This window comes from Dreissena polymorpha, chromosome 4, assembly GCF_020536995.1.
Source record: "Dreissena polymorpha isolate Duluth1 chromosome 4, UMN_Dpol_1.0, whole genome shotgun sequence".
In the NCBI taxonomy this organism is placed as follows: domain Eukaryota; kingdom Metazoa; phylum Mollusca; class Bivalvia; order Myida; family Dreissenidae; genus Dreissena; species Dreissena polymorpha.
Window position 1 is genome coordinate 66470268 of NC_068358.1, and position 72089 is coordinate 66542356.

At 35.6% G+C, this 72089-nt stretch overlaps 3 protein-coding genes across 11 annotated transcripts in view; all 3 read right to left on the minus strand.

The window, feature by feature from the left end:
• The window catches only part of LOC127879835 (uncharacterized), a 10503-nt gene extending 319 nt beyond the window's left edge, over nt 1–10184 (minus strand). Inside the window, exons 1-4 of the mRNA XM_052426882.1 lie at nt 10166–10184; nt 6146–6239; nt 2720–2813; nt 1–1379 (exon numbers count right to left, since the gene is read on the minus strand). The exon at nt 1–1379 is cut by the window's left edge and continues 319 nt beyond it. Of these exons, the coding sequence (XP_052282842.1) occupies nt 391–1379; nt 2720–2813; nt 6146–6202 (1140 nt within the window). The 5' untranslated portion in view covers nt 6203–6239; nt 10166–10184 and the 3' untranslated portion in view covers nt 1–390. The remainder of the gene's footprint in view (nt 1380–2719; nt 2814–6145; nt 6240–10165) is intronic.
• A 13384-nt stretch (nt 10185–23568) lies between these two features.
• On the minus strand, nt 23569–47555 carry LOC127877977 (uncharacterized). Its single transcript, XM_052424308.1, has 20 exons — nt 47475–47555; nt 47291–47388; nt 47049–47077; nt 46493–46850; nt 46086–46177; nt 45443–45566; nt 44960–45078; nt 44194–44283; nt 43359–43481; nt 40275–40403; nt 35042–35125; nt 34740–34858; nt 34334–34420; nt 33764–33856; nt 31632–31709; nt 28773–28953; nt 28407–28556; nt 28113–28192; nt 27408–27478; nt 23569–25570 (listed from the first exon to the last, which is right to left on the minus strand). Exons 1-20 carry the CDS (start codon nt 47484–47486, stop codon nt 25405–25407), a joined length of 2283 nt encoding a protein of 760 aa, XP_052280268.1. The 5' UTR covers nt 47487–47555; the 3' UTR covers nt 23569–25404.
• Nucleotides 47556–64176: 16621 nt separating this feature from the next.
• LOC127879098 (dmX-like protein 2) overlaps nt 64177–72089 on the minus strand; it is a 163999-nt gene continuing 156086 nt past the window's right edge. For all 9 annotated transcript variants that reach the window (XM_052425729.1, XM_052425727.1, XM_052425724.1 and 6 more), the window contains 5 exons: nt 71873–72003; nt 71208–71285; nt 70041–70185; nt 68733–68950; nt 64177–68011 (listed from right to left, as the gene is read on the minus strand). In XM_052425729.1, the coding sequence (XP_052281689.1) occupies nt 67796–68011; nt 68733–68950; nt 70041–70185; nt 71208–71285; nt 71873–72003 (788 nt within the window). In that variant the 3' untranslated portion in view covers nt 64177–67795. The remainder of the gene's footprint in view (nt 68012–68732; nt 68951–70040; nt 70186–71207; nt 71286–71872; nt 72004–72089) is intronic.

A 72089-nucleotide genomic window follows, 5' to 3' on the forward strand; every position in this document is an offset into this window, starting at 1 on the left:
TTGGTAACCATACCGGAAATATATGGTTTCCTCTGGGTATTCCGGACCCCCCCCCCCCCCCACACACACACACACAAACCTACAACACAAACCGAAAGACAAATAGAATATATTTAGTTTTAAAACTAGTTAGAATAGCCGGTTAATGCTGAGATAATGAACAATGTTTCATACTTTCGTGAGACGATATAATTAAATAGCTAGGAGTGAGTGGACACACACCGCTTAAGGACCTCGTTAACATGCACGCACACACGCATGCACCCCCCCCCCCCCAAACACACACACACACATATACAATATCAATTCATGTAAGTCAGGGTTTTGTTTGTATTTTGGTGTCCATTCTTTAAAACAACAACATCATAGTGTGCTCACTATGCTTAAATGCTAATACTTTTTATATGAAGGTACAACGCGCTCGATATGCTTTAGGGACACACCAAAGGGATTCCACAACTTTTGAAGGGGCCCATACGACTGCTCCCACAAATGTTCCGTGAATGTAAAAGGGCTACGTTTTCGGTAAAAGCCTCTACGTTTGAGATCTACGCATGCGCGTTGTTCTATATTCGACAGTTGCTTAAACCGTTTACAAATAGAAACATACGCGATATGACTAGCTTCAAAATGATTGTTCAATGTATCTAGAAAATATACAGTATTCGGAATATATATTCCGTCGTCTTCTTCTTCTTTGATGTTTCCCTTGAAAAAATAAGGGGATAAACTTCCGGTCACTTTAAGAGTTTTGTACAGATGACCAGCAGCGACGTTCGCGTACTTTAAAAACTCTGACGTCACGAACATAGGGCCAGCCACGTCGACGTTGGTATACATGGCGCGCGATAAATGCAGGTTGTCTAGCATCTGTTTCATGAACGGATGCTTCGGACGGCACATGATGATGGCGTTGTTCATGAAATACGGCATCTTGTTTTTAAACGCGCTCTGTTCGAACGGCTCCGTGGGTAGTATACACGCGTATTTGACCATGGCTCTGTCTAACGACCGGAAGCAGTTAACGTCGAGATCAGCGTAAACGCCGCCGAACTCGTAGAGAACGATGTAACGCAGTGCGTCCGCGCGGTTGATATTGTCACGGTAGCTGTCCCACGTCTCCAGCAGGTTAGGGCGGCGCTCTTTAATGAGCTTCCGGGCGCTCTCATCAGTCCACAGGAAGTACTCCCAGGTCGGATTGTGGTCCATGAACGACCGGATGTTGCTCGCATACTTGGCCGGAACGTACTCGGTGCGGTACGTCTGGTGGAGGATGTGGGGGATACGCGGGCGCTGTCCGGCAACCGTTGGGAAATCCTCCGTCACTTCCGGTTGAAAACTGAGGAAATCGTCCTCGTTTATGTCTTCAGGTAAAGCGACTGAAACAAGCCCGAAACAAAGTTATTGGCATCAAATAAATTATGTCAATATCTGTCCGGTTGACGACGTTAACGCGAGTGAATGTCTCCGACATTTAACGACGAGCAATTTATTTTAACAAAATATCCGAAAAACAAGACGCCAGAAAAAGCTAAAAATTCCTTAAACAGTTCATATAGTCAAATGTATCGATAAATCCACATATATGCTTTGCTTTGTTGCACGGTTATACCTTCTCGACGTCTGCATATCGATTTATTTTTTGATTGTAAGGACAGATTTATTAGAAAAAAAGATATCCGCCGAAATTTATGACATAAAACATCTTACAATCACTTATACTATATAACCCTATTACACTAAGTACAAGCACATCAGGGAGGTGTTTGTCCTCAGAAAATTCCGATAGTTGTAAATGAACGCTGGTGTGTCACCGCCGCGTAGGCAATTCATTTAGAGTTAACCATCCTTCCATGGTCATGCTATTTGTTTTCTTTGCATGCACGCGGCAGTATCACCATGCCCATAATGTTTTCTGTGGGTGTAAACTTCGATCTCTTAGCGTTAGTGCGGCGATCAACGGCGACGTCATAGCGTCTACACTACGTGTGGGGCGTGTCTTACACAACACTAATGCGACCTTGTGGTTTGCAATACAACTGTACTGCGGCCGAAACGCGACAGAAACATGATATGATCATAGGGAATAAGATACCGAAAACGCGATGTGAAAACCTCGGGGTTTAATGGTATCTATGAACCAAGTACAGTATAAGCTTTCCCGCGATTACTCTAGTAGGTCTGTACTACAGTATATGCTTTCCCGCGATTACTCTAGTAGGTCTGTACTACAGTATATGCTTTCCCGCGATTACTCTCGTAGGTCTGTATTACAGTATATGCTTTCCCGCGATTACTCTAGTAGGTCTGTACTAAATACTACTTCTGCAGAGCAAGAGTCTCTGTGAGAAAACAGTTAGTTCATGGAAACCCTGAAATACGTTTGCGCCTCTATTGCGCTCCTAGTTTCTTATTCCAAAGGATCTTATAGACGAAGGTCCTCTGACATTCTTCTCATTGCTGATGCGTACGTGACGTCCTCAGGACGATCCTATTGGCGTTCTATAGAACGAAAACCCCGCCATTTACTATGAGCATGTTCAAAATTGTCGACATTCGGTTGCAACCTTTAACTTTCTCGGCGTTGTGACGCCATCTGCGTGCGTGTTCTAACGACGACCCCGCGGCCAAATATGGCAATCCTGTGTCGCCGTTAGAACATAGTAAGAACACCAGTTAAGATAAATAAATATAAGTTATAAATTGAAATTTAACGTACAATGGAAGAGATATCCAGACACCATATGCCCGACGAACGCCAGTCCGACAATAATCCATAGCCAGCGCAGTATCAAGCCCCGACGACGGCGAATCTGAAACACAAAATCACGTATTAGCCACGCACTGGGAAAACGCGGTTAAATGAATATGCATTAAGTGCCATCCCAGATTAGTTTTTGCAGTCCACACAGGCTAATCAGGGATGAATTATGCGTGTATGGTATTTTGTGTTTAAAGAATGTCTCTTCTTGGCGAATACCCATTTGAGGCGGAAAGAGTACCAGGCTGCACTTGCTTATCTGGGGTGACACTTAACGCTCTTGCTGTAAACCCCCGTTTTCCCAGAGCGAGGTTAACATATTTCAACAAAGCAATCACATTTGAACATAAGTATCCGTATTTTAGCATACCAATCACATTTGAATATAATTATTCATATTTGAACAAAGCAATCACATTTGAACATAAGTATTCATATTTGAGCGTACCAATCACATTTGAACATAGGTATTCAAATTTGAGCATACCAATCACATTTGAACATAGGTATTTATATTTGAGCATACCAATCACATTTGAACATATGTATTCATATTTGAGCATACCAATCACATTTGAACATAGGTATTCGTATTTGAGCATACCAATCATATTTGAAAATATGTATCCATATTTGAGCATACCAATCACATTTGAACATATGTATTCATATTTGAGCATACCAATCACATTTGAACATAGGGATTCATATTTGAGCATACCAATCACATTTGAACATATGTATTCATATTTGAGCATACCAATCACATTTGAACATAGGTATTCATATTTGAGCATACCAATCACATTTGAACATAGGTATCCATATTTGAGCATACCAATCACATTTGAACATACTTAAGCAATCACATTTAACAAAGCAATCGTATTAGAAATTATCACCACATTCAAGCATTGCGAGTACATTTGAAGATACAAATCACATCTGAACACATTAATCACTTATCACAATAAATCACAATAACAGTAGCTTTATGATGATGCGAATTGTCAACGCCTCGATATTGCCATACAAATTCGCTTCTATGTGTTCACGAGCGTCAAACTTTGGTTTTCAATACCGAACTTTGGTTTCAAACAAAGTGCGGAACAACAGTGCCCTCTGATTATACAATAGCGAGCAACTGTAGTGCCTTCAACGTTTTTTATTATTCGTGATGGCATTATTATCTATACACATTTACAGTTTATCAAATAAACTTACACTGGGGTTAGTTTTAGCCAATAACAGGATATAATAGCATTTTAAAAGAGCTTATTACTTATGTTATGATCTTCATATCTATGACTTGATAAAATAGCATTTTATTAGTTTCCAGAATAAATTATCTGTATGCGCAAGAGACGTGGAATTCACCGGAAAAACTCGTTCATTCATAAATGTAAAGTTATCATGGTAATTTGACTTGAATCCGTCACTTGATTTATGATACCCAATGTAAATGTTTTCAGAAAATATCTTATGTTTTTGTGACGGTGACGTGGAATCCAACGCAAAAATGCGCCGATACAGACATGAAACGTTAAACAAAGACCTATATAATACTTTGACACATAATTATTGATAGATCTTTGCGTTATAACTCGCAAGCGTTTAAGTTGCGCTATAGTACCTTTTATCTAATTTAATACGCAATACGTGTAATTGAACTCAATAATTCGCTAAAGAATGCATGAAATGGTATACCATTGCTTTGAATCTGCCAATTGTGTTATAATATTCAATTGCATTTGTTTCTAGAAAATCGAACTTAAAGCGAGTTACGCGGAATCTATTGCAACCATGTGTCAATTCGTACATATCACGCTATAATACAGACTTGAATTTGTCTCTTGCGTTAATGATGTTAATTCATCGTCAATTTAGTTCACATAGAAATGCTTTGTATGATACCCAATTTTATCTGTTAACATACTCCTGCAATGTTTATTCCCAGTTACAATTTGTACAATTTAGCAACTGCTAAGCGTAATATACACACATAACTCTTGAAAATACTCAATAAAAACTTCTTATCATATATCATAATCATTGATATTAATATTATTTACCTTTCCTTGTTTAGCCATTTATAAATGCATTTAATCATCATAGAATAACTTTTATTCTAACAAATACATATACATATATACACAGTTGAAATAGACCTTTATGGTCCTTGTTCAACATATTTCACATATCACATATCATGATGTAATATTCATATCAGTGTATTGATCACTATCATCTTATCACTATGCACAACTAATTAAACGTACATTTGTTGTCAATGATTTACAATGATAAGTAATACTCTTCGCTGTATACATATACATATATACACAATTGAAATAGACCTATATGTTCCTTATTCAACACATATCACATATTTATATCCGAATTATTCGGTCTGGTTGATTAAATCACTTCCAACACTTAGCAGGGGAAGCCCAGTAATGAAGATACTATTACATTTCTGCTAATGACTTCGTAAATCAAATCGAAAATTCATAACGAACAAACTATTGTTAGCCTGCAGCCCATACCGACACATTTTATTGATGGGTTAAACCGCAAGAAATAGTGTCTCTGTCTTTTATTAACAAAATAGTGGAGATTTCCTAAACTTTCATATATACCGTATAAAACAAAAAGTATTTGAAATTGTTTAAAAATCTAATGCCGTTGAGCTTTCGGCATCATTTCTTCGGAACTGTTATTTTACCTCGCGCATTTTTTATTCATCATCATTATATAAGGATATATTGTGCCACAAAAAAACGAGCATTTTGTATCTCGTAAAACCTATGTTACCATACCACATTTAGCGTTGAACATTTGGCTATTGCTATAAGGAAATTTGATTTTTTATGTGTTTATTTTATTTTTTCGAAATATTGTACGAACTTATTGTTGATTTTGAGTATACATTTTATGCTACTTTAATTTTTTAATATAGAAATGTCCATACCCACTTGCTTTAAGTTTGTTTCAAAAAACATCTCCTAAACAGGATAATACCTGGTCATCCCAACTTCGTTGCGTTAACGTTTAACTTATAGTTAGTCAACACTTTAATAAGGATTACATAAAATTTCCTACATTTCACTTATACCCATTCGACGCAATAATAAGGATAAAGGCACGTTACTAAGTCTGCCTTATACTTACTGAACAATTTATAAGGGTCACAGAAAAGTTCTTACGTTTTACCTATACTTAATTAACACTAAAATAAGTATCAGAGTATTGTTCCTTATGATCGAACATTCTATCTGGAATACCAAAAAGGATTAAGATTGAGAACAAAAAAGTAGGATCGGTCGGAACAGTTGAAACAAATTTAACTCGCGATAACAAGAACTACTTTACAAGATGGCTTACCGAAATGAGTGAGGGCCATCGCAGTTGGATAAGGGTCGATCCGAGTTTTAATCTCATACTTCCATATGGGCTCCAACTGGGCTTTATTTTTTCCCTGAATAAAAAGAAAAAAAGTTACCAATGATTGTATTTGCATTACACGCTTTATATCGAATCTGAGCTCCGATGCGTGTGAATTAAACGTCTAAGGCCAAAGACCCATCTTGCAATAGCCGCGAATCTGGTAAACATAAAAATGTCATTAAGCATGTCTGTGTGCATTCTATTATGCAAGTCCATATGACTAATCAACCGAAAGCCCATATGGGTCTCTCTACGCGAGGAAATGCGTGCTCCAATCAAACAATTTTATCCTTTCAAGAATGCCTGTACGGGTACCCAGCAAATAATCTAACATATGTTATTAACGGTTTAATAACGGATTGTCCTTATAAGTATGCGACAAGCCAACTAATGTTTATCATTCTACATGAAGCAATCACATAAGAACCCGATATGTCTTCGGCAAGTCAACTTAAAAAGGTCCAGAAAACAAATTTAGTTGAGGTCGAAATGATCTCGACCTCTTTTATAAATATTACTTTCAGAACTCAAATTCAGCAAATTGAGGCATATGATATTTTCATTCTATCCATTGAAGCCTGAACATACATTCAAATTGTCCAGAATGTATTATTAATAATGAACAAGGGAGCAATAATGCGCTCACATTATTGCAATCTAGGACAGAGCCAATCTCTGACAGTAATGCTTCCTGCATCAAACATATGAGTCGCGTTCTGAGAAAACAGGGCATAGTGCATGTGCGTAAAGTGTCGTCCCAGATAAGCCTGTGCAGTCCGCACAGGCTAATCATTGACGACATTTTCCGCCTTAACTGGATTTTCGTGTAGAAGATACTTCCTTTAAACGAAAAATACCATAAAAGCGGAAACTGTCGTCCCTGATTAGCCTGTGCGAACTGGGACGACACTTTACGCACATGCATTATGACCAGTTTTATCAGAACGCGACTCATATATTTTACTTGTTGTTGATGATAACTGATGAGTGTGATAGAATGATTGTCTGACAAACACTTGACTTCGACTGAGACCCTATGTTTACAGCCAAATGTACAAGTTTGATCAAATAAGAAACAAAGTGAAATATCCGCAACAGTGTTCTCTGTAAAAAAATCTTTCTTGAAAACAAGGGGACAATTTCTGGTTTGTTTATAGGCCTAGGCCTTTTTGGATTATCTTTAAATCTTGTGCATTCATGTGATTTGCATTTTTTTCTCAAATCAAATCAAACTCGAAACTTGATCCCGAAATGTCCGAGGCCTTTCTTTTGTATCGATACAGGCATAATAACTATGCTGTTCGTGTTCCATTCAGACCCACTGTCAATACGTCCCCACATTTGAAAGGCAAACACAAGCTTCATTATGATTGCCTCCCACATGGAGACTATTGCGTCCGTCGATCAATTCATGCATGTTTCTCTCATACAAGGGGCAAACATGCTCATTTGTTTGACTGATGTCTGACAGAAACACCACAATAAACACCACAATAAATACAAAATGAGACGTCAAATGAGCATGGTTATAATTATCAAACTATTTTTTATTTAATGGTTTTTTTTTTGTTTTATTCCGATATTAAAAATGTAAGCCAATATTCATCGGAAATGCATGCAGGTTAAAACTAATACTGCGAGAATAAACTGCCATTTCATCTCCTTACACGTAACGATTCACTCAGGCGTATAATTATTTCATAATAATCATCACGCACCATGGAACACGTGTTTAGTATTCTTTCTCAGACAGACCTTAGTTTAAGTGTAATTGGTAAAAGAACGAAAAACACTATTGCCAAACATAACATACATCGGGACGAATTTGTTAACATGTAGTAAGGCTTTTAAACATAACAGGCACACTGCGAATGTCTTTATTTTTTTTATTCAAAGTATTATCCTACGTTGTTTTAACTTGTCAAATTCGCCTACGAGCTTTTTTCTAACATGAGGCTTCGAATCAATTACGCCATTTGGTAAAAACCAAAGGTTTCAATAAATTGCGAATTTTATAGTGACGTAGAAATCAACTTTATACACACAACCATGGGATCTATGAACTGATATTATTGTCAAAGTATCGATGCTACTACGGAGAGTTTTTAATCAGGATGTTGGAAAACTTTATAACTGAAGATACATTGGAACTCCATTTTTTTCAAATACAAATTTCTTATACGGGTTCGATCAACATGATTCCATCGCACACGAGATTATTACATTTTACTAACACAAGTTAAACAAGCAATATTACAACTAAGATGTTGAGAATTACGTGGTTTTGTAGAAGAAAAAGAAACGTGCACTTACATATACATAAACTATACCTACAAAAACAAGCAAAATCCGAGTTAATAGTTCACGTTAAAACGCACAAATTACTAAACTTGTTCTCTGTTAACGATTAAATCTATATTTTGTTTGGTATAACTGAATCATTCGATTTTGGCCGTTACAAAAGAGACGTATTGGGTTACACTGACGGGGTGTTCAACGGAATGTTCATACAAAGCTCAGCTCTACAACCCGTTACTCGTTAAAAAAGACCTTGAATGATAATATACGTGTCGGATTTCCAATGTCTATGACGGTTTACTACAATATTGATTACCCTTCTCACGTGACACTACGTGAACTGATAACTCACAGATAACATAAACATGCAATGGTGAATTATAGTCAATTTAAAAAAAACGTGTGTATGGAATAATTTAGTAAACGCCGTGCATTAAAAATACCAAACATAATCTGAGAACATAGACGTAAACTTTATTTAATGAATTGTTTTATATTGAACTGATCTATGAGTACTGTGGCGTCCGTCAGGATGGGTTTATTGGGTTTTCAGTGTATTATATTCAACAAGACTGGTGGCAGTTTAAATAATATGTTTATTTAGTAGGTTAAACATGCTCTTTCCAATAAAGACAAGTTTGGGTGGACACTTTCTCGAAAATACGTTTCAAGTTATTGATAGTTACCCAAGATGTTTTACTCACTTTACTGCCCAGTCAAGTGGAGCCACCAAGATGGAAGTTGTGCTGACAATTTTGAAATCTACCGCCCTTATATACTTCCTCAAAAGTGCCCACGTGACCTTAACTGACCAATGACCATATGACAGCCTGCTAGCATCATCCCAATCAGCCAATAGGATTCTGACAGCTCGTAAAATCAACCAATCACAATCTGTCAGCCTGAGCTGTCAGAATCCACCATGATGCTGGCAATTTCGGCGTCCTAGCGGCCATGACAGGTCAGATTTATTTATAACATTTACATACAAATGCATAAATATGGCCTGTCTATAAACAACAGGAACAAATGGAAACAGTTAATGTCATACTTGGTTTTCTATTCATGCACTTTATAATTCGTTGGAAAAGTAATGGAAAAGAAATGGATTATAGTGTTAAAGTGATGTAAACAATGGACATAGCCAGCCTTACGTGAAAAACGAGGTAAGTGCAATTATTACTATTATTATCATCATCATCATCATTATTATCATCTTCGTCATCATTAATGTTAGTATAATTATAAGTAGTATCACCATGAAAACTGCATTCCACGTAAGTATAACCCTTAAGCAAATAGGCGTATAATGACCGGACTGGGTCATTACACTCGCCCCACCTTTCAAAAATTAAAATTCTCCCGAATGTTTGGTATGATAGGATAGCTCAAAAGCAGAAATTGCTTATATACTGCAATTCAAACGTATGTAAGTATTAACATTAATTAACAAAACGAGCAAACACATTCGAAACAATGGGTAAAAAAAAAGTTATTATCCAGTGCATAACTTCCACACCATACCATTACACCGTAAATATTGACACACGGTAAATAAGTTTCATTAAGATACTCATATCTTAAAAGGCTTCACTTTGCATCAAATGACTGCACACTACACAACCATTCTCTGATTTACCTTCACAATTAATTACTAACCCAGTAGCGTAATTACAGTAAATCCATAGTTAAGCTTGCATTGCACGGACAATCAAAATATTTGTTTTCACTGGAACAGTAATAACACTATAATTTTTAAAAAAGTACGTAACATTCCAACTTTAAATTCAAAATAATTTGTTGATACGTTTACAAATTACTGATTATACTTTAACAATTATCAAGATTTAAAGTTCACACGTATAACACATAATAACACATGTTAAGTTACTCCCCTGTTTCATGAAGTTTACATTAGAAAAATGATCAAATGAACTAGATACATAAACACTCAATTGAGTCAATAAACATTAAATCAATAATCAAATACAACACATTTGTACATCAAAACAAATCTAGTTCACGTAACAGAAACTATTTGTTTTCATACGACAATATATGTCAGTCAATGTCCAGACGCCGTATACACGTTTAAATATCGTTAGTTGTAGCCTATTACACCGGAAATTACGTAACAAATGAATTTTCTGAAAAATATTCGTTCCAAAGTAAGAAACACGTGTGGTTTCAATATAAATTAATTAAAATGCAATACTTCTGAAGTAACTAAAGTTTTACTTCTTAGTTTTATATTCAAAGTTATTGTGTCGTCCAAGTGAAATGATGAGCATTGTCGTACACGGTGAAGTATGAATTTATTGTCAAGCTTTTTATTTTAAAGTTATTTACCGAGTTTCTTGTATTACAAATATTAATTAATTTTAAAGTGAACGAATTGTTTATTATTGTTTGGTTTGAAATAAAATATTCAAATCGTTCATACGCTGAGCTATAAATTTTCTTAATAACTTATAATTAAATGTATTGTTGCAGATTTAAAACGTCACGATCAGAAGAGTAAAATCACAACACAATCATCAGTGGACTGCCATGGACTGAAATTATTGGAGCCCATCATGGACAACATCCGGGTACCGCGTCATCTAGGAACATCAGTGGATTACATCATGGACCACATCCGGGTACTGCATCATGGACCAACATCAGGGATAACGTCATGGACCAACATCAGGGGATTTCAAACGCAATGGAATGTCCTTGCATGCTTACATGATTTTGTCATTTGAGGTGTCCCGCATCATTGAAGCACACTCTATCATATGCAACCATTTAATATCGCATGGCACTTTTCCTAGGGCGATTTCCCTCAGTTTGACATAGATTGCATGACACGAAAGCATACTGGTGTCCACTGGCGCCCTCGGGCTCAGGCTCCTGGGCAAAACGAGAAGTTGAACATAGCCAACAATGCAACTCGTTCCATCTTCAATGGACACCCCCTAGCCTTCAGTATTGACATGGCTTGAAACTCTGCATCCATTAATTTTAGATCAGCTGACCATCCTTTCCAACCACTGGGAGGGCATTTAAAGTTTGGTTCAAGGAATGTTACTGCCTTATCCTGGTCCCACTCTCTCCGGGCTGGAGGAAACAAAGGCATGGCGCCCATGGCAAGCAGTTTCTTGGCTCTTATTTGGTTTGATGTTGTTTGGGGAAGACTTGGCACCAGAAATTCTGAGTTCTCACTGGAAATATTCTCAGTTGGTCTTGAATGATTAATGAAGGCCTTGATGGGGGTCTTAATCGACCTTGAAACCTAAACGCAGGCTGCAGGTTGTGATGTTACACTCGAGATGTGTGGCACCGAAGACACGGAAGAAGACGAAGTTGCAACAGGCACGACGGAGTGGCCGGCGAGAGAATCGTCTGCAGAGGCGGTCTGGATTAGAAGCTGTCCTGGGTAGCCCATTATGTCTTCAAACGCAGAAGGAGCTGTGATCTCAACTTCATCCAAAAGTGGAGTTTAGCCACCTGACAAATCATCCGATACCAAGACGAAAGATGGGACATGGTTGAATTTGATTGAAGTGATGTGCTCAACCCAAACTCCTATTTCTCGAGCGACTTTTTCTTTGGAGTCCCTATCTGCATCCATAGGATTGGTAAATTCGTCAAAGGGACTGTGTGGCAGTGGCAGCTGAGCCAGCCTTTTGGCCAAACGTCTCAGGATTAGTGGATGGTTAAATATGTCATCAGACAATTTCAAAGAAAATGACTGATTGTCAAATTGTCCTTCAACAGTAGAAGATCCATGTTTAATGGAAATATGAGAGACCGACAGGCTGCTGGAAGGGTTCTTTGACCCTGAAGAAATAGTTCGTCAAAAGCTGCTGTCAGTTGAACGTGATGGTCCATAAACACTAACGAAATCATCCTGGAAGATTGCTAAGCAAGCCATCTCCCTGACATGGAACGCTGTCTCCGGAACATTTGTGTCGGGATGCACAGAAAGGATGTGGCGTTTAAGATCATTTCCACGACAAATGGTTACATTAAAAAATGGGCACGCCACTCCCAAGACGCTGATGTCCCGTCTCTACATGCCTCTCAAATTGGCGTTTAGTTGCCAACGTGGCAAGGCACAACCAACAATTTCGATGTTTCATTCTGTAAATTCCAGAAAGTTATAACAGTTTACAAGTTTGGAATTTAATACTTAATATGTGTTTTCTTATTCATTTTATCTTCATGAAAAGAGTTGGAGTCATTTATATATTACACTCCAATAATTCAAAAATATGTGTTCTGCACAAAGAGTTTTACTAATGTCTGAATATTTGAATATCAATAATGTTCTGTTCAAAGTGCATGTTATTGTGAATATAACTATAGTTCAACATATCAAACTATGATATGCAAAAGACAGGTTTATTTGTTTCAGGTATCAACGAAAAGTGTCCACCACCCTCATCAAAAAGGCAACACGAGTACTTAAAGGTATCACGCATTACTTTTAAAATGACTTATTGCTTTCAATAACACTATTTTGAAACGTCTGCTCCAAATATATAAAACATCTTATTTATTCCACATAAATATGAAAGTATAAACGATATTGAATATGGTTGCGCAGGCCAATTCAACTATCAAAACATGTGATATATAACCCATATCACATACTATGGCGCCTTTAGCACGGACACCATAACTTCATGAACCACAAAGCTGATTCTATTTCGTCTAAAGAATTTCTGTCGTTCTTAAATGAGATATGTTGCGCATGCGCAAAGCAGTTTTTGTTGCGAGCGCTTCCGACGAAGCAGGTAAAAATTGTGAGTGTAAAATTCGATCGTAGATCGAAAAATACGTAATAAATACTAAAAACACTATTGCAGACGGAGTTTGCACATATTAATTTACATATAAACGCCGATAAACGTACAAAATAGTGCATTTTGTGACAAATAAACATACAAAATCGTATCAACACGTGGTGTTGAAAATACAAAATGGCCGACGCCATGACTAAATTGGCTGTGGAGGCACAGCCTGGAGAGAAATGTGACAAAAAGGCGAAAGGAAAGCAACTTGTTAAAAAAACAAGTGGACAAAGCAAATGAGTCTAACTCTTCCGAAGTTCAGGTTTTAGAAATTTTGATGACATTGCAAGGTACTTTAGAGAGACAATCCTCAAAGTTGAACGAGTTCAACGAGAGATTAAATAACATGGAACAGACTCAACAGTATGAGGAATACTGTGATGAATATGAAATGGATTGTGAGGATCAATCATAAATGATGGTAACGGAGGGTGACGGCCCTTCTGGATCAGAAAATGTCACTACAAAAAGATCGAATTCAGGCGATCCTGATCGTAACAATAATAATACCACTTCTGAAAGTCGGTTTCAGACAATGTCAAAACGATTCAAAGCGCATGAGGAATGCTCAGTCAATGTGGATGGAGTTCTTGCTCAAAACATATATGAACTTTTCGTTGAAGGCATCGATGATGGCCGATACACGGAATTGACTAAGGACGAGATAAATGCCCGCCCTGAAAATTGTCATGGGCTTGTTGTGGTGAAGTTGAATCAAATGATATGGGATGCAATATCCCCTATGGCTAGAACACGAGACAAGAAAATGCAAAATATTGAAACGTCCGTGATAAAATCAGCTGTGATCCTCACAAAAGTAGTCAACAAATTAGCAAGCATCGAAAAGGAAAGAAATGACAAATTTGGCACAATAATTGACGAGTGTAATGACTCACTGGCTTTACTTGGACACGCTAACAGACAGATAAATTTGACACGGAAAGATTTTTTGAGGCCTGAACTGAATGCTGAGTACAGTCACCTGTGTAATCACAGTAGACCTGTGACATCATATCTATTTGGTGACGATGTCTCTAAATCTGCCAGAGAATTGGAAGATTCAGCAAAAATCACCAACAAAATGTTTACATCTGGTAGACCATACAGAGGTGGATTTATGCGCAGAAGAGCCGGACGTGTTCCACGTTACGGTTTTAGAGGTGGCAGAGGACGTGCTTCCCGTGGAAGAGGTCAATTTTACTTTGACACGCAAACAAGCGCAGAGTCAAAAAACTTCACTCCCAGGGGGTCATCCAGGGGAGTAGCCAGGCAATGATCAATGTAAGTACATGTGTTATTGCTGGTAGATTAAAAAATTATGTTTCAGAATGGCGTAAATTGACTGATGACCCACAGATTATTGATATTGTTGAAAATTGCCATTTTGATATTAAAACAGAAATGTTATCAGAATTGTTCCATCAGAACTATCAATACAAATTTAATGAAAGAGAAAATCTTGCTGTCAACAATGAAATAAATAAATTGCTCCATCTAGGGGTTTTGAAAAAAGTTGAACCAGAAAATGGCCAAATTTTATCACCAATTTTTCTACGACCCAAGAAAAATGACGAATATAGAATGATATTGAATTTAAAGAAATTAAATAAGCACATTCCATATAAACATTTTAAAATGGATACCTTTGAAAAGGCTTTGACCTTGATAAATCCTGGTACTTTTATGGCATCAGTTGATTTGCGTCATGCATATTATTCAGTGACAATTGCTGAGGAACAGCAAAAATACTTTTGTTTCCAATGGAACAACAATATATATCAATATACATGTCTTCCCAATGGCATATCGGAAGGCCCTAGATTGTTCACAAAACTTCTTAAACCAGTATATGCTCAATTACGCAACATGGGACATGTAAACTCAGGATTCATAGATGATAGCTTACTATGTGGTGATACACAAGATGAGTGTAAGAAAAATGTATCAGATACTGTTAATCTTATGTCAAAGGTGGGTTTCATAATAAATGAAGAAAAATCTGTGTTTGAGCCATCTACAAAGATTGTTTTCTTAGGTAATATCATTGATTCATTAATAATATTATAAAAGCATGTAAAGAATTGGTATGTCTTTCACAAACAACTATTAGACAAGTTGCAAAAGTCATTGGATTAATTTTTGCCAGTTTTTCAGCTGTTGAATATGGCAAGTTGCATTATAGAAGCTTAGAAAAAGCCAAAATACTATCACTGAAACGAAACCAGGGAAATTACAATGCTTTAATGTTCATATCAGAGTGTATGAAACATGATATAATGTGGTGGATACAGGAATTACATAAACAAAAACGAACAATCTTAAGAAAAAATTCAGATATAAGGCTCTATACTGATGCATCTCTAGAAGGCTGGGGTGCAGTTTGCGAAGGTGTACATATTGGTGGTAGATGGTCAGACACAGAAAGGCAATTTCACATAAACAGCCTGGAGTTAAAAGCAATCCTGTTCGGTTTGAAGTCGTTTACGATCCAATTTTAAGATAAAAGTGTTCAAGTTTTTTCTGATAATTCCACAGCAGTAAGCTACATCACCAATATGGGTGGTATTAAATCTGAAGAATGCAATTTAATAGCTGTTCAAATTTGGAATTGGTGTATAGAAAACAACATATGGTTAACATGTTCCCATATTGCAGGGTCATTAAATTGTGAAGCAGACATAGCTTCCAGAAGTTTTAATGATAAATTGGAATGGAAATTACATTCCAAAATTTTTGCAAATATATGTAATATATGGGGAAAACCAGACATTGACCTGTTCGCAACCAGGTTAAATGCTCAAACATCCTGTTACTGTTCCTGGAAACCTGACCCAGAAGCACAATTCATAGATGCATTTTCTTGTAATTGGAACACATGGAATTGTGTTTATTTATTCCCTCCTTTCAGTTTGTTAGGAAGATGCATCCAGAAAGTCAGACAGGATCAGGCAACAGGCATTGTGATCGCACCGTTATGGCCAACTCAGACGTGGTTCCCACGGTTGATGGAAATTTTGGTGGATATACCAATTATAATCCTAAAACGGCACAAGTTACTTCAACTTCCATATCAAGACAAGGAACATCCACTGTGGAAAAAACTCAAGCTGATTGTATGCAAAGTGTCCGGGAAAGTTTTAGAAAACAAGGTATTTCAGAACAGTCTACCAACATACTTATGTGTTCCTGGAAAAGAGGAACAAAGAAACAGTACCAGGTATTCATATCAAGATGGTTTTGCTACTGTAGTGAAAGGCAAATCAATAAATTTTCTCCAAATGTGGCACAAGTGATTGAATTTCTAACTGAACAGTTTAACAATGGACTTGGTTATGACAGTTTAAATACAGCCAGAGGTGCATTGTCTTCTCTTGGTATTAATTATGAGGGATTCAGGATCGGATCACATCCTCTTATAATACGATACATGAAAGGAATTTTCACATTGAAGCCACCAAAACCAAAATATACAGCTATATGGGATGTTCAACCTGTGCTTAAATATTTGAGAAAACTTTCACCAGTAAAACACTTAAAATTAAAGGACTTAACTATGAAGCTTGCAATGCTTGTTGCCTTAACGAATGCTGCACGAGTTCAGTCGTTGCATTTTTTAACTGTTGAACATATAAAGAAGTTAAGAAATGAATTTGTTGTTCAGTTCTCTAGTTCGTTGAAACAAAACAGGCCTAACTATAATGTTTCATTTATGACTTTAAAGGCCTACCCTCCAGATAGGAGACTATGTGTATTTACCGTTTTAACAGAGTATTTGTGTCGCACAAGAAGTGCAAGAAACGCCAATGGTTGTAAACAGTTGTTTATTAGTTATGTTAAGCCTTACGATGCAGTCAGTAAGGACACCATATCACGATGGATTCGAGCTATCATGACGAGAGCTGGAATCGATGTTCAGGAATTCGGAGCTCATAGTGTAAGGAGTGCAGCAGTGTCTACAGCTCATGCAAATCATGTACCAATATCAACAATTCTTGACAAAGCAGGGTGGTCAAATGAAAGAACTTTTGCAAAGTTCTATTGTAAGAAGATACAAAGCACAGATAAATTTCAAGATGGTGTCTTGGGATAAAGAATGCTGATTAATAGGAAACAAGGTATGCCGTTGTTTATCACATTATTGCTTTGAAATCTCATTTAAGAACGACAGAAATTCTTTAGACGAAATAGAATTTAAAAATTAAACGAGACTTACCTTGGTTAAGTTGACGTTTAATTTCAATTCTATGAGTTATAGAATTGATGGAGGGCTTAAATCCACACACCCTCCCTGCAAACTAACTTCAAGGAAGTTTCAAATATGAAAATTTGACGATATTGTTCAATACATTACTTTCATTTTTAACTGGTAATATATTATAATAATGTGAGAAACATCGGGTTTTGGAAACTGCTTTGCGCATGCGCAACATATCTCATTTAAGCCCTCCATCAATTCTATAACTCATAGAATTGAAATTAAACGTCAACTTAACCAAGGTAAGTCTCGTTTAATTTTTAAATTCTCCAGCTTTTTCAGCAGCTCATAAACTGTATATTTGGATCAAACCGACACAATATAGTAATATACAAATCAATTCATTTTCACTTAATTCATTTATTTACTTGTTTTTGAATCTGCGCTTTACTAATTGCAGACTTTAGCAAACCAAGATGGAATATGGTTTCCTTTGTAGGGAATTAATCTGTCTATGTGATACACTTTTGGCTTTAACTTTGGTCCACTCTTTACCAAATACGTAATGTCATCTAATTTCCTTGTTATTACATATGGGCCTTTCCATTTACAGGTCAATTTCGAACAGACTCCAATTCGTCGAGTCGGGTTATACAACCAAACTGCTTGGCCGACCGAAAAATACCTCTTTCGCCTTGATGTCATAATGACGCTTCTGATAGGTTGTATTCTCGCGAAGAGCTTTTCTGGCAATTGTATGGCAGCTCACCAGGGACATCTGTAACTGACTGCAATATGACTTTGGATCACATGCATCATTTGAAGAATTTGGTGACCCGATTAATGTTTCTACCGGGAGGGTTACTTCACGTCCAAACATCATTTTGTTGGGAGTTACACCGGTACTACTGTGCACTGAAGCACGATAAGCCATGGTCAACTGTGGAAGGTACTCATCCCAACGCTGCTGGTCATTTTCACAATAAATGGCCAACATGGATTGAAGAGTTCTGTTAAATCGTTCTGGACAACCATTACTTTGGGGTCGTAGCGAACTGGTTGTAACTTTGTCGATGTGAAGAAAATCACAAACATCTATCTTGAAAAAGCTGTGAAGTGAAATGTGTTCCTTTATCGTTCAAAATTTGCTGAGGACAACCAAACCGACAAATGAAATTATTTACTAAAACATCAGCAATAGTTTTTGCTTCTTGGTTAGGCAGGGGATAAGCCTCAGTCCATTTTGTAAAATTATCCACTACTACCAAAATATATTTGTTGCCTTTCAGTGTTGTACTTAAAGGACTTAAAACGTCAATGGAAATTCTCTCCATGGGTTCACCATTAATATAATTTCTCATTGGGGCTTTCTGAGCTTTATTTGACTTTCGACATGCACACTTATCACATTTAGTGATATACTGATAAACATCCTCTTTCAAACCTGGCCAATAGAACGAGTGTTTAAGCCTATGTAAGGACTTTTCTAAACCCATGTGTCCAGCAGACGGAATGTCATGTGCATATTTAATAATTTCATCTCGTTTTGTTAACGGTACAAGAAGTAAATTTTGTTCGAGGCCAGTATCATTGTCTATGAAAATACAATACAATTATAGTTGATCAATGACTTTAAGTCTGTCCCACATGCGCCAAAGGGTTTTAAGAAAAGAGGTACCATCTGATATTTGATCCCATGCAGGCCTGTCCAATTAATTTGTCTTAGCATTAAGAATAGGACTAATATTTAGGTCATTTTGTTGGGCAACTAAAAGGTCATCTGGGGTCCAGCAATGTTTAACTATTTGTGTGTCTTGTTTTATTACTCTTAATGTTACACAGTTATTTTGGTTTATGATTAAATTATTATCACAATCACATTATTCAAATTCACTTGTCTTTCACAAACTTTGCATGGTCGTCTACAAAGAGCATCAGCATTTGTATGTTTAAGCCTTGGGCCGATGAACAACATCAAGGTCATATGTTTCTAATTCTTGTAGCCATCTGGCCATTTGACCAGACGGTGTTTTCAGCTTTTTGATCCAACTTACAGCCGAGTAATCAGTTCTAAGTAATGTTTTCTGGCCATATACGTAGGGGTGAAAAGTTCTTAAAGCTATTACGGCGGCCAATAGTTCTTTTCTAGTTGAACAATAAATTTGCTCACTTTTACTAAGACCTTTGCTCATATAAGCAATAACGCGTTCATGACCGTTTTGCGTCTGTGATAAAACACCACCAACTGCTAAGTCACTAGCATCACAATCTATTACGTATGGTAATCCCGTTATTGGATAAGCTAAAATAGGTGCGGACGTTAGCGCATGTTTTAATGTTTCAAATGCATTATTTGCGTTTGCGTAAAGAGGTCGAGCAAATTCTGCAAAACCTTCAACAAAACGTCTATAATACAAGGCAAGACCAAGAAAACTTCGCACTTCTTCGGCTGACTTTGGGACTTGCCAACTTTGGACTGCTTTTATTTTCTCCGGGTAAGTGGAAACTCCTTCCTCAGACACTATGTGGCATAAGAAAGTTATTTTATTTTGAAAGAAAGCACATTTGGATGGCTTTAATTTTAGATTGGAATCACTGAGTCTGTCGAAAATACGGGACAAACGTTCAATGCCTTCAGAGACAATGTTTGCTGGCGATGTTATATCATCCATGTACAGGAATAGCTCCACCCACTGCAAACCGCGTAAAACATCCTCCATGCAACGTTGAAAGGTTGATGGGGAATTTGCAAGGCAAAATGGCATACACACCCACTGGTACAATCCCAGTGATGTGGCAAATGCCGTCTTTTCTCGGTCCTCTTGCGCCATTTCAATTTGCCAGAAACCGAAACACACGTCCATTTGGCTGAACCGTTTCGCGCCAGCTAATGAATCTAAACAGGCATCTGTTCTAGGAAGAGGGTACGCGTCTTTAACGGTAACATCATTTAGTTGCCGGTAGTCGCAGCAAAACCTTACAGTCGAGTCCTTTTTTGTTACAATCACAACAGGGGAGGCCCAAGGACTTTTGGAGGGTTCAATGACATTCTGTTTGAGCTTTTTCTTAACTTCATTTCGCTCACCTTCCTGTTTTGCCAATGGTAATCGTCGCAATGGTTGTTTAATTGGTAGGGCCTGACCATTATTCATTCGATGTTGTACACGGTCACATTTTCCAAAGTCACTGGAATGTTTTGCAAAAACTGAACTGTATTTTAATAATAGTATTGCAAACTTATGACACTCTTCTTTGTTTAAAAATGTAGAACTTCTATCATAAAGATCTTTTAAATGCTCCGGCAAATCAGTTCTAGTGGGGTTTTCAACTTTATTTTCACTGGTTTGTGTCACTGATCGAACTTGAACTTCATTAAATAATTCTTGATCAATGTACGGTTCGCACGTGTCAACTGTTTGGTTTGCGTGTAAAGTTACAGGACTGTCGGAACAGTTTACATAATTAATTTTAATGTCACTATCATGTGTAGTTCACACACCAGGCAACATAAGACAGTGGGGATTTGCAGAGCCAATAAGTTCTGCCAGGGAGTATTTTGTCAGTTTTTCTTTATTAGAAATGCCGACTGATACAAAAGCTGCATAATTGGGCAGGAATTACAATTGTCCGGCGCACAATAACGCGACATGAAACAGATTTTTCAGAGCCCACAAAGCACGGGATCTCATTAAAATGGGTAACCAGTTTACCGCTTTTGTAATCAATAATTTCAACATACTTCAAGAGAAAATCCTGGCCGTATATGCCATCTTGCGAAATGTCACCAACTAAGACATCAATATTGAAATTAAAACCATTTAGTGTAACTTCTAAAACAGTTTGGCCATGACAGTTAGTTTGATTTGAACCGGCATCGAATACAGGGGTTGCAAATGAAGTTAATAAGTGTTTTGAAACCTTATGTATATTTTGATAAGCAGTACTTGATATAATGGAGCATGTTGCACCGGAGTCAATTAAAAATTCTACTTCTTGAACATCAAGTTTTCCAGACACGTAAAAACCATTGTCCCAAACTTTATCAGAAAAACTACCGGTGCGAAATACATTTCCAGCAGGCCGATTTCGATTGGATTCAGACGACGCAAGGCCTACTGGGTCGACCGCGAGCCGTTTCCCTGATTCAAATTTGCAGGAACGTTTCGAGAAACTTCGCCAAATGATTGACGTTCACGCTAGGGACAATTCCGGAAAAGATGCGTTTCCGAGCGGCACTTGAAACACTTACGCGACTCGCTCTTTGTTTTGGGTGACGGTTGCGTTGATCTTGCCAAAGACACGCTTTCAAGACGCTCCAGGCGGGAGTCGAGACCCTTAATGAGATCCGACAACTTCCGGTCTATGCCGTTGGTGTCTACGGCTCGAACACGGCTGGATCTTTGTTGACCATCCCCGAGGATCGACTCATATTTATCGAAATCTTTGAACAAAAATGGAATCGGATTAAATTCTCATAATGTTTGTCCACTTATATACATTCCACTCTAATGTTAGTTTATCTTTCTAAAATATTTTTGTATATTTTTTTTCAATCTTATAAGATCATTGTGAATATACAACAAAACACACAAGTCCAGTATGCTTTTTTCATACTTTATACAACTCATCATTTTTCATAACTATTCTTCTGTTGTTCTTTTCTTTTCACTTAAAAAAAAACACCCATCACAAACAACCAAAGAAAAACATATTAGCCCAGTTTTTTTTTTAATTTTATGGAAACCAAAAAAAGTATATATATTAGCATATCTTGTATAACATGTCTGAACTTTATTGCTTTGTACAATCACTATGTTGTATGCTCATATACATGTATACATTGTATGTATTATATTGAATAAAAAAAATATTTATCGATCACAGCAGCGGCCTCGTGAATACTGGAACAGTTGTTGTCGATACAGCGACACTTCATTTCAGGTGAAATTATTTTGTACACTTGATTTAAAGCAACAATGTCCTGTGATTGCGTGTTCAACTGGCTGTACGCTTTATTTGTGAGTTGTCTGATGTCGTCACAAAGAGAGATGATGCTTTCTCCAGGCCGGCGCTGTCTATTCTCCAACATGCCAAGGTACTTTGATTCATGTGCACTGCTGCCAAATCGTTGTTTCATACGTTTTACCAACGTACAATAATCGCGGCGCTCGTACTCGTCCAGGCTCATGTAAAACTGCCTCGCCTTTCATCGAAGACTGGATGCTAGGAATAAGGCTCCTCTGGCTCCAAACACCAAGCTCGGCGCAATCCTTAAAATAGGAAATATAACTCTCTCAAGGCTCTTCACCGCTGTATGGCTCTGGCTTAAGATGGGGGACATGTTCGGATGCCCTCCAGTTGTTACAACGGTCAACACCTACGTTGTTGAAATTGAGATTTTGCGCTCGGCCATATCGGCGCACGGGACTGGACCCTGCCTCGGAATCACTTTCTGACGTACACGGCGGAACAGGTGTTGCTCGCTGACGTCGACGATGGCGACCAGTAGACATGGGAGAAGTTACTGAAGCTTCACTCCTAGTTTCGAATTCACCATTTTCTAAATTTCTCAAATTGAACAAAACCTCGGAATCCGAATTTTCGCTAGCCATATTTTTAATTTGCACTTATTTTATACAAATAGTGAAAGATCTATAGATTTCTATTCAACACAATATTAATTAAATGTCCCTTGTACACGGGCTTTTAATACACGCAGTATGTATGTTATTGCAGAAATAACACACACAATATTTAACTTTTTTATATTATTGCGATTCGCGAATTACGGATAAAATATCTTAAATTATCGAGGGATATTCCTCTTTAAACCACTTCAGTGAGCGCTTAGTAAATACAACGTCATATATTCATTCAATGACGTCATCACATTGGACTTAACTATAACTTCAGGCGGGTTTGTAAAATCGTCCTTCGGCACTGAACGATCCCACTTCTGACACCAATTGTGGCGTCCGTCAGGATGGGTTTATTGGGTTTTCAGTGTATTATATTCAACAAGACTGTTGGCAGTTTAAATAATATTTTTTTATGTTTATTTAGTAGGTTAAAAATGTTCTAACAAATATAGACAAGTTAGGGTGGACACTTTCTCGAAAATACGTTTCAAGTTATTGATAGTTACCCAAGATGTTTTACTCACTTTACTGCCAGGTCCAGTGGAGCTACCAAGATGGAAGTTGTGCTGACAAATTTGAAATCTACCGCCCTTATATACTTTCTCAAAAGTAACCACGTGACCTTAACTGACAAATGACCATATGACAGCCTGCCAGCATCATCCCAATCAGCCAATAGGATTCTGACAGCTCGTAAAATCAACCAATAACAATCTGTTAGCCTGAGCTGTCAGAATCCACCATGATGCTGGCCAATTCGGCGTCCTAGCGGCCATGACAGGTCAGATTTATTCATAACATTTACATACAAATGCATAAATATGGCCTGTCTATAAACAACAGGAACAAATGGAAACAGTTAATGTCATACTTGGTTTTCTATTCATGCACTTTATAATTCGTTGGAAAAGTAATGGACAATAAATGGATTATAGTGTTAAAGTGATGTAAACAATGGACATAGCCAGCCTTACGTGAAAAACGAGGTAAGTGCAATTATTACTATTATTATCATCATCATCATCATTATTATCATCTTCGTCATCATTAATATTAGTATAATTAAAAGTAGTATCACCATGGAAACTGCATTCCACGTAAGCATAAACCTTAAGCAAATAGGCGTATAATGACCGGACTGGGTCATTACACTAAGTTAATTGTTGTTTAACGAAAATGTAATTATTCGTCCTAACAATGGTGGCGTTGGACGTCCGTTATATTTTGTAATTAGATATGTGCGTGCATATGGTGTAAAAAGAGTATGCTAATACTGTTATACATATATCATAACATTATAGAGAGTTTAAGTATTTATGTCATCGAAATGTTTTATGATTTTGTGAGAAAGATGATGTTAATACTAATACTAAGTGATCAGACACCAGGGGCCGCCTAATGCTGAAATGGTAGGAATAATTGTGCCTTCCATTAATACTAGATCAAAGTCCATACTCTAAATTTATTAAACCTGTGCAATTTTCCAATAAAGTTTTACAAATAAGTGAGGTGTTTAATTTAAATGTATCGTTCAGGTCATTGTATAACAACACAACAGGATACTCGTATATTACTAGCATAGATTAATATTAAAATTAATTATTTGTTTATTAAATGTAACATAACGTCCGTCTTATGAAGAATATATTGCTGAACGATGTTTCAGTGTATTTTTATTAGTTTAAAGTTAGTTTGCAAACATGAAAACATCATTAAATCATAAAGAGTATCCTCATGTGAAGTGACATCGACAAAGATACGGACGTACACCGAACCGCAATCATAAAAGCCGTATGGAGCTGTCCGCAGGCGAGCTCGAAATAAAATGACAAAGCAAACAATTCTTGAACATGATCAACAAACAATGTAGACTATTATCTTATAGCAAATACATAAAACCATTGAAGTATGAACATCTATAAGATTCTATATACATATGAGTGAATTGTTAAAATACATGGTTAGACAAAAATAATCTTAAACCGTAAAAAGTAGTAAATTATGTTGCGATAAATAACAAATCATCAGACTTTGAAGACATTCAAATATATTGACGATATTAGTATCTCACACATGCATTATTATTAGTTTAAATATAATACAATATCTGAACATTGACCAACAACAGCATTGTTCCATCTGAGTGCCCTCAATACAGCTGCGATACGAAACAGATTCTTAATACATAGTAAAATATCAACCGTGATACTTCTTCTAGTGAAATTATTTGTTTTTGTTTTTATTTTTATTTTTAGACGATGTTGTTCCTGACGTATTTCTTACACTGTTCTTGTTATTCCTGTTGTTGCTGTTACTCAAATTCATTTCATTTTCTAAATGGGAACTGCCATGTAATGTGAAGCCTTGTCCTCTGGACAATGTGCTCGAACTGAAGAGAAAACTATTAATTATAAATAGCAATGTAAATTTCAAGTGCCCTGTGTTCTAAACACTAGCCAAATCTCGTATGAGGACGTACTCTGCAATATATATGGTTTTTAAGTGGTATATGAATTTTAGTGTCGTATAATATTGTGCTAAATCAATCTTTTGCAAACTGAAAGCTGACACAAACAGTTTGGGTTACCAATGTTTTTTAAGAATCTCTTTGCACTCAAGATTGATTAACCTTAAATAACCTCACAAAACCATCGCCACTCGACTATTTGCGCTATTTAAACGATTATTTTATGCGACGAGAGTGCTCGCTAAATGTTGCTGTTGCTATTAGCTGATTCCGGCAACGGGTACGCATTTTCGAGTTCAAGGACGCACATGTCTATCTTTTGGGATGCTACACGTAGTACATAAAAATGGATATAAGCAAAGACGGTACAGAAGGTTGGAGAACGAAGTGGACAGAAACAAAGTTTCAAAAAGAGCAGAACACGAACAGCAAAAGAAAAAGCACAATAAGAGTACTAGAACCAAATAAGAACGTCGATCGAAGTATTACAGAAGACAAGCGGAACTACCTAGAGACGCTTGCAACAGAACCAAGAACATGAACTCCACTGATCTGTCAACCAAATGTGCACCAACAAAAGAAGACATCCACACTGCCTTTAAGCAAATAAAGAACAATGCAATCCGTCAAATGGAACTCCATTGGGAAGAGTAAGAGAGGGCGACCTGGAAGTACCTTGCACCGAGGCTTTGATGCAGATGGCAAGCACTGGAAGCAAAATAATCAAAGGGCAAATTTTCTCTGAAAAATCTTTGAACGGAGCAAACAGAGAAGGATGTCCATCGTTAATGACTGTTGCATATATAATTCTGAGAAGTAGTGTCTGATATCTCGCCGGGAAATCGCAACGGACGGAAGGACACACATACTGACGTATGGACATCCAAAAAGAAAGAAACGCTTATCAGGGATGTTTCAGACCCAAGTTAAGTTAGGTTTAGGTTCATAATTAACGATAAATATGTATTTTCCTATTCCTTGACGTTTCGAAATGTAAAATCGATTGTATTTTTTTCTCTCGTTCAGTTGGTACTTTTTATAATGCAAAAAGAACTGGAGGAGTAAACACCCACATTGAATCTATGCGTACATACATGATGATACTAAATGCATGACAAAGCAACCAACACATGATGATTAAATCCTATTGCTTCATGTTATTATTTATCTTTGGTTATTTTTCTAATTAAATTTTCGAAATCTACTCACATGAATTCACGGAAATGCAATAAAGCTTAAATGACGAAAATGTTTAACTAAATGCCGCGTACGTCCTTTATTGTATTCCAGAAAGAAATTTATAAAAAAAAATATAATAGGGGGTTGTGATGACATAGGGGGTTGTGATGATAATAAACTATCATATTGTATACATTCTCTGAAACTAAAATTATATTAAAATTATATTGAAATACAGTCTGCAGTGTAAATGGAAAGAATAGATATTATGTAAACGACATTTAAGTACAAAGTGAAATCCGATAACAGATAGAAGATCGCGCATGCTAACAACAAAAGGACAGTTTGAAAAACGATAATCGCCTATGTTTTTTTAATTTATTAACAAAAGATTGTAAAGCAAATTCAAATCGCCTAGGCTCAAATAACTACAAAATTATTTCTTTTATTAGTTCTCGATCTTTATTTGGTATATTATAATAGGCCTTAGGTGATATAATGCGCCTAATATTACCTGATTTTATTAATGCATATAAAGCATCTACTGCAAATAGGCCAACAACAATATAACGATACAAACCAGACTTCCACTTCTGTCTTCCCATCCAAACCGTAACTATATTTTCCTCTCTGTCCATTATCCCACTTTACCTTGAAAATAAAGCGTATATCAATGTAAGTTAACCGTTTAATATTTCATTCCTTTCTATGCTTATAGTAATAAAAGAACAATTTTTAACGAATTAAAAATTTCGAAAATTCTGCTGCATCATCAGGGAATAAACCTAAATGTAGAACGCGGTCCTAATTATCGTTAACGCTTTGATGTGACCAGTGCAACCGAACTTTAACTCTCCTAGTAACGATAGAATTAAAACAAAAAATGAATCAATTACAACCCGTCATTTTCAAGTTTTAAATATCATACAAAGCATAATATAGTTAAGTATTATTAAACGTAGATATTTATCATTATATCAAATTAGCATACTAATAATGTGTTCAATATGTTTTCAATTAGTATAATCCACGTAAAACTTGTTTAAAAGGCCACCTGACTATCCTACACAAACAAGTTATCCAACTTGTTTTTATTTTAATAATTGTGTAGAACTTTTAAACATAAAGCATTGATATCAGACTGAATATGAGTATAAAATAAAGTCATTGAAAAAATAGATGCATGTTTCTAACAGTTTCTTTCTGAATGATTGCACTGATTACATGCATTCTTTAGTTAAGAACCGAGAACATACAGAATGTGTCAAACGCGAAGAGCACCTACCAATGCCTTGAGATCATCTTCCAGTTTAAGCACAACACCGGTATTCCCTGACGCTATATCTCCTGATGTGCAATCACGACCTTAACAATGAAGAATCGTAGAATAACAAGAAAGGATCGTTAGCAACCGACTTAAAAAACGACAACACATGCTTAAGCTTCATTCATCTGCAGTAATTATGTACAGTCCATTACGACAATTCAATTATTCTATGCACAGCTCATTGAAAAAGGTAAGACAGCTATACAGTTGGTGTATCATTCACACAACTTTCGACAATTACTGCTTACAAACCTGGTTTCACGGTACATCCGACATCAATTATTTCGCCATGATTCAAGAATCTGGGCTCGTCGACTGGAATCACTTGGTACCCTACCACGCCATAATTGTAAACATTTGTTTGCCCATTCAGATCCCATGTCACCCACACTTGTCCTGGCACTACACGAACAATAATACATGTATGCATTTGTACAAGAAATATGGAAAGTTCAATAAGATGTGTGCGATAAAATTAGCTTCGTTTGACAATAAATAACACAATGTAGCCTTTGAAAGTGAATATGGACATGTATTTTATGGTGGTTCTTATAATGATACAGAATACAAATTTATATTAAACAAAATAAGCTCGTTCATGTACAGCCCAACTTTTACCGTGATGTCCGACAACGGTTCCAGGCCCTTCAAGGTCCTGATTGCCCCATCGCCAATCCGGTCCCCTCCGCACGCGGGAACCTATTCGGAGAAGAGTCGGGTCGTTGCTCTCTTTATAGAAGTCGTTTTTTATATTGCCCACGCGGCGCGCCATTTCATCACGAATGTCCTTCATATCCTCCTGGTGAATAAATGCGTTCATAATTGATTTATCATTAACATGACACTATGTTATTTGAACCTACAGTGCTGCTTTAATTATATAATTGTCTTATATATCCGTTTAGTATCGATGGTGTTTATATTGAACTTTATCCATTTTTATTTATTTTCCTTTCATAGTATTTCGTCAATCGTTGTTTCTATGATACACAACCGAAACTAACTTTCACGCGTTTATAAACATGGAAACATTCATCGAAAGCAAGAATACTTCCCACTACTATTTAAATGCAAATGACGCTGAAATGATATTCGCTTACAAGAAAAAGTTCACATAGACACAAACAAAGAAAAATATTGTCTTCGCAGAGGTTTAGCCCATATTAATATTAAGACGTCAACGTGCGTTCTTACGATTTTTGTTTTTAATTTAATTTGTTTCTTATTTTTGAACAACACAACGAGGAAAATTAAAATGAAATAAAACAAACAATTAAATGCACCAAAATTCAAATTTTTAATTAACGTTTTTTAGACAAATTCAACGCGCTTGACCGATATCGACGGGTATATATATCGAACAAAGAAACAAACAAAGTTGATGTGTCGCGTGAATAAACAAGAGCCGAGTTTGTGAAACAAACTGCCTCCAACTTCACTTTGAAGCCACACCGAAGCTATATCCCAATTGAAAACATCACGACGAAGTTACAGTCCATTGATATTTGACAGAATAACGGGCCTTGGATGAAAGCGTTTAAGAAAAAAATCCGAAAGTGTTTGAAGAAAATGTATGTAGGTACACTCACAACCAAAAATCAGCTCAATGTCTGAAAGCATTGGGTAAAAAAAACAACGGAAAAGGTTGTTATTAAGATTAGACAATTTCTAAGTCAAAGGCCTATAACTTTTGCCTAAAATTAATTGACCGGAACGAAACTCTCACTTTATCTGTAAGTCATGTAGACAGACGCACACACCGAAAATCAGCTAACTATATAAATGCAATGTGTTTAAATCTCCGGAAAACTGTTATTAAAGAGAAAATTTATAAGTTCAATGCTCATTACTTTCGCCAAAATTTAATGTACCGAAACGGAGCTCACACTTCATTTGTAAGTCATGTAGGTAGACTCGCACATCTAACAATTAGCCGAATATGTGTAAGCGTTTCGAAAATAACGTCCGGAAAACGGTTATTTTAGAGGACATTGCTAAGTCCAATGCCTATAACTTCGCCAGAATCAAAGGACTGGAACGAAACTCAAACTTAATCTGTAAGTCATGTAGTTAACTCACATACCAAAACCAAAAAAAAAATCAGCTAAACATCTGAAAGCGTGTTGTAAATAATCTATGGAAAACGGAATCTATAGAGAAAAATTCTCAGTCCAAGGAAAATAAGTTCGCAAAAAAACAAAGGGCCGGAACGAAACTCACACGTCATCTTTAGGCCAGGTAGGTAGATTCACATACCAAAAAAAATCAGCTTAATCTCTGGAGGCGTGTTGTTAACAACTTCGGGGAAACGGTCATTACAGAGAAATTTCTAAGTCCAAGGCCCATAACTTCGCAAAAATAAATGGACCGGAACGATACTTACACTTCATCTGTAAGTCTTGTAGGTACACTCACATACCAAAAATATGCTAAATATATGAAAGCGTTTCGTAAAAAAATCCGGAAAACGGTTATTATAGAGATATGTCTAAGTCCAAGGCCCATAACTTCGCCAAAAATCAATCGACCGGAACGAAAAACACAATTCATATGTAAGTCATGTAGGTTAACTCACACAACTAATATCAGGTCAAAATCTGAGAGCGTTGAGGAAAATTGTCCGGAAAATATAATGCCGGACGGAGAGTGCGACTGTCATTTTCCACCCTATTGGGAGCATAAAGATATTAGATATTTTCTTTAAGTTCACATGTTTAAAGCACTTGATTCTGTTTTCGACTGTTTAAGTGTACATTAGTTTACTGATTTTATACTCTTAAACGATATGAAGGGTCTGGTGAAAGTTCTTCTCAACTTTAATATATGTTTGCTATTTATCGACCTTTTATCGGATTTCTTTCACTTATATAATTTTTGTGAAATTGTACACAACAACTGTTAACACTTTCAGGCAATGAATTGGCTTGCCATATGTCTGTCATCGTTTTAAAACACAAACATACATCTAATAACTTCAATTCAATTCTAATTGGATCTACTGTCGAGTTTTGTTTTCACTTACAGACATATTAACAATATTTTGTAAATGAGCTGAGACTCCACAACATACTTATATATAATATCAACTTAATTTTAAGTGACTTTTTAGTTAAAATACACTTGGTCAAAAATAAAATGCAATTTGTTTCCACTTTTATCGCAAAAACACATACGCTAGGAAGGTCGACTTAGCTATTGCTTTCGTTAACTTGTTTTATTTCCTATTTATATAAGAATAAACATTCCGTAATCTTGATTTAACATTATTTATTTTGTTAATTTGGTTTTATTAAAAAAAATTGTCGAATATGATCAACTTTAACCATTAAGATCGCAAACTCAAATTTAAATGTGACAAATATGATTTAATAAAGTCATCATCGAAAACTGAACTTGGATTACCAAATAAATGTTTAGGGTCGGAAACAAAATATGTTCGTTCTGCTAAGTGGACACGGAAAATTGTGTACGCCTTACCGAGTCTTCCTTGGTAATACTGATTCTGTTTTGAAGAAACAGTGACATGTCTAACAAGCCGTGAACCCCTCCTTGTGTCTGCAATTAAACATGTTAGTATAATTGTAAAACATTCGTTGTTTTGCCATTAAGTCCAGAGATGAATATACATTTTTATTGTTTTTCTTAATAAAAATGAAACTTAGACAACAATAATACTGACCTTCTCAAATGCATAGCATATCAATATTGTTACTCACCGTTTCTAAGTGCTTCTATGAAAGTTTTGATCACACGTAATTAGTACAAAGGTGAATATGACTTTTATATAACGATTTGAATCACAACAACAAGCATAATAGGATCATCTCACAAATGACGAAGGAAGGAAGGAGGATCTTTTCGGATAGATTTCCTTTTTCTTATGTTTTGAAAGTAAAGACATGCATATGAAAACCATATTGTCCTTTAGCTACAAATAACGATGAGTCCACTCAAACCTCAGAAATAGGTGAAAAAACTCATCTCCAGATTGAATTATTAAAATCATCAGAGTGTCTTATATTCAACCCATTTGACAGAGTAACAGTACAAAACAGGGTATTACATACAAATCACATTATTCATGAAAAAAAAAACAAACACTGGAGTTACTGCTTTCAATGGGCAAAGCAAAAACTTGTCTTTACTTGTTTAAAGGCTTGTTAAAACTCTACCCCACCTCACACAAGGTCCAAATTAAACAGCAAAAACTAAAGTGTAAAAAGCCTCATCATTGAAATTAAAAAGAATTAAAATATAATATTAACTTAATTTATTTATGATGACTCGATTGTTTTACATGCTATCTAGCTAATGAGTTTCAAATTTATGACGCTTAACCAAATGTAGTCAAACACCGTTCAGTACCGGTATATTGCTTTTTGTTGAAATTTAGAAACTTATATCATAATATTACATATACATATTTCATATCGTCGCAATTAATCTCTGGATCAGGTTTGCTAAAATGTGCTGCAACGGGGGATTTGTTAAAATGTTTTCCAATCAAACCTATGCAAGTTTATGCGTTTGCTCACAGTCATTTTTGTCTCACCAACATATTGTTTGTTGCACTCGTCATAAGGTATACTGCATTTAATGTTTTGCAGTTACGGGTACCCTAAATTGACGTAATGGCGCCTTATATATATTTTGAATGTCTGTGTTGGTTGCATAATCTTGCATGTTTAGCAACGAGCAGTGTTGCATGGGACTGACTTACCTGGGGCATTTTATTTTACAGTTTCGGGTGTTACTTTGGCACGCACAAGTATGTCCCTGATACTTTTGGCTTTCTGTAGGCTTTTCAGGGAATAAGTTTGGTAGTTTTGTCGATGTCATTATATTGTGGACTAGTGGTTGTCAATAATTGCAATAATGATAGGAAACTCCGGATGGTAGGTTACTATTCCCGCCTGGGACGGTATTGAGCTAGCACATGTGTTCTCAAATCAAAGGAACTTTTCTGAATGCATATGCGTCTAATACGGATTGCTAAACTGAAAGCAATATTTATGCAGCAATGCCGTGGGTGGCAGCTGCATGGAAGAAAGAAGGTATTGATGACTATCCGTTGGTTTACAAAAGAGGTCAGTCACAAGGTGTTCCCCTTCAATACGTGAGACAGAATCAAAACATACGTGTTGTTCATTCAAGGCTTCACTGGTAAATGTAATAGAGTTGTGGAAAGATTTAGCTTGTTTAAGAGAATCATTGAGTTTTTCATGACCATTACACCACTGCATGTCAATATCGTCGATGAAACGCAACCACCTATGTGGTTTCAAATAAACCGAATTAAGGAGTTGTCCTTCAAGATGTCCCATGAAGATGTTCGCGTATGATGGTGCCATTTGTTGTTCCCATAGAATTGCCTTTGATTTCAAAGTAATGTTTGCCATTGAATTCGAAGTTGTTGCATCACAAAACTATAAGATGTTGTTTCAATATTAAATTGATTTTAATTTTGATTCGAACAACTAAATCTTATGCAGAAATACCATTATTTGTTAATTGGACTTAGGATGAAAATAAACGGTGTCACAAGCAGTGCATTTCCAAACTGAATGAAAGTTGACTACCAAATGAATTTCAAAATACCAATAACTTACAGCAAGATAGTGTCGACGTGCCAGTCTTCGTCCATCTCTGTACGTGTATTGTTTCCTTGACTCAGACATGGCCGTCATGGTTGCTATGAACCTCTGCAAACCAATTAGATAATGCGCCCGACTATTGGATTATTAACAAGTGAAATTGCATAATTTTAATGTACGAAAGACTGCTCAACAAATCCTGACATTGCACCAAGTGAGATATCGAAAATAATTACATACTATGTTTCCTTGTTTGAGACGAGTGCCCAGCTGCATATACATCAGTGCACACAGCACAAATATCAAACATTAAAATGAAATTACACACAGTTTAAATTTTTATAACTTATATAAAACATATTTTAGCAGACAGGTGCCTTTCGATAACAACAATATCTGTCTTAAGAAGGATACTCGTCACATTTGGTTATTTTACTAACAGCAAAATAGATTAATAATGGAATCAAAATTTGTATCAGTTTTGTGGAGTCATTTAAAAGTATTGTCGTTGAGAATAACATTTCACAGCCAAACAATAAGCGAACGTATTGTAGGTTTTTTGTGTTTCCATAAACGGAAGTTTACCTCTTCATAATTTCCAACGCCCAGAAAAAACAGCGAATTTCCTCTGTTGTCAAGCTCTTCCACCGCCTGCACCAAATGGGCCATGGTCTAAAATTAACGCACTTTATATGACTAAATTTGTATACGATCTTACATTACATATAGGTGCAATCATTTTATGAAATGAATACATTTAAAGACAAATTATTTTATTGCAAAAAGGGATAGTTCTACACGCTCTATATGGTCAGTTTAATAACCAAACAATGTTCGTCGTACCATACAAAAACTGAAGTGCATTAAAGTCTTGAACAAATTTGACATGAGCCCAGAGAACCAGTCATCACGTTTTCAGCTAAAGAGGGCTTCGATTTATAATTAACAGTTTTTTGCTGTCATTTTTAGATGATTGATTGTTATATCATACATGATCCATTTTACTGAGGTCTTGGTTATCCGGACCGGCATTCAGCATAAGTTCCGATGGTTGACCGTCCGTTAGAACAATAATTTTCGGAAGAATCCTAGTGTCGTTGATAGTAGGGCCTATTTCAGGTACAAGAATAAAAGAAATTAATGGTAAAACAATTATTTATGTGTAATATTTTATTCCAATGGTAGTTTCATATTCAATCATTGTCTTGAAATTAGTGCTATTGTAGTTACAATTGCTTCTACTGCTAGTAAAGTTAATAAGTACATAGGGCATTTCAGATGATTTTTACGTACTTGCACTTCGTGCAGACATCGCTCCAGCTAAAGCCATCATTAGACCTCCATAGAGTGGACTAGGTCCGCCCAAAACAAGTCCTTCTGTAAATGTAAAAATGTAAATTAGTAAAGTCCTTCTGTAAGGGTAATAAAAGCGCTGAAGGCACTGCAGATGTTCGCTATTTGAACGTATGTAATATTACTTACAGTCACAGAATATGAAGTTTGACTTTTTAACGTAGGCCAATCGAACAGCCGCGAAAAAATTGCAAACACCAATATAATTTACTTATTGTTTTCTACAGTGGTGAGATTTTGAAAAACAAACATCAAGGAGGAAAATGACATTATTGTATACAGGATTCACACAAACTCCACTTATTATTACAAGGATGAAAAAAGAAATTCAAGTATACCTAAGTTGGCGCTAAGGAAACGTTTGGCGATCTAACAAAAAATGAACTGCAACATTCTAATAATAAATGTATTGTTATCATATAACATTGTATTAAATTGCAAATCAAACTACATTAATTTTTTAAATATTTTTCGTCTGAAATAAAATGCTTCATTTAAGGTATTTCCATTTTAATTTCATTTTTATTCATTTTCATGTACTGACATTAACGTGTAACTCCTCTACTCTCCCACCCGTCACTAATATTTTTTAGGAACGTAAGTCGTAAATTATTGTAGTTTCATAAAATGTTAATGGTTCAATACTTTCTCATCGTGTGCATTTATTCCGATTTAATTTTTTGTCATTCAATACTACATGTACTGAATTGCGCGTCTTTATTTAGTTACAGCACCTTGTCTGTTGCAACACGCACGCTTTCCATGCGTGGAACTTGACAGACGACAGCAACAATTTTGCATTTTTTTTTTAAATACATACGCGTTTTCACTTAGATGCTTACGAAGTGACTTTAATCAACAAATATGAACATATGGCTATAGAAAAGCGAAATATACATATAATGAATTTAAAGTGCTACTGCGTAGAACACAACTTACTCGCCATAAGGATACAATTGCTCACCATTTGCTTTTACTTTTCATAAATACATATTGCTTGCAGTTGAAAGGTGTGAGGATGATGCCCGACATCATTTTAAATGAAAAGCAAGGGACAAAATTGTCACAAAACCAGGTTTTCATTGTGAAAAAAAATCTGATAAAGGGAGACAACTCAAACTGAACTTTTGAAATGAACAAACAAAATTAACCCCCTTTGTAAGTTTGTTTTAAAATAAATCTATTTTTAGTCGTGGCGACATTGACATTGGAGATATTGACGTGATTCTTTCGTGCGACACACCGTCCCATGATGGTGAACAAATGTGCCAAATGATTTTAAAATCTCATAATGAATGACATAGTTATAGCCCAGACAAGCTCATTTATGGCTATTTTTTACCTTTGAACTCAAAGTGTGACCTTGACCTTGGAGATATTGACGTATTTTTTTCGCGCGACACACCCTCTAATTATGGTTAACAAATGTGCCAAATGATTTTAAAATCTCACAATGAACGAAAAAGTTATGGCCCGGACAAGCTTGTTCCACCCGCCCGCCAGCCCGCCAGCCAGCCCGCCCGCATTCGCCAATCTAATAACCAGTTTTTTCCTTCGGAAAACCTAGTTAATAATCGAATTATAACGAAAAATCAACTTCTCTGGAAAAAATACTATCAAATATATATATATAACAAGGTATTCAACTCAAATCACCCGAAACTAGGGTGCATCGCTTTGAACGGCAATAACTTAACAATTGTGCAGCGATGTCCATGAACATGGTCTTATTCAGCGTATAATTGAATTTCCTTTCTGGAAATGTACATATCTTGCAACATTTTACAAATGCTGGGTCAAATTTTAAGAAATAACACGATACATAACTTGCTTGACCTACTAGTCATCGATCAGACTCGATCAAAGACTGAAATCTCCACAGAGAAAATGGCATTTTTCCTGCAAAGTTCACGGACCTAGGTACCATAATTCAATAGAACGTATAAAAAACATTCTTTCCGTTTAGGTCGTTACATAATGCATCAAAACTAACTGTCCAACGCAGTTTGAAAACTTTGTTTTCATACATGTCAACTGGCTATCATTTTAACACACGAGTTATTTCATTGGTCAAATGCGAAGGTGTATCTTTACTCCTGAAGATTTTATTCATATATCGGGTCTGATCGATGACTAGTAGGTCACACGAGTTGTGTATCGTGTTATTTCTTAAAATTTTACCCAGCATTTGTAACAAAATAACAAGATATGTACATTTCCAGAATGGAAATTCATTTCTGTGTTTAATAAGACAGAGTTCATGGAAATCGCTGCATACTTGATGAAGTTATGGTTGTTCAAAGTGATGTACCCTGTTTTTCGGGTGATTTTGAGTTGAATACCTTGTTAAATGTATATATATATATATATATTTGATAGTGTCATATTTTTAAGAGAAGTTGATTTGTCGTTATAATTTGATCATTTTTCATTCAAAATGATGTTTTTACCAATTTATATCACAGCCACACGCTAACCACATGGGCGGTTAACGCTTAGTTAATCGACGTCAATCAAAATAATAGTCGAAAATTAAAGTTTGTCGACTAGAAAGAAAGCCGGGAAATTACCGTGACGCATCTGTTTCAGCACATATGACCCTGTAATGTTGAATATCCTTGAATATTTGATAAGTTCGTCATGCTATCTCTTATCAGTATATTATCTATTACCACATGGAGCGTTTGTTGCAATTACGCGTTGAAAAAGGTATATAGTGCTCCTTTAAAGTGTGTGTGCAATTCAAAAGTTTATTTACAGGTAATCGCCGAGTCTTCATGACTACATTATGTGCAGAATTTCCCCTGTGATCTTTCAAGGAAAAATATTTTATTTTCAGCCAAAGTACGTCAAATTTACCACGGCTAACCGGGTATTCGCCAACGAAATAATTTTGATCCAAATAAACCATTGCACGGAGGCCAATGAGACGTTAGTCTGCACTTGTAGACAATTTAAAGACAATTAATGTCGGGTTGCCCTTAAAAGGACATGGTTACTCCGCCAAGGGAGTGATGACAATTAAAAAGACCTTCTTCCCGCTCCTCGCGAGCTGCGCCGCTTTTATGGCCTCTCTAGGCGCCACAAGCCGTCGACCCGAACCCCAGAGCGGTTTCTCCAGAACGTTGAGCGTACTGAGTACCGCCGTCCTGAGACACTTCCATCATCCTGGCCTGTTATCTCTACCCAAGGTCCGCCCCGTCCGTCCTCTACGCTGCCATCTCCGATGCACCCGTCCTCTTCCGGCGATGTAGTGAAACTACTATCCACCTACGGACAATTACCATTCCGCCTGGCGAGCCTTTAAAGTTCTGGGATTCAGCAAAGTTAGCGGGAGAGGACGTCCGGGTCGAGGGATAACGGTACTCGCTTGATTAACAGAGCCGCCCGAAGAAGTTCCCCAATCCGACCCTCCTTATACGATGTAGTTAAACCACTATCCAACTACGGACAATTACCATTCCGCTTGGCAATTCTTCGGAGTCTTAAAGAAAATTTTATGCGGGTGACTCTTGCCCCGGTCGCAACGTGCAGCCTCAAGCTGCTGATCGAAGTTCATTTAAATTAGGGAATACTAATACATTTATAGAGTAGCCTTGATTTGTTTGACAATCGCACTTTTCTTTAACATTTTCAACTTTAACCGCCAGCTGATTAAATCGCGATTGACAAGTTTGTCTATCGGAAACGCTAAAATATAATATCCTGACTTTGAATTTAAGCTAGAAAATACGTTTTAAATTAAAGAAAAATGTTTAAATTGTTGTTGTTTTTGTCACTTGTTAGTCGCCTGTTCACCGCATGAAATGTGTTTTATTAATTGTACGTGTATTCAAACCACACTTAAATGTTCGTAAATAAAAATTATACTACGGGAGATCACATCATTTGTATCCTCACATTACTTATTATGAGTTTAGTTTTTCACAATCGAAATACATGGTGTTCTAATATTTGATTAAGCGCAGTTTTCTTACGACACATAATACTTTTAGAGCCGCGCCATGCGAAAATGTGTCTTGTGGCGCGTTGCCTAGCGTAGCTTAAGCCCTGTCTGCTCAGTTACGCAGTCTGGTCAAGAGCTGCGCTGTCCGCTTTAAATCCCTCAAGGTTTCGTGGTCTCATTAGGTATCTACTGACCTACTGCGAGATGCGCAGGCTGAACCATAGCTACGCCAGCCGCATAAGGGATAACATCCATTTTCGCATGACGCGGGTCTATAAAAATATATGTGTTTCTTATTACTGGAAAATCTAAGCAAAATTCTTCTCAACATAAAATTGAAGTCGAACTGTGTAATTTATAGCAAAGTGGCAAATTTCGGTAGTCTATTTAGTCTTTCAAGAACGATTTCAATTAGATAATGAAACAATTTCCGTTTTATAATGATCAATGCAAACAGTTTCTTTTTTGGTTGAGTTTCAGCGATTATGGATAAATTATTTTCGATTGTCACGAATGGTCCAAATGAACTGCGCTTTATGTATCATGAAACCATAATAGAATGGAATGTATATGCATATTAAAATAAAACCGTTTTTTATATTTCTTTTTGTCTTTACACAATGCAATAATGGTTTTATTGATCACTTAGTACAATAATATTGGATTTTCCAGTTTTTCTCCCGTTGATCTGATAAAGATTCGGCTGTTATTATGAGTTCATTTAGAAGTCCTGCTGCGTCTTTGTGGATGCATCTATTGGCTGTCTTGCCCCTGTGACAATTGTTACGTAACACACAGTGCACTATTTTCATTTCGCAAAAATGTTATATAAAGTATACTTTTTCGCGGCGCGAATTCTTTCCCTACGTGACCAGCATAATGCACTACTTTTAATTACGTAAAGTATACCTCCGCGAACTATTTCTTCGCGCGGATTGCAATTTAATCATCGATTTTTTTGGTGATTTGGTGAACGGTTGTTGTCTGCATACCGATTTTCAAAACTTCACCATTAATCTTAGTTGTTCTTGCGAACAACAAAAACTGTCAAGTATACACGAGGCGGCATCAACAAAGCTTACAAATAAAATGTTGTATTCGTACAAATTGAATACCTTTTAATATTGCAACACAAATTAAACGGACATTTTCCCCACTTACGTGATGACACGTGTTTTTTCCTCGTGTCTCGTTTGCATTTTAAATAATCATTTAATTAGTACATACCAATTTGCTGTCGAACTTCGTCGTAGTTTGTCGTCAACATCAGTTTTAATTCTGTTCTATGGCCAAATGTTGCTACAGCGACGTATTCGTCTTTCAGTCGAGGATTATTTGCTTTGCTTTCTGCCAATCCTATATAACAGTAAACGAAGAGAAATACATAACATACTTAAGTTATAAATGAAATAATTCTAGGTTTGATAAATACGGTATAGTATGGTTTTAAACATGTTATTTAGAAGAGAGATTATGGTAATGGTTTAGCGCGAAAATTGCACGGGTTTTGTGTTTAGGACTTAACGCGTAAGCGCACGAGCTTTTCGTGTTTGGGTATATATGATTTGCAAATCTATTGAGTCGCCATTCGAGGTTGCATTTGACCGGCAAAAGGAATGGAAAAGAAACCAATGGATAACTCCGGCCGCCGCCCTTTATGGACATATGTATATCTAAATAATTGGTTACATCATTTTAACGTTATAATTTTGCAATAATAAAGTCGATATTAAGTTTATTTTCAGTTCGGTTTTTAGTCCGTGTGAGATGGGATCTAAACACGAACCGATTTCTTTACCAAACATGTCGAATGGTGTATTAACATTAAAGTTTGAAGCAGCTAAGTTTTCTTGATTATTATGTTTCATCTTTTGCTTCATATTGTGTTTTTGTGAATTTTAAAGTTATGTCTTTCATATATGAGACTCTCGTTTCCTGGAGATAGTACTTCCTGCATATTTATTGAAATCTTGGTATTTTTAAATGTCAGTGTTATCATTTTTGTTTTCTTACGTAATGAACGTTTAATTTTAAAAGGTATTATTATTTTTACGATTACTTAATTTTTTCGTTTCGGTGTTACTGGTTTTATGTTGAAGTCGGTTAAATGTAGCTGTTAAAAAAATTCGCCATATGCACATATGATAAATATAAATATATATATATATATATATATATATATATATATATATATATATATATATATATATATATATATATATATATATATAACAACGGAATACTTATGATTTATCAACATTGTTTTAAGTGTTTTATGGATTGTATGGCTTGAGTGATTTGTTTGTTTTTTGTTGATGTCCGGGGTGTATACGGGATGCTTTTAATTTTTGTAAATTTGTTATGTTAATTTGCGCAATGAAATTTATAACGTTTTATTTACATGTTTTACTAAAGATTATTTAATTTTTACAGTATAATAAGAGCTGCTTATTTGTAGATTTCTCTAAAATTAGAGGTTTCGGGAGGTGATGAAGGAACCTAGACACCGGTCTTGAGCTATGGGTCCTCATACGTCCCCCTGCCATTAAAGAAAAAGGAAATAAAAGAAAAATGGGCAGTATGGTTGCGTATCCCGCTCGCGGTTTTACCTGAATCGTTTATTACTACCGATTTTTGTATGGGGTGTAAGTGAAGTCATGTACACTTCTCTTGATTGGTGGTGGTGGATGAATCTTACAGATAATAGCAGCTTCTTTAAACAAATTAATGTTTCACATTTGTAAATTTATAATATTTAAGCAACTTAACGGGATTGATGGGCAATGGGGCGTCCTGTGTGCACTTTGGGCATCGGCAGGGATCAGTCTATTCAAACAGTAATTCTTGATTTCAGGTATTTACTTGCCGTCGAACTGTTATGAATAAATTTGCACTTTTTTTACATGTCAATCATGTGCATGTTGAGTATTCATAATAACATGTCCTTCATCATTTAAATAGTATCATATCAGTTCTTTAGACATCTGAACAAAGATGTTACACCGTTTGCTGTCGTCTCGAGACTCATCAACTGAGCGGTGGCATTGAGGTCGATTTCCATTTCACACGGAACACATACGGGCGTCAGACAAATTGTTTGTTTTCTTGCATTTATATGTCGAAAGTCCTGTCAAATACAAGCACTCACTCCTATTTGTCATTGTTATTATTTGTATGATAATGATAATGATGTTGAAAGGATAATGATGATATGGTTGGTAATGATGATGAGTATTTAATAGTATTTTGAGAATAGAGAATAACAAATTTACTCATAACTATGAGTAAATATAATATACATGAATCGGCATTAGGTTTTACCATTCTTAAGTTGCGCAGACCAAAATTGTATTAAGTGTAAAATACCAAATTGATATTCTACATAAGAAACTTTCTGTCAGTTAATGAAAATGCAATTACCGGTATATGTGCATTGTTTGTTATCATACCATTACGTGCGCACAGTTTCCACTTTTCAATAAACCACAATTTAAAGGTAGTGTTAAAATTTAAATATGCATCGCGTTGTAATTGCAGAAATCGTTTACAGGCCTATGTGGAATCGAAATGATTTTAGGTTGAGCGTTGTCAGTATATAAATTTACAACTCCTCGGACTAACGTGTGCTAAATTCATTCGCATCAAAACTGAAAACCGTGTGTTAATTGGTAATTACTACACAATCGAGAAATATTTCTATTATTTCGTGTCGCTTTTATGGTAAATACATTATTTAATTTATATTTAATATTCTTAAAAAATATATTCAAAAATCCAAACATCAACTTACAACGGCCATGCTTTTAATTTAATTTTTTCAGCTGTACATACTGTTTCACAATCCTCGCTTATCGACATGCCAGCGACACAAAACATGACATAAATTCACCTCATCGTTGTTGCATTCGACAATCTCTTTTGATCACTGACTTCTTAAACATGGTTACTTAATCAATTTAATCAGTATGTGAGAAGCGCTCTGTGTAATGCATGTCTGCGAATACTTTTCAAAGAGACAATTGTATAAAAAGGTCTACTCAGACTTCATTTTTTAAGGTCTACTCAGACTTCATTTTTTGGGGGGATCTACTCAGAATTCATTTTTTAAGATTTACTCAGACTGCATTTGTTAAGGTCTACTCAGACTTCATTTTTAAGGTCTACTCAGACTTCATTTTTTAAGATCTACCCAGACTTCATTTTTAAGGTCTACTCAGACTTCATTCTTTTTAGGTCTACTCAGACTTCATTTTTTGAGGCCTAATCAGACTTCATTTTTTGAGGTCTACTTAGACTTCATGTTTTACCTACCGGTAAGGAAATCGTTTGTAAATTCCCTGACATGATCCCATGCATTCCCTGATGCCATGCTCTCCGATATATCCAAACAAAGCACAGACACAACGCAGTCTAAATGCCCTGTTGTCTGCAACGCTGAAAACAAACATAAAGAACGGAAATGTGTCAGAAGTATCCCCCTGCTAAATGTCACTGGAAACAGAAACAATAGATTTGTTACTGAAGTTATGAGTATAGTTAACACAACGCGTATGTACCATTCCTTTGTAACTGTGGCTACGCATAAAACCTATTTCAAAACCTATTTAACAATTGTGACGTTTAAAATATCCAATGACCTATACACACATGTATTATATAGGTCTTTGAAATATCGAAGCAACCATAGTAAGTGCATGATGAAAATTATAATCAATGCCTTATACAGAAATTGAACTGATCGGCACATTGGCATCCAATATCTCAATTGCTGGTATATAAGGATCATGTACAAACTTCAAGCGTCCACTGGGGCCTTTACCTTTAATCAAGTGACAAGTTTTATTGAAGGTGACAAGTTGTTTTATATGATTATCATTTGTGCCAATGTATTTTGATATCCCATGATACATGATACGGGTTTGGGCTGGACGAAGGCATGTACTTGCACTTTATCCATACAAAATAAGTGGAACATTCAAGTGTTCATTGTGACGTACTGGTTTGAAGTCATCATCCAATTTATCATACTAATACTGAAAAAATGCTTTATCTAATATTGAATTTAACATGCAACTCGTCATATTGCCTAATACAAATTACTCTTTTAAAACCTTCATGCTTCTCACAGATAAAACACTTCGTGTACCTCTATCTAGGGTTATCTGTGCCATGGACTTCCATGCATCCTCATCGCCAAACAAATATGCTTTCTCTGTTTGTCTGATCAGTTTCGTCTCTTAAATGACAAAATAAGTGTTCACATTCATGCACATCATTACAATTTAAATGTTTACAATTTTGTTGCAAGATTTATCCTTGCATCGATTGATATTTCATGATGCTAGAATACGCATCGAACACATTTCAAATTGTGATTTTCTGTAAGTGCTTGCAGCGATATCTTTAAATCAATTTTTCTGTTTCAAATTGTTAACTTGACATTGATTGTTGCAATACTGTTATTAATATCAATACAGTTTGAACGAGACTTTTGATTGAAAATGTATATACCTACATGAACACATGTTTCGATACGACATTTTTAATTCATTTAAATACATGGGGATAATGGCGAAGAATAAAACACTCAGAAATAAAGTCTTATTTTGAATAAAAAAAGTCATATCATCAAGTTCTTTAAGTGTTCAACATATTATTTTAACAGTATGAATTACAAGGGAGACAGTTGCCTTCAAATACCCGGTTAAAAGTCGCAGTGGTGTAGCGGTTATGGTGGCCGCCTAGCGATCGGGCGGTCACGGTTCGATCCTAATTGTGGGAGTGTTCTTTAGATTTCCACCATACACACTAAGTACAGGTTCTAGTATCAGGAAATTGATTCGATAGCATTTCAAATAAGCCTTAGGCTTTCTAAGCAATCGAGCTTAAATAAATAGGTTTAAACTAATTACCCGATGAACTCGATTTACCGACGCTGTAAGAGCTTATAGATTGTGGTGGCTGCTGTTTTCTATTTGCTGACACTACAAAATTAGGCTTGAAACCTTCGGCCGAAATTTTGGACGGTGAGCTGCAAAAGCACAACATCATAACATAAGTGCCCAATGCTACTTTATATATTTTGTTATATAATCTTTTGAAAACAAACTTTAACAAATGAAGAATTGTTTATTTCTTTAATCTATTTTTCTTTCCTGTATTTTAGAAAACAATGACAATCGCAAAGTACACGTACAGAGGTCACACTTCTACGGACAATTACAGACTTTGCCCACTTAGCAAATGTCGATACATGTACTTAATTATATAAGTTCTGTGTCATGTTATGACTATCAAATTTACAACATCATCATAAAACATAGCACATTTATTACAATCGTCGACCAACACAAACTTCTAGAGCATAAATACAAGAATATTCTATAAACACTTACGACACCACTTGCTTCATTTCTGCAGACATTGAAGGGATTGAATCTGTTCCTTCTGGGTTGTTTTTGTTTCGTTTAGAAGCATCATGTTTGGTTCTTCTGGCTCTTAAATATGGTCTTTCACTTGCTAGAATAAAGTAGGCTTTTTTGGTTTGGTTATCAACACGCTCAATATTACAGTAACGTGATTTAAATTGCAACCACTTTATTACAATACATGTTCATATGACGAACGATAAATTAAAAATACACATCAGTATTCTCATAACTTGGAAAAGAAATACAAGTACATAACAAAATTGCTTGCAGAAAAACTGCTTAGTTGTTTGTACGTGTTCGACCAATTGTATTTAAAATAAAGTTTATGTATATGCATACCCAAACCATATCGCATGCACAGTGCATTACAATTTAATTTCTTTATTATATTTAAACATACACGTTTCGCTTAATTATATGCAAATGCAAGTTTATTCTTTCTATTCCCTATCAGAGGAGGGCCTACAAAACAAAATTGGAAAATAAGTTTTTTAGTCTTTACAACGTTCTTGAATTGTGTGGTTTTGACAAAAAAATTTATTAGTAATTGATGATCATACATGTATGAATTTCACATATGAATTAATAATCTTTTAGAAAGACTAACCTGTCGAAGTTGTCATGACTAAAGGGCTATTTATGTTATTTGTCGTCGGTGTAGTTGGGTTCGTATTTGTTTTCGGATGTTGCCGTTGGAGGCTGTAAAGTAGTTATGCAATTATAACAGCCCTTGTAAACGAAGAAAAACAAACAAATATTACAACGTTTGTTAAGTTTGACAAACATATACAAAAAACTACGAAATGAAAGCGTCACACTTTGGCATTTTACTTCTCCATGTCGACCTAGCGCATTACAATTTTTTCATGATAATTTTCTTTTTAAATAAATCTATATGAAACGGATGTATGTCGGTTTTCTTATTATTTACTTGTACGCACAACCAATCTTATTTGCCATTAATAATAGGAAGAATCAAATAAACAAACATAATATATTTAATAACACACATACGAGTCGGGAGAAACATTAGATGGTGTTTCTTGGACGACCGCTTCTTCGAGATCAGTGGCAACCATGTCAGAATTACCCGCTGATACATTGTTCACATTACCACCGACTGTTGTATTAAATTCGGCTTCAAGATGTATCACAGTGTCATCTTTAATTGTAACATCACCAGCATTAGACTTGTTCGAATCGGTGAGTTCCGGTATTGCATCTTTGACGGACAAGGCCAAAACTGACTGGTGGAGTTCATCTATCTGCGACTGAATAACAGAAAATCTCTGTTCGAATTCTGACGCGTCTGACTCACTGGTGCTTTCGTGTAATCGAAGTTTCTCAATGCGGTCGCTGAGACGTGACAAATCTATACGGAAAATAAATAATCCATATATTTATATGTTTAGTAAACATTGATTTGTCCATGTACTCTAGCATGTGCATATAAAAAACGTAACAAGAATCGAAATAGAAAATGGAGTTCATATAATAATAATGTTTTATAGTTTTTATGTAATAGCAGAATTTTGTCGAATTGAACCTTGACATGCGATTTAGCACCAACCTTTTGTAAGTTGTTCTAGGGACTCCGAGCTGCAAATAGAACATGATTAATACATTAGTTAAACGAAATCGAAACTAAACAACAATGACCCAATTACTCTGTATACCACGCATTATTTTAACACTCCTGGTTTATGTAAACAAATCATGTTAGTCAAAATGCTACTATATATAATGTAGTCTTTGTCTGTACAGTGTTAATTATATGTCAGACACATACAATATGTAGTAAACTGGTAGTACCATTTGCAACGATGAAAGTCGTCCTCTCTCGTTATTTCGTTGACTCTATTCAGTATGGCGTGACTGGAATCTTTAACGCCTCGAATTTCCTCGTTAACCTTAAATTAAAATAGTAAGATATCACTAATGTTGGATATAAAGATGTTACATATCAATGCTATTTGTGTTTAAAAGTTTTTACTACCTGAGGGTCCATTTCAGTCCGTCCGTTTCATGTTATGTCTTATCGAGGTTTGGGAAACCACCAAATGTATTAATAGTGCATACTAACCGGATACACGTGATCGAATGTGGTTGAGCATGACACGTAATTTTCATAGGCGCTCGATGGCAATGTTTTATTGTTTTATTTATTTTTATATATGTTTAGTTACCCGTTTATTATAATGCATACACAAATTAAATCAATAAAAATCTTCAGACAAAACGTCTTCTTAAAAAATACATAGTTCGACCATGTACATAGATATTGACAATATCTTTTTTTGTCGGTTTTAAAAAAAAGGTTTGGTAGAATGTGTTTTTTAGTTTAACTATGGACGGATTTATCTGTAAGTACATGGTTGTTGTTAAAAGGCAAATGCATATGGCGTAACGACAATTGTATGCTGCGTATTGACAACTTCATGTTGACTGTAACAACTTGTCTTCCATTTGAATTATACAACAACTGTAATTTAGGTTATTGCATTTGATTAAGAAAATGTCCATTAATGAATTTCATTTATGTGTGGTGTAATGGACAGCTTTACAATATTGAAACTTATAATCATACTACTTATATTTATTGTTTCTGATCCAAAAACAATGTGACTTTGTTGCTGCCTCGATGATCTTTCAATGCATGGATTGTGTTATTTTATTACATGGACGTTCTGGCGCAAATTATTATGCAGACAACGCTGCCAGGCGTACAATAATTGCGGCGTGTAGACTTCTTTTGACGAAACAATAACATTGGCGTCCCTGCTGGTTTTGCTGATAGTGCATTGCAAAGAGAGGTATTCTTTAAGCATAGTTAATACGAAAGATTGTGATTTATTTGTCAATGACATGACAAATGAACACTGGCGCACGACCGTGGGGTTAGTGCTTATACTCAAGTTTATTCGGATCGGATAGGGAAACTTCTGCGGGCGGCTATGTTAATCAAGCGATCCCTCGACCCGGGCGTCCTCTCTCACTGACTTCGCTGACTCCCAAAATTTGGATGGATCGCCAAGCAGAATGGTTAATGTCCGTAGGTGTATAGTGGTTTCACTGCGTCGCCGGAAGAGGGACGGAAGCAGCGGGGCTGGCAGCGTAGAAGACGGCCGGATGGGGCAGACCTTGGGCAGAGATACATGCCAGTATTTCGAGGCTATGGTCCTATGAAGATCACGGAAGTGTTCCAGGACGGCGGTACTCATTACGCTCAACGTGCTGTGGAAGCCGTTCTGAGGTTCGGGTTTATTCAAAACTGCATCCGCAGCCGAGCGTTGGCACCCGTTATGTGGTGCTCTTGTTGCTGATTAACGTCCCTTCGTACGCATCTAAAAAACCTGTTTTTAAACGAGTGCTAAATTGTTGCTGTCGTCTGTCAAGTTTCACGCATGAAAAGCATGCGTGTTGCAACAGATCAGGTGCTGTAACTATATATAGACGTGCAATTCAGGGTATACGGAATATACGGACCATGGACCATACGGCCCAGATTCGTGGACTATACGGTCCAGGTTTGCGGACTATACGGCCCAGATTTGCGAATGTCAATTCCGTACATGTAGTAATTTGTGATGAAAAAATTTAATCGAAATAGATGCACACGATGAGAAGTATTGACCCATTGAAACTGTAGAAACAAGAAACCGTCGGAGACGAGTGATGCTCCCCAAAGTTTTTTTTTGTCACAATATTGCACTATTTATTCGGATAAAAGGAAACGTCTTGAGGGGCATAACTTTGGACAAAAAAATAAGATGGATGGTTTAGCAACTTAAACATTTGAAAGGGCCATAACTCTCTAAATAAATCATCAAACCAGAACCCACAAATAACATGCGCATCTCCTCAAGGTAGTTAAGCTTCCCATAAAGCTTCATTGAATTCCGGTCAGTAGTTGTTGAGATAAAGCCCGGACAAGAATTGCACTGAACGTACAGTTTATAGAAAATTTTAAAGGACCATAACTCTGTAAATCAAAGCGCTGAAGGCACTGAAGATGTTCGCTATTGCATAATTTAACACGCAATTCATTTTTCAAAATCAATCGCAAGTTTGAAATGAACACACGCCATTCTACTTTAAAAAGTGTGTGTCATAGCGCACGGGTCGAGTTTTGTGTGCACTTTTTATCATCCTTATTATTTCATAGAAATAACTAAGACAAAATAAAAACAGCATGCTTTTTTGGAAGTTCTGAAAGCAAAGAAAGTATGATGAAAATGGTAATGAGAACTTAATATAAAGAAAATTTGCAGTCACCATCATATTAAAGGAATATTTTTTCTAATATCAAATGACTATCTCACCAAGAATATAAATTCATAATGATAGTTCCGTGTACAAAACTTTTGATTTTTGACACCATATACAAATTCAAAATATACAATAATCTTCGTATCTTGTATATGGAGGAATAAAAGTATATAAACATTGCTGTTTATGCTTTACTTGTTACCCGAGCAGTTCACACGGTGTCAACAACGCTAACATAAACATAGGTATAGAGCACTAATGCGCTTTTAGGCGAAGCTGTTTCAGTTTTCATCTTTGTGACTTTAACATAACGCCAACAGACACGCATGAATATTTTCGAATATTTAATAAGCTGATTCGAGATACAACCTCTGAATTTATGCTACATCACTGCGTATGTGCTCAATTCAAAGGATGTAGCACTGTTCAGTGTAAGGAATTCCGGACTACTCTCTGTATGCTCAAACGACACAAATTGTGGCCCTGTTACAATTACGCGTTACAATCCATCTCGTAGAATTTCAATTTCGCCTCCAAGATGAGAAAACAATCATTAGCGAAATAGTATAGTGTCACGATAAGAGAAAATCGTTTAATTATAATACCACAATGTTTGCCGTACTTGGTCAGCACGTCTGGAAATCATTCCTTAATGCGTCGATAGGCTGCCATTATTAACAAGTTTGCTATTTTGAATTCAATTTTGTATCAAAAAGCATTGTTTTTAAATGTGGGATTTTCAATTCGCAATGAGATTTGTAATGACCCTCGTCATGCAAAAATGGGTCTTATCCATATGCGCCCATCATATAAATAGCCCACTCAGCTATCCCTCCTTCTGGTAAGGAGAAACATAACATATTGAGTGATTTTAAAGCGAACAGCGTCGCCTATGGCCTGACTGCGCAAGAGCACATGTTGGGTTTAACAAACGCTTGCCGAAACGCATAAGACCCATTTTCGCATGACGGCGCTATTGACGTGTGATTTAAATGTGACGAAAGAAAACTGCGTTTAAATCAAATATAAACATACGATATATTTCGATAATGAAGAAAGATACTCATAACAAGGCATATGAGGACACATATGAAGTGCTCTCCCGTAGTATATTTTTTATTTACTCACACTAATGTGTGGTTTGACAATGCTAACACACATTTCATGCGATGAATATGCAGCTTACAAGTGAAAAACACAACACAATAGTTTAACTTTTGTTTAATTATATTCAATTATTTAGAAAAGTAAATTGCTAACTTTATTTCAAAGTCGGCGTATACGCCGACTACATTTTTAAAATTGTTATAAATATATTTAATATAATATATTTAGTTGTTTTCGGTTTTAGCGATTATAAAGCATTTTCGAGGTTGCCTATAGTATGCCTGAGTAATTGATGAACTCATATCCAACTGTCAATGTATTGAGAACTGTGAATATAAACAAGCTAAACCTTCTACTAAGCTTCTACTATTGCGTTGCTCGCACCCGTAAATACAAAAGATCGCCGCTATGTGTTGAGAACCAAGAACGCTTTCCAGAAATACCCGATGTAGTAGCTTCAACGAGGTTATGAAACAGGTCATTCGTATTATTATTATAAATTATTTGTTATATTCGGGTAAAGCGATTATGATTTTTTTTAGTCTATCGTATCGCTGAAGTTATTGTTGAACTTATGTTCAACGTTTTATAAATTGAGAATATAAATAAGCGTCAACTTTTTCCCAAATCTCTCAATTTACGACCTGTACTACGTCATTGAGTTGTATGTGAGAGCGTAACCTATTGCGTTGTTATCGCCCGTAAACTTTCCTTTGTTTATCGACAGGCGCATCAATTAATAGGCTCATATCATGAATGCCAAAACACCCGCGAAAAAGAACCACGTGACCAAATAGGACGCTAAACGCAAATACCATGCGACTACGACTTTAATTATGTAAGAACGCTCCGCAATTCCTCTGAAGCCGGGGCCTTGTGATTGCTTTTACGTAAAGAATTGACCTCTAACTGAAGTAAGCAAAGGAAACGCAGCACCTAATTGACCCATTCCTTCTATGTGCGAAGGCAGATTGAATTTTACTAATGTATGGTTTGCCTATTATAGCACACATTATAATGCGGTAAATATGCGACTAAAAGTAAAAAACACTATAATTAAACTTTTGTTTTTAATTAAGTTATTTAGAAACCAAAATTCAAAACCTTATTTCAAAACAGCAAGACTACATTTTTTAGAGAATATTCTTGTTATATTTAAATGTTTTTTAACAGTTTCAGCGATAATGAATCATTTTTATGTTGTCTATCGTATCCCTGTAATAATTGTTGAACTCGTGGTCAACGTGTTATTAATTGAGACCTGTGAATATAAACAAGCGTAAACTTATACTAGTGCGTAATTCTCACCCGGATTCCCCTTTGTTTATCGCCAGCCTCAGATTTATGAATGAGATGAGCGAAAATACTACGTCACGCAGACGCAGCAGAAAGTGGACTATTTTAATCATTCATAAACAATCTCCTCCGCGACACGTGCAATACGATCATTGTTTTTTTTATTCTTTTCTATAAAACACCATTCGAAACTATTGCATTTAACACGATATTAATATAATGTTTCCATTTGTGAATAAACATAATTGGAGAACTCAAACCTCTTGCATAAATTATACAACTCTTTCTTCGCGCGTAGTGTAAGCGGGAATTGGGCTTATCATACCCAGGCCGTATCGACCTGAATTTTACATCAAGCACATTAGACGGTCGCTAAAGCGACCATCTAAAAATCATATGAACAATGGAAAATTTCAAAGGGCCATAACTCTGTGAAAAATCATCCGACGAGAACCGGCTGATAATATGCACATCTCCTCTTGGTAGTGAAGCTTCCCATAAAGTTTCATTGAATTCCAGTCATTAGTTGCTGAGAAATAGCCCAGACAAGAATTGCACTATATGTACAGTTAATGGAAAATTTCAAAGGGCCATCCCAGCAAACACAATAACGTGGTAAAAACGTTATAATAACGTCATACATAACGTTGGTAAAACGTTATTTTACAACGTCCATACGACGTGATGTTCTGGACTCCATATAACGTTGTTATAACGTTATAAAATAACGTTATAAAGTAACCAAAATGCAACCTTTATATGACCTAACTGTATCATTGACACACTACACAACACACAATACTAGAGCCAATTGTCTACAACTGCAAAATATTTAACATCGATATTAAACGTAAAAAAGTTGTCTCTTTCCACTAACATGTTGCCAAAAAAAAAGGGTTGGTACAATGTAGGTCGCCGCAACTTTTTCCATCTAATTTTTTACTTGTACACGTTATTTTCCACTAAAAAAACATATGTTCAATGACAAAAGTCTTCCATTTGTCTTTGCAACATCATTTCTCTGTAATTCTGTGATGGCAAAATAATTATTTTATAAAATTATCCAGTTTTACAAATTCGATACAAAAACTTGACTTCAAATGGCAAAAAAATGTTAAGGGTCTGAAAAAAATTGGGGTCGGTCGGGACGGTGGAAACCTACAAAGTTGTGTAGGCCTTACATTCAAAGCCAAGAAATTTTTTATAACAATGTTTAAGTTTTGGTCTCTTATTAATCACACAATTTTTTCATAAAAATCATGTCTTATTGCATTATTTCTACAAAGTTTCTACAAAGTTAAAGTTGTATAGCTTTCTTTTCATACAAAGAAAATTTGTTCTCGACACCCGTACACAGTAAACATTTACAATTATGAAAGTATATAAAATTTGCAAATTTTCCCAGTTACAAAATTAAAAATAGTTAAACATACACAGAAAATACTTCTAAATAAATAAGACCATATCATTTCGTAACATGCCCATAAAGTTTCATAGAAAACTTTTTCTGAAACTATCTAGCAGACCCCTACAAACTTTACGTCATGAGTTTTTAAAGTGATACAAAGGTTACAAATTACCACAACAAGGGAAAAGCCTATTTCAACCATCAGGTAACATATAATGTATAGCCACAATTGTGTGGCTTTCACGGAAACAATGTGTGCTAGCTATATTTAAATGTTCCAAAAATATGTTCACATATGAGAACGATTTCTCCAAAATGTTTAAAGTATGCGTAGCTAGAACGTTACGGTATTTGCGAGACAGAAGAACATATAATCGTGACATTTTATAACTATAAATGAAGATGTCTAGTCCATAATATCACTTTATAACACGTTGCTGTCTGAATCTTGCACAACAGCCTCGGGGAGCATTTCATTCTGGCCTGTACTCTGGGTCGCCGTTGGTCGGACATTTTTTTCTGTAAAAGATACACAAACACTACAGATTAATAAATAACTGAATAACTTTATCAATCTGCAAGTCTGTTTATAAATGGAAGAGCAACAAAAGCTGTCTCCATAGGATGACATATGCCCCCAATAAACGCTTTGATAGAAGTTATTGAAATGCACTAAGTGACCCCGTGACCTCGTTTTTGACCCGGCATGACCCATATTCGAACTTGACCTAGATTTTGTCTAGATACAACTTCTGACCAAGTTTGGAAAAGGTCGGATGAAAACTATTTGAATTAGAGTGCGGACACGAAAGTGTGACAGACTGACCGACGGACAGTGCGAAAACTATATACCCCCTTTTCTTCGAAAGGGGGCATAAAAACGCATGTTATAGACAATCCCAGAAATCGATACCTCCCGGATTACCCGCCCCTGAATACTCGCGCGCCCCTCCAAAAAGGTACTGAAGAAAAACACAGGGACATATATGTTTGTATAGGTCCCTGAACAAAACAAGAAGGAGAAAAAATTTATCGAATATATTTGAAGATTTAAATAGTTATCGATCTGATAATCAAATAAGAGTTCGTGATTTTTTAAGACAAGTTATTACGTTATAAGTAGAAATAAGGTTTGTCTGCATAAGAGTAATAAAACTCAGAATAAACGGGGACCTATTTGGAAAGGTCCCTGGCAAGAATAAGGTCTTGATTGTCATTTAACATGTTATTTAAAGGCGACATGTGATATGTTATCTTAATTACGGTATATACACAGTGCAGACAGGTGGTGTCAAGGGCATACCCATAAAGGCTTTTAATCCACACTTGGAACATCGCCTCCCATTTAATTAATTAATTAGAGGGTCCATTCATTCGCTCTTTTATCGCTGATGTGTTTTTTTCAAGACCTTTATCTTACTGAAATTTATCATCCGTTATAAACGAAGCAAAATCACTTATTATTTTTTTCGTGTTTTTATTTTTTTATCGTAAATTTAGACTTTATTACGAAAAGACTCAAGTTTAGGAAATCTACAGAAAACAATTAGAACTATTCAAGTTTATTATAGGCTCCATATTTTTCATGTTGAACATGTTTATCGTGATTTTAGATGCTATTAAATTTTTAAGAAATTATATAGGCTAAAACAAAGGCAGCAGGGTTTTCATTAGGATTCTTTGTAGCAGGCTTTTGAGTTATTTGAGGAGGCCAACGTTCTAGGGGGTAAACTTACTCATGCCCCCCGGAAATTTTTTGAAATAAAGGTGCCAAATCGTGGCTTTTGAGCGATTTTGGGAGCATATATTTTACATGATTTTCCTCAGTTAAAATAGAGGATGTTAATGTGAATTGTAAAGTCCTCAGGTTACATCAACTCTCAGGGGTGTCAATTGTCCCAAATTTGAAATCCTGAAAATAAAATCTGGGTGCCGATAGAGCCACGGTGGGTTCAGGGCACACCCTGGACAGGGGTCCAGGGGGCCAGAGAGGATGATTCATTTTAAGAAAAATGAATATATTTGCTTTACTTTGTCTCTAACTTAACCAATTAACTCTGACAATGCCTTTAAAAGTATGCAGTTTTTGATAATTCAATTATGCAAAAAAACATGTATAATTTTAGGGTAGACTAAGACAGCAAACTAAGAATGGGCATCCATTTTAGTTTTTTAAGTCAATACAACAATAAATGCATATAGGAACACATATTTAAATTAAAAATGCAACAATCAGAGGACATAATCAATTAAATAGTAAATGACTACTTAAAATATTTTTTAGCACTGTTTGTTTTCCAGAGATTTGTGAATATGCCGTTTTATGTCCCCGGAAGCACCTGCAATTTAACTTATTTGAAACAAAGAAATCGCTTCTCCTGAGCTTTAAGACACCTGTATTTTTAAGAGATTCAAAACAGAAAAAAATACTTTGGCTAGCAAATATCAAAATCTATTTCTTTAAATTTTCATGTAGATGCATGGGTCTGAGGTGGAATGTCCCCGTCGGGGGCGAAGGGCCCGGGCCCTAGCTTAATGTATAATTTCTGTGCAGTACATAACATGTATTCTTTACAGTATTAATGAAAATCTGAATTAAACAAACACTGGAAATTTTAACATTTTAATAAGTTGTAACTTCCAATAATGACTATGACATTTCAAAATATATAACTAAATCAATTTAAATGACTTGTCCACAAGTAGTTATTGCAAATAAGAAGAAACAGTACACACTGTAAACATCTTTATCACATGTCAAACAATAACATTCAATATAATTAACCTCTACTTAACACGATCCCATTTTACCAAGAGTATGTGAATAGCAATTCAAATACTATTACCAAAGGAGTAAATTACCTTAAGAAAAATAAAGTCTGATAAACATCACAATAATTAAAACAATAATACTAAAGCATTTTATGATCAAATACCTGAACATTTATAAGTAATACTGTGTTAAGAGGACACAATGACTGTCTTTTTCTGAAATAATTGATTATTCAGATTATAAAGATTGCGTGCCTGTTGACATGAGAATAATTGTTGTTGTTTTTTTTATTAACTTAGGAAATTATTTGGGAAAAAAATCGGGCATATGTTGCCCCAGCTGATGCAATCTTAGGATTTAAATATTTTGCTGAGGAATCTTCTTTGGGCCATTTTTTTCAAATACAAATTTGGACATAGCTTAACATTGCAGTGCCAATTCAATATATTTAGCATTTAAGCCAACCAAATCCGACCTTAATCAGGAAAAATCAGGAGAGTTTGGGGATCGAGAGTTTCATTTATCCTAATGAAAGACTCACCCTCCTGTAAAATGTGGTAACAAATAAATCCACTTACCGCTCGGAGGATCAAAACTCCGCGGAAAAAAACAAACATCAACGAAATCTGTCGAAAATCAAATAAAAAACGAAATGTAAGTGTAGCAGGAAAGTGCATTTATCCGGAGGTGCCGGTAAATGATAAACGTTAAAAAAACTGGAACAAGATAACTTCAACAGCGAACTATCGTTCTTACTCGAAACACAAACGAAATAGTCGTTTATTTTTCTTTTTTTTTACATATCCAATTGTTGACTTTGTCACAGTTTGTGACCTTGAATCAAAGTCGTACAGTCTCGTTAACCGCTCCGCGATTGGACAATTATATCGATACGACCAATGAGAAAGCAGTTAACATATATCGGTTTAGGTTGTTTACTTCCGTTTCAGACAGTTAGTATATTAACGAATACTAAATATCTCGTCATCGTCGTGAAAATTTGCCGATGTTTTGTTTTAATTTTCTTTCCGAATTTGAGCCGGCCTGAATAACATTTGAGGCGGTCAAATCGGCCGCCGGCCGCCTCCTAATGAAAACCCTGAAGGCAGATATCTACCTTTCAATAAATTTTTCTACCCCGGGCTGAAATCTTTCAAAGTTTCGCCAATTAATATTTTCGGCACTATTTACGCTAAGATCACAACGTTTACTTCAGACTTTAAACATTTCTATAAACTTTATAATTTTCATTGAATAATTTTATTCCATAAAGAAATCATTAAATTTTATAAAAAGGCATTACTGAAAGGTAAGCTTAAAAAAAGAAACTTGGCATTAAACATTACGTGTTGTCACTGATATTGTTGCAGAGACACATATTTTATAAATCTATCGTGTATATTTCTTATTTAACTTATATTGATTAACGATCTTTAACATATCGACACTTGGTTTCATGTTTCAAATGTTTTCAATCCTACTGTGCGAAGTCATTAAGTACTGTTTATTGGAATAAAGCGGGTGTGCACTATGATTATTCGATTTACCGTAAGAGCGATTGTCCGGATACCGATTACGCTGTAATCTGCCAAATTCTTCAGTACCGTTTTCAGTATCGGGTCACGTGATAGCCAATATGGCGGCGGTCAATTTATCGATTCTGGGATTGTCTATTCTGCACACAAGTAAGATTAAATAAAAGATTTTGATAGATATTTATTTTAAATTATTTTATATAAGTAGCAACCCCTGCTAATCTCCGATAATCCCACATTTTATCTGGAAAACTGTGAAAAGTCTACACCTCCTGTGGCATTTTGGGGAATAAAATTACATTTGTAGATGAATATTTTTATAATTGGTCTCATTTAAAAGCTAATAAAATTCTCTACAAAATGCATGTTTTACTTTTGTATTTTACCCACTATAACCTAGTTCTGGCTACCATAACTTTAAATGTCGCTTGTTATGATTTTGACTGGCGCGACTTTATAGTTATGGACCAACCCCATAAGGAAAGTCAACCAGAAATTTCCGAAAAGTTGACAGTTAACAAAGACCCGTCCAAAACAGCTTTTATATGCAGTTATTGGCCCAAATCAAACTTGATCGGAAAGATTAACATTTTTCACATTTAACTGATATATTCTTTCACAAAATACTATCTTAAACATTTAAAATTTATCTATCTTGCTCTTACATATCGCGAAAAACAGCGATGTGACAAACTTTCTTGAAATGCAAATCTCCCGATATTTCACAGTCATATGACGTTATTTCTATTTTTAGTAACATACCATGTGCTCAAGTGTTTTCAAATTCAGAATGACATTTCCCGGTATTTAAGATTATTCTGGATTGTTTTGTAAACAAATTGTAGTGTTAATACAAACTCAAAGTAAATATTATTTAAAACTACCTGATTCACACTGAAATCAGTCTTATAATCCACCATACGTAAGTTGTTAATCACAAATAATAGATTTCAGAAAACCCAAAGACCTATAGAATGTTATCTAAAGGTCTTTGGAAAACCAAAGTAATGTTTACAATTTCAGCAAAAAATGTCAAGGTCGATCCGAAAGTATCCAAATGAAAACTCGTCACGTGACAAAGCGACAATGGCGTCAAAATTGTGAATTTCAGACTGATGAGAGTTATTTTCATCAATTGTAAGATGCATTTGAAATATTTGAACCTTAAAATATTCCCAGATGCAGTAATTTATATTCATTCACTAATATATGTAGAAATGTATCCAAGAAAATGAGCTTTCTTTGATTTATAGCGTGACATAAATATGTTACGACTCTGGTTGACTTTCGATACGGGGTTCGCTTCAGCGTACAGGTCTGTCAATACTATATAAACTGTACGCTGAAGTTTCTTGAGCTAACTATAACCCAGTTTTATCTGTTAATAAAAATAAATATTATGGTTTTTCGCTGTTTCGCGTGATTATCAACTTTCATGCACTCGGCGCGTGACACATGTACTCTTTATTCCCATTCACCGGTAACTTAAACTTCATGAGTACTAATGAGATGGACGAATGCATTTAGAAAAGTTCACGACCTCCATTTATGACTTTGATGCAAATTTCTATGTTCATCCGAACCGAAGATATAGTCCCCTAAAGTGTTGCCGATTTTTTACAAAAAGAACTGATTTCCGAACTATGCATCATATATCATATTGTAGGGAATATTCTGAAGTTTATTTTGATATAACAATCTTTTGTCGAAAACAATAGGAACCCTCCCGCATTTTAAGCCGAACGTAGTAATTTATTCAAATTTACTCCGGTCACGCGGCGACCTCGCTTTTCACCTTTGACCGCCATTTTGATTAACCACAGGAGTTTGAAATTCTATCCATAAAGCTAATCTAATGGCTAAATAAAAAATACCCCCATATAGTATACAGACTTTTATACTATATAGGGGTATTTTTTATTTAGCCATTAGATTAGCTTTATGGATAGAATTTCAGACTCCTGTGGTTTACCTTTCAATATCTTGCACTTGACAACCTCAGTTCAATGCTATTTCATTAAACTGTACAGCGTAACAAACATAATAAAGCAGAATATGCATATGAATCTGAGTATACACAGATCTACTAACATATAAATCAAATCATGTTTGTCTCTTACCTTTTGCGAACGATACTCATTATAATAAATACTTTAACTTTGTGAGTAGACTGAACTACAATTTTCCAACACTTGTTTCCGTGACGCACATTCACGGTGCATGTTTCTGATAAATATTTTATTTTTGATCTCAAACGTAGTATTTTGCGTGAATTGACACACGCATTACATTATTCCCTAATGACCATATGATATCCGTTGTTAATTTGAATGGTATTTATTATTTTCGCCTTTAATCGCAATTTCTCGTCTGCTTGCCGCCATCTTGGACATGTGTAAAAACAGACGTGCTCAATCCCGATACGTCGACTATCGTCGGTATTCTCCGCAATAGAGAGAGAGAGAGATGTGTATACTGGATAGCAACGTAAAATCGTATATATTCGGCTAAATTTGCGAACCAATACGCAAGTCAGTTGTTCGGTGACGACTCGACAAGCTCGATCAGCACTCGTTCCCCGGGTGGCTTGAATTTTAACGTTTCTTACTACGCAAGCGCCAAAATGATTATGATTGATAAATTACCCGCAAAGACCGAAAATAAGCGAAAGTACGATGAAAAACTGAAATTTGACCGTTTTGATCGATGGATCCGTAGTTTTTCAGTACAAATCCGTAGTGCGTAGTTTAGCCAAATAATCCGTAGTAACTACGGCGAATCCGTAGAAGTAAACAGGTCTGCAATTCTCGTTGATTGCAATACATTTGTTATTAAAATAATGATGTGGTTCATTCTGTGTTAGACTCACAGACTTTTCCTTAGCGCTAACTTTGATATACGTTGAATTTCTTTTTTCATCTTTGTTATCATAAGTGAAGTTGGTGTAAATCCTGTTTAAAATTATAACAGCTTGTTAATAAATGTCATTTTCCTCCTTGATGTTTTATTCCAAATCTCACCACTGTAGACAATTAAAAGTAAATTACATATGGGTTTGCATTTTTCGTGTCTGTTCGATTGGCCTACGTTGAAATGTCGAACTCCATGTCCTGTGACTGTAAGTAATATAGACGAGTTAATTGTTATTGTTTACATTCGGGATTTTCCGCGCATGCGCACTGACTGGTTGGCAAAAACACTGGTTACAGTAACGTAAAACATGTATAAAGGGCTTTTGTTTAGTCAATAAATTGATAATAAATACGAAATAAACATTAAAACTCTTTAAAAAAAAGTGCAAATATAGCATATTTAGTACCATATAAATGTATATTCACAAATAAAATTTCCTCTTCATAAAAATACGAAGTAGTTATTAGCATAGAGTAAACGTGATCGGAAGACTTAATACTGACAATTCAACAAAACAAAACAATAAATAAGCCGTATTCTTTCTGATAATAAGACTTGAATAAATTATATTTAAACACTAATAAAACATATTTTAATTGTATTATAATTTTAAGTGGTGTGGATAGTGTTTTATTTCATCAGCGATCAATAGAGTCAGAGGTGCATTTAATCAATTATAAAAAAGCCCTAAAAAGCGGAATACAGTTCTATTTTTAAATATATTGGTAATTTTCTTTTACATTGAATGAATTTACGTTTCGTTTACATTGAATGAATATAAATTCAATTTACCATACAAACGGAAAAACCCTGCATATTAATTACCCAAATGTAACTGTCTTTGCATGTATATTGAAATCTCTATTAGTAATAAGGAGTGATAAAAATATAGCATTTTATGATAGATGCATATATTTAATTTATCTAACGGCCCCTTTTGTGACTGCTTATGTTCATGATCGTGTTTCGCACCCTGCAGTAATGTACAATCTTTACACATAATAGCGGAGTTAACTTTTGCCGGTACCCGTTAAATACCTTAATTGCATAGCAGTAAAATTGCACAATATTTAAATGTATAGTTATTAAACAATGTATTATTAAGTTTAACTGGCTAATAAATATATACACTCGTTCCCTTTAATACATTTCCGACAAATGTCTTTATTTTTGTTAAAATATTTCATAAAAAATTAACTTATCAGTATTTTTAGCTTTAAAATGTGGCTTAAATGATTGCTCAATATGCCAAGAGATGACATAGAGGTATCGTGACTTATGTTTACTGACCAGACACTCGTCTGCAACATGTGGTTTATGCAGGGGTCCAAGTGTAGGTCCCTGGGTTTATGACACCATGTTTTCTTTGTAATTGTCTGGACAGTATCCGAAAACGAGATAATCGGTTTGTGATAACAAAGGTTCAATTATACACCGTGATATAAATGCTGCAACAAAGAGTGCCAAAATTAGTGTGAACAATAAAATAAAACAATTACATTAAATAAAAGAATTTATTGAATGTGTAAGAAGGTAAGTTTTTCCAGACACATAAAGGTTCAAATCAGTTACCCTATGTCGCGTACATACAATTGACCTATTCGTTGTTTGTTTTTATCCTTATTTGTTTTCGTTCATTAAATTTAATTCATTCTAAAAGAATTTTAATTCCTGAGAAGTTTTTAACTAAAAATGGTCGCGATGAAGTGCCAAGTAGAGAGATTTTTGTTTAACCACATACCGAGCTCTTAGATTGTGTTCCACTCCCGAGTTCGTTGTCAGTAAAAACAAATAATAATAAAAACAATAAAATCGTTCCAAAGATGCATTTCCTTGCATGCTTATGTTTTATTCAGACATAATTAGTAAAATTATATTCGATATTGTGCATGATTATCATTAAAAACGAAGATTTCGTCAACCTTCTCTATATGCGCTTATATAAATTGCACCTCTTTTGCCAACCAGTGGGCGGAGTCTAAACTTTGCAGGTGCGTGTGACGTCACACGTTAACTCGTCATTAAATACGTTCAAAGAGCGAACAACAACTGCAGTGCCTTCAGCGCTTTGATTGCTTGACGAGATCATACGGGGAGAGGAGTTACAGGAGGAGACTCCACGTGTCCAGTGTGCAACCGAGATCAAATAAATAAGTTTTAACTAAACATAGGGGGCCACCGAAGGTCATTTCAATACATGTCATGTGTAAAATCATTATTACATATGTCATTTTAATGTGATCGAGGGTTTTATAAGAAATCATGTTTCTCTAACAAACTCAATAACAAAAGTTTTTTTAAGGCGTTGTACTGTGTACAATACGGTGAGAAATATGGACGAGTACATAGTTGATACACCACCCAGCAAGCTGATAGGAAAGTCCAATGTGCCTATGACGGATGTGTACATCCACACAAGTACATAAAAACATTCATAATGTATCAGTATACCGGCAAGAGATGTGTTCGTCAGAAACACAATGCCTCCTATTGTGCCGCTTTGAAAAAAAAAATAAAAAAATTTACCTTTGACCTTCAACTTCCACCACTCAAAATGTGCAGCTTCATGAGAACCCTGCTTTGATTTTTTTTTGACCTTTGACCTTAAAGGATGACCTTGACCTTGAACTTCCACCACTCAAAATGGGCAGCTTCATGCTATCTTCAATATTGAAAAAGTTATGGCAAATGTTAAAGTTTTCGAACGGACAGAAGCCATAAATTTGACATTTGACCTTGAAGGATGACCTTGACCTTCACCTTTCACCACTCAAAATGTGCAGCTCCGTGAGATGCGCATGCATGCAAAAGATCAAGTTGCTATCTTCAATATTGAAAAAGTTATGGCCAATGTTAAAGTTTTCGGACGGACAGACGCCATATATTTGACATTTGACCTTGAAGGATGACCTTGACCTTCACCTTTCACCACTCAAAATGTTCAGCTCCAGGTGATACACATGCATGCCAAATATCAAGTTGCTATCTTCAATATTGAAAAAGTTATGGCCAATGTTAAAGTTTTTGGACGGACGGACAGACGCCATATATTAGACATTTGACCTTGAAGGATGACCTTGACCTTTCACCACTCAAAATGTTCAGCTCCGTGAGATGCACATGCATTCCAAATATTAAGTTTCTATCTTCAATAATGCAAAAGTTATGGCCAACGTTAAAGTTTTTTTCGGACGGACGGACATACTGACTGACTGACAGTTCAACTGCTATATGCCACCCTACCGTGGGCATAAAACATACACTAGTATACGCATTTGTAAATTCACTTTTGATGGCTCAGTTGAAATAATATGTGTGTAAATTTCTGGATTAAACACGGATGTTATCACAAGTAACGAATAAAACTGGATAATCATAGGCCATCAATAAGGCATAATATAGTTTGTGACTTTATTCCTTCATTGGTAATGTAATAATAATAATGGTTAAGTAAAATAACAAAGATTTACAATACATGATTAATTGATCATCTAGAATAAAACCAGACAACACTGCATAAAAATTCATTAACGAGTTAATTAAGATAGCAACATTAACCATGCACAAATCATGAATATCTTACACTTTTATACACAACATCGTATCAACAATATCTTGTTTTGTTCAATCCCCAAAACACAATTTCTTAACAAGACTATTTTAAATAACTTAAAATAATTTATTGATACGAAAAATCAAGTAAGTTATCAAAGAAAGATTATGTACTACAATACTTTGTGATAAGACTGTAAAGACAGGGAGAACAAAAAGTGTTTTTTTAAGATGAAAGAAATTTTAAACAGAATAATTTTTTTTTAAAGTTCCTAAGTTGAAAATGAACACAGTTTATCTTTATACATGCACTTAAATTTAAAAAACAATTACCAGAAAGTACATGGCTTATAATTCCCATTCAAAACTTCTGAAAGGGAGGCATTAAATTTACTTCTGCTCACTTTCTGTAAGAATTTTATAAATCAAGAGACGATTACAAACTTGGTTGAAATTGTTGATAATTTGAAAAATGTTTGAACTGTTTGTGAAAAACAACAAAGACCTCACAAGACAATATGAAATGGCTAGCTTGAATAAAATGTCATATTTACAAAATGGTTTACAAGTTCAGCATTTACAAACTTCATGTGTTTTTTTTTACTTATAATTAATAATTAAAAAAATAAATATATATTTTTAATGAGTTATAAAAAGAAAATTCAAGTTTAAATTTAATGTGATATACATGAACATTTATGTTATCAACATGATAACTGTTTTACAGGCTATAACTTAGACTAGTTTCAAAGGCTTTTGTACCAATACCATTTCTCTGTTTGTTACATGCCTGCAAAATAAACTAGATAACTCAAATAAGTATATGTGCAGTGCTCTGTAAAAAGGGGATTGAATGCATGTGTTTAACGTGTCATCTCAGATTAGCCTGTGCAGTGTACACAGGCTAATCAGGGATAATACTCTCTGCTTAAACTGGATTTTTGCTAAAAAGATACTTTCTGCAAAAAGAACATATATCAGAAAAGCAGGAAGTGTAGTCCCTGACTAGCCTGTGCAGACTGCACATGCTTGTCAGGGACAACACTTTACGCAAATGCATTAAATCCTTCTTTCACAGAGCACAGCCCATATGATTCTAGAAACATTATATTGATAAAAAAGTTGAACATGAAAATAATAAAAACAAAATAATGTCTGCACTTATTTTTGCAATAACAAAAACCTTAAGTATCATCTGACATTCAATCTCTTGTGTAATAGTTTCGACACAATATTTTTTTTTCTTGTGAATAATATGACAAAGAGATCTAGTATATTAGTTAAAAACCATGTAATTTTGTTAGAAATGCCTTCCTTTCTTAGCATTTTATCTTCTTTCCTTTTTATGCACTTTTTGAGTATATTTGAATACCATCAATATTTAAAAAAAAAAACATACACAGAAATCATCACAACTCAATCATTCATATGAATTTACCAAGAAGCAAACCTTATGGAGTATTATATTTATTCATTCAAAAGCAAATAATGCAATACAATTTATAGATAACTCATACGTGTTCTACTCATACGCAATGTCTACGACACCTTTGGAAACACAAACATTCAACTAATTCAAATTTTAAAATCTACTTCATGAGAGAATTTAAATTGGGTTTTCAAACTTTACAAAAGCTGGCATTAAAATAATATCAACAAGATGAAATCAAACCAATTACATCCACACATACACATATCAAGCCTTATTGACTAAAGCATTTGAAATAAATCTTGTAATATCACAAATTGTAACACAGTACCTGCGGACTGTTACACAATCTAAACACCTAATCTTAGCTTAAACTATTCATCCATAATATCTTTACACAGAGACACTAAAAAGCATTGCCTTTCAATAAGTAAAAATAGCTCTGCCTGGAATATTTCACATTGTTTATAAGCTAAACTTGAAAGGACATCCATTACTCCGTTTTTTAACGACTGTTTGTTCTTGAAGATGAGTTAAAACTTACAAGTCCAGCAAAATCAACATTCAATCTTGTTAAAATCACTGATTTGCAAACAGAATAAAATCCCTTGAAAATGAGCAGTCCACACAGGCTTATCATGAACAACTTTTTTATGCTTATTTATATTTTTTATGTTTAAAGGAAGTCTCTTCTTAGCGAAAATCCAGTTTAGGTGGAAAGTGTCGTCCCTGCACCTGAGCAGACTGCACCAGCTTATCTAAGACAACACTTTATTACGCACACACACTTAAAGCTTTTTTTCCCACAGCATGGCTCGTTTTCAATGACTAGAAGCACAAACAGAAGAATCAGAGCATGCAACCCAAATAAATTAGGGTCATATTTTGGTAGAACCATCTGTACTTGATGACATTTCATTGCATGCAATAAATACCGCAATTAAGCAATAAACATCATCAAATGGCAAATGCAACCTATCATGTGAGCTCATGACTCTGATCAAGCAGTGTTGTGGAATAAAGATAGACAGGTACATGCAACAAATGGTTAATATATTTTGAAGCATCAATTAATGTGTGCAATTTACTTCTTGTAAACAAGAAATATATTTCCAAGTCTTTAAAATCTCATTATTTATATATAAAACAGATACTTTGTTTTCAATGTTCCACACACAAGTTATTAAACCTCAAGCTATAACATTTATAAAATAAATAATCTAAAATTTACAATTAATACACACTTGTCCAAATTATACACAAATCTTAACATACACAGAATCTTCAATATAAATATTTAAAATCTAGTTTATGTGTAACCCTGCTAATTACTCATGAATTCTGTCTTTCAATGAAAAAATGACAAGACAAAACTAACAGATATAACAATAAGAAACTATTGGCAACAATGTAAACTATGTAGCTTCATACATATATACATAAAATACTTTATACATATTTTATTCTCTATTATGTCAGTATTCCAGAATCATTAACGTAGAAAATGATTAATCACAACCAAAGCAGTAAGAAATAATAACAACAAATTGCAGCACTAAGAAAAAATCGCAACAATCATGGTTTTCATGGAAATTTAGACTTAAATAAATTGTAATTATCATACAACAGTAACACATTAAACATCTCAGCTGAACATTCAAATGCGCTCTTATTATACTGAACATATACATTTGTAACATGGTAATTTCTATCACGCAACTTCTTAATTATAGCGAAAATTGACATTTGTGACAAAATATATCAATATTTCAGTAACATTTCATTATCTTTATCGAGTAATACCACATATATACAACATCACAGGCAATTGAAACAGCCTTTACACCGTCATGGGATGTGTTTATTGGCCCTTATTATGCTGGAAATTTACATAATACATGACATTTTGGAAAAAAAGAATATCTTTTAATACCATCCATTTCTGGGGATAACTGCGTAATATGAAATATTGTGTTCTAAGGGAACGACAGCCCCTGCTAAAGAAGGAAGAAAGTGGTGATGGTTTATTGCACTCTCACTGACTGTTCCAGACACGCACCAAGTTGTCGCGCTCTGGAATGGCACGGAACTTCATGCTTCCGTCAACTCCACACGAGAACAGCGTGTTCTTTGGGCCAATAGCGAGCTGCGTTACTCCTGTGGCAGAACCCACGTTGCGGAAGAACGTGTTGCTTCGTGTGTGTTCCCCTGGGAACGACGCAATCTGCTGGTGGATATCCAGGCCCCACACCTGAAGGGAAATAACACGTCAACAATTGGGAATATTTGGTTTATTATATTATCTTAATTCATCAGGGCAGCAAGCACAATAGCTTATAATGAGTACTTTATACACAGGTAAGCTAAAAAAGGATGCTGTTAAAAAAAGGTTGCTATAAAATATAAAAAGATGACATTAAAATAGCCAAATGTATTCATTTAATTGTGTAAATGCTAGGGAAAGAATTGTAATCTATAAAAGACATTTTTTTGCTATTGGGCTAATACTGCAAACTATTTTGTCACTTTTTTTCATGACACACAAGTGACATTTGATTATTCCTTTCCCACTCAGAGGCAAAGAGAAAATGGCTATATGCAACCAGCATAAAACCAGAACAGCCGGCGAGTAACTTGCAAGCTGTTCAGGTTTTATGTTGTTTGAGATTGAAAATGAAGCTTTTCAAAGTTGAATCTATTATGAAAGGTCTTTATGTCATTTTCTAAAGGACACCAAAAGTGTTAAAATGCATATCTGAGCAGGAAAAAGTTATACCTTAATAACGGGAAAGGGTTAGACCTTTATAAAGGGAAATGGCCTTAATACAGTAAACGTATTATATGTTAATCATAGAAGAGGTTATATCTTAATAAGGATTAATCCTCAATATCCCCGATAAATCTTTTCTCAGTATCATTAGACCATATTTTTACAAGGGCTAGCATGAGACACAAGTTAAACTTGAATATACCTTAATATCGCCGTCTGCAGAGCCGGTAACGAAGTACTCCTCCTCAGGGTCAATAGTGATACACCGGATCATAGAGTCGTGGGCCAGAAACGTGTGCCTCATCTGACGCTGGCGGATGTCAAAGATGCACACCTCCCCCTTGGTGCCCCCGCTGATCACCAGCTGATGATTGGGTGCATACACCAGCGCGTGGCTGCCGTGCTCATGGCAGGTGAATGCTGCACGCACCGGAAAATGATGGACGTTGAAGGTTTATTTGACATCTTTAATAATGGTAATCATTATTATTTGAGGCTCATTCTGGTAAAACTGAGCTTAATGAATGTGTGTATAGTGTGATCCAAGTCTGCACAGGCTTATCTAGAACATCACTTTCTGCTTTCATGGAATTTTTGGTTAAAAGGAAGTCTTTTCCAAGCAAAAATCAAGTGTAAGTGAATGTCGTCCCTGATTAGCCTGTGCACCCCCCCCCCCTCCCACACACTTGCATTTGCGTCCCCCAGAGCCAGTAAGAGTTTCACCTTACCCAGAGGGGTTCCCTCTCACCCACTTGAGTGCCCCTGTACCAATTTAAGTTAGTTTCACCTTACCCAGAGGGGTTCCCTCTTACTCACTTGAGTGCCCCCGTACCAATTTAAGTTAGTTTCACCTTACCCACAGGGGTTCCCTCTCACTCACTTGAGTGCCCCCGTACCAATTTAAGTTAGTTTCACCTTACCCACAGGGGTTCCCTCTCACCCACTTGAGTGCCCCCGTACCAATTTAAGTTAGTTTCACCTTACCCAGAGGGGTTCCCTCTCACCCACTTGAGTGCCCCTGTACCAATTTAAGTTAGTTTCACCTTACCCAGAGGGGTTCCCTCTCACCCACTTGAGTGCCCCCGTACCAATTTAAGTTAGTTTCACCTTACCCAGAGGGGTTCCCTCTCACCCACTTGAGTGCCCCCGTACCAATTTAAGTTAGTTTCACCTTACCCACAGGGGTTCCCTCTCACCCACTTGAGTGCCCCTGTACCAATTGAAGTTAGTTTCACCTTACCCACAGGGGTTTCCTCTCACCCACTTGAGTGCCCCCGTACCAATTTAAGTTAGTTTCACCTTACCCACAGGGGTTCCCTCTCACCCACTTGAGTGCCCCCGTACCAATTTAAGTTAGTTTCAACTTACCCAGAGGGGTTCCCTCTCACCCACTTGAGTGCCCCCGTACCAATTTAAGTTAGTTTCACCTTACCCACAGGGGTATCCCCACACCCACTGGAGTCCCAATTTACCCCCTTCATTCCCTTGCCCACTAGAGTTCACCTCTCACCTTGCACACAGGCACTCCTAGTTGGCAGCAGTGTGTCCCACACACAGATGTTCCTGTTCTCCGAGGAATGGCCTGCAGTGGCAATCAGACTTGTGGAGCCCACAAAGGCAAAGTCGCTTGTGGTCTTGTTGTGGCACTGGAGACTCTGATGGGGAACAAACATTCCATTGGTCAAGATACAGCATAATGTTATTTTAAAGCCAAACACCTTGAAGTAAATGTTAATCAATACATATAGATGCAATTTGAAAGTGTGCAAAATAGCTATTAAATCTATAGCCTAGTTAGCCAGTAATTTATTTATTTTTTTGAATTTTAAAACCGAAAGTAGGATTTCTTGACGTATACATACATTTCAACTGACGCGATTATTTTTTAAGTTTAAGCGCAAACAAGACGGATTTCTACCTTGTAACCACCAGATATATTCTAATTGAGATAGATAACATTAAATGTATAGCCTAGTTAGCAAGTATTTGTTATTTTTCAAACGGTACCGCTTTTAAAACCGAAAGTAGGATTTATAGACATAAAGGTCCATTTCGACCCACGCGATTATTTTTAAGTTTTTAAGCGCAAAAGAGATGGAGTTCTACCGTTAAACCACCAGACATATTCAAATTGGCATAGATTAAATATGTTTTTTATTCATACTTTAATTTACTATGCCATGTATTGCATTTCAAGGTGTGTGGCTTTAACCTTTAGATGGTCTTGTATTCTATAAACCCAAACTATGTGAACAAGTCCCTTTAAGCAATTTTGAGTGTAGGATAATAGATGATGCACATGCACATCTTCATATCATTAGGAAAATGCCATTTATATGTTAAGTTTTGGGAGAACTTTGGATAAAAAGTATTAGTCTATGAGCAGATGGACAGGTTTACATGGTAACTTTGGTGTCCCCATTAAATTGTGCATGGTATAAAATAACAATATTTTAAAATTCTATTTTTGGAACAGTTCACTGATATACAATGTAATTGAAGCCATCATTGGAATTAAACACTAGTTTCTGCATTTGTTATCAAAACTGATTTATTTTATAACCCTCATTGGAATCAAGAGTCATTGCAGACTATTCTTTTTTCTCATTTCCTAAAGATTGGCAGGATAATAATGGCCAGGGAGGAATTTATTCAGGCTTAATATTTGCGGACTTACCAGGATGGGTTTGTTGAAGTTTGTTCCATGCCCCACCTGCCAGAGGCATATGCTTCCCTCTGTGTCACTCACACAGCACTGCAAAATACAGCAAACACATGTCAGCCACACTCAGCGAAAACGGGGCTTAATCGTATGTGTAGTGTCACCACAGAATAGCCTGTGCAGTCCACACAGGCTTATCAGGGATGATACTTTCCACTTGTATTGTATTTTTTGTTTAAAGGAAGTCTTTTCTTAGTGAAAATCCAGTTTAAGGGGAAAGGGTTGCTCTGAATAGCCAGTGAAGACTTTTTTTAAACACAGTTTGCGTCTGTGAGTTGACAACAACACAACAAATCTCAATTTGACAATGGAAAAAAAATTAGTTGTGTAATGTGCATGCATTAAAACCTAATAACTGGTAAAATTTTGTTAAAAATAAATAAAAAAATAAATTTGGAGCATATTTAATTCTGTCAGTTACTATCAGTTTTCTTTTAGAGGCTATGTAACCATTATCTAAGAATTAAACCATTTTTTTTCAAATAATTAGAAGTAACATTAAATTTAATGCAAAGTAATAAGATACTCAAAATTAAAAGCTACCCTACACAATAGTTGAATTATTTACTAGGAAACCTGAAAACAATTCCTGACCTGACCTAACTTAGTTGGATACCAACCTTGTTGCCATGGGAATTGAAGAGCACCTTCGTCACCTTAGGGAATGAGCCCGGCGACCTGAGGGTTGCTAGTGGCTGGCTGTGGCCCCACTCCCAGAGTCTCACACACCCGTCTGAGGTCCCAGTGAGATCTGTAAAGGAGAGCCTGACATGCTGACCTGGCTGACCTTTGTACTGTATAACTAGATGTCACATTGTAAGCAGAAATGCAACGTTT

Coding starts and splice junctions, on each gene's coding strand:
- LOC127877977 (XM_052424308.1), bottom strand. Junction 46,851..47,048: donor CCTAGAACAACTTACAAAAG/GTTGGTGCTAAA, acceptor TTTTCCGTATAG/ATTTGTCACGTCTCAGCGAC. Junction 27,479..28,112: donor AAGATGATCTCAAGGCATTG/GTAGGTGCTCTT, acceptor TTTATTTTCAAG/GTAAAGTGGGATAATGGACA.